The sequence below is a fragment of the Heteronotia binoei genome, chromosome 1 (genome assembly GCF_032191835.1).
Source record: "Heteronotia binoei isolate CCM8104 ecotype False Entrance Well chromosome 1, APGP_CSIRO_Hbin_v1, whole genome shotgun sequence".
Taxonomy (NCBI): domain Eukaryota; kingdom Metazoa; phylum Chordata; class Lepidosauria; order Squamata; family Gekkonidae; genus Heteronotia; species Heteronotia binoei.
The window spans coordinates 33,117,474-33,169,838 of record NC_083223.1 but is presented as its reverse complement, the minus strand read 5'-3'; the positions used below and the strand labels follow the sequence as shown (position 1 = coordinate 33,169,838).

Genomic DNA, 52,365 nt, shown 5'->3' with positions numbered 1-52,365 from the left:
ATCAAAGTAGTTTACTTTACTCATGAGGAAAAGGTATGACTGGGATTTCTAGAAAACAAAGAAGGATTCATTATCCTGTCTAGCTTCTAGGCTACATCTCGACTCTCTCAAGTCCTAACTTCAACTGCATGGAGATCTAAGGGCTTTACACAAAGGACAATAAAACTGACCAAATGGTTTCCCATAGACCACCACCCAAATATATGGATTAGCCTATTAGGGCTCTGCCTGAATGGTTACTATGCATATTGACACCTAGCCTTGGCAGGAAGTACGTGCACACATTCTCATTGGCTCTACCTACTCACTGGGTAAACATCAGCATGCATATACAAACATTTAATTAACTCATGACAACAGGAAGTGAAATTGCATCAGAAACCCAACACTTTCTCTACCTCTTTATCCTTTTGTGAGTCTTTGGATGTTCTCTTCTTGATTTCGTTCTTTTCTCTTTCCTCATTATGCAAAAAAAAGACTACATGCTCCTTCTTCCCAGTACGCTCCTCTTCTATGTTCTGATTCAGAATTTTCAGTGTCACTTTACTGTCAAAGAAATCTCTGGCTACAGATTCAAGGATTCCTGTGTCCAAAATAAAAATTTTGCAAACAGTGGATAGAGGGGATATGTCCCATATATATGGTTGTGATGAATTTTTGTAATGCTGCACTCTTAGGATTGGATCCAAACTACACTTTGCAATTAAAGACATTTCTACCTAGGATCATAGAATCATAGAGTTGGAAGGGACCTCCAAGGTCATCTAGTCCAACCCCCTGCACAATGCAGGAAACTCACAAATACCTACCCCAAATTCACAGGATCTTCATTGCTGTCAGATGGGCCATCTAGCCTCTGTTTAAAAACCTCCAAAGAAGGAGATCCCACCACCTCCCGAGGAAGCCTGTTCCACTGAGGAGTCGCTCTTAACAGTCAGGAAGTTCTTCCTAATGTTGAGCTGGAAACTCTTTTGATTTAATTTCAACCCATTGGTTCTGGTCCTACCTTCCTACCTGTTCACCCTTCCCACTGCAGAGTCCCCTCATGTTGTCCGATAAGGTCCCCCATCCCCAGGAACAGCACTTGGTGGAGATCAGTGGGCTTTAGTGGGAGAAGAGGCAGGAAAATTCCCCATTTTGCTGATGGGAAATTTAGTCTGGATCCAACCCTTAGTGAAAAATTCCCATTTCAGTTATAACAAACAATATTGGAAATCACAGAGCAATTTAATGAATTAAACCCCTCCCCCCACTCTTTGGGCACAAACACTAAGCCCCTGATGAGGCTTGTGTTACCCTATTGGCAACAAGCAACTGGCTGCCTAAGGGCCCAAGAGGATGCAGCACAGCACCCAGGTTGGACAAAAGATAAGCGGACAACAGGGAAAGCACAGAAATACAACAGATTATCAGGGACACCCTCTGGATTCCCAGTTGAAACCAAATTAATCATAACAATTGAAGGCTAAATGATTGCTGTGGAAGTAGATACTATGCCACCCATCCTCTCTCTCGGCTTGGCTTCGCGAACGAAGATTTAAGAAGGGTGCAATAGTCCACGTTTGCTGCAGGCTCGCTGGTGGCTGACAAGACCAATGTGGGACAGGCAGGTCCGGCCACAGCGGCTGCAGGGAAAAGTCTGATTTAGGGTTGGTCCTGTAGCAGTGCGATTACATAATGTTACTGCCAATGGACCTGGACTTGCAAACTGAGCTGGTTTAGATGGCAAAGGAATGACGTGGAAAATCCCACACTACATAGTTGTTTTTCTTTTCACAGCCTTCATCCTGCAGATGCAAAAGCAACAAACTAGCATTTGGAGGACATGCTCATGTTGAGAGGTAGATCCTAGGTGTGACCATCAAGTAGGAGAAGGATAGTTTTGCTGGCCTTTATGGAAAAGTTCCAGATGAAACATGGTTGTATAATAATACATCCCAGGTTAAAGCCTGGCTTGAAACTAGAGTTGCCAGTCCTTTACTAGCAACCCCGGGGAGCCCTTGGGGAAGCAGATATTCACTCCATTGCCATACATTATGATGTCAGTTTCAGCCATAAAACTGGAAGCAATGTTACCACATTGCCAGATGCTCTGGGATTCACTTGAAACTCTAAGGTAAAAACATAGAGTTTCAGGTGCATCCTAGAGCATCCAGTGACATGCTAATATCACTTCTGGTTAAACAGCTAGAAATGATGTTATGACGTTGTGGGATGTTGTTTTGTCTCCATATTTTGCCCCTGCCACTTGCCAGAGTAAGGATGGGCAACAGAGATGAGAGTTTCACCACGCCCACCTGGGAAATGGCAACTCTATTTGAAACAAGATCTTGCAGCATTTCACCTGGAACGATCTGACACAGGCCCTTCCTGTCAGAGTAATAGTGAAGCAGGAGCATCCCATCAGCCCTTTCCACACGAAATGATGGTGCATTCATTTCCTGCATAAAAAAAATCTCAACATTTTTACTTCCTTGAGTATATATTTCATATACCAAACCACTCTTAATAACTGCATTTCTGACCTTCTGATATAGGCTCCTGGTTAAATAATGAAAATGCCACCATATTTATCCACTTAATGTTCATTAAATATATTGTTAAGAGTTTCAGCAGACTGGAGAAAAATGAACAGCTTCTATAATGGGGGGGGGGGGGAATACAGGCTGGCTTCTGTGTTGCTTGATAGATTCAGGCGGGTAGCCATGTTGGCCTGAAGGAGCAGAACAAAGTTTGGGTCCAGCGGCACCTTACTTTGTTGGTCTTAGAGGTGCCGCTGGACTCAAACTTTGTTGTGTTGCTTGATGTAGGGTCACAGCTCTGCATTTTGAAGATTTAGGGGGAAATTTCATAATGGCCTAGTGTTTTATTATTACAACAAAGTTTAATGCCACAATACAAATTCTATTATATTGAAAAATCATCACAAGAGAATAGATCCTGTATTCCATTTTAAGACTACCACTGCAAATATGGGGCTTTGCCATTATGCTGTAAATAAACTTATTTTCTCTTCACATCCCCCACCACCACAACACACACATTTTGGCCAGGTCAGATATCCCCAAGGCAATATTGTTTAACTGACCAACAGGGAAGGAGGAGGAGGAGGTTTCTATACCCTGCTTTCCTTTACCTTAAAAATGGCTTCAGAATGGCTTATAATCATGTTTTCTTCCTCTTCCCATAATGGACACCCTGTGCGGTAGGTAGGACTGAGAGTGTTCTGAGAGAACTGTGACTGGCCTAAGGTCACCCAACAGGTTTCATGTGGAGGAGTGGGGAATCAAACTCAGTTCTCCAGATTAGAGTCCACTGCTCTTAACTACTACAACATGCTTGGATGGTGAGGAAGGGATGGTGGGGGAGCTATTCAGAGGCTGATAGAAGGAGGACCAAGATAAGGAGTATAAAGAACAGGCCATGATGAAGACAGAAGAATTGTGGAATGGTTGGGATGGATCAAGGAGTCCAGCTTGATCTTCATATTCCTTTTATATGCAAACAGACATTATTAGGTTTGAGAACACGGAATGGCTGACCTGTAGCCTTAACTGTTCTGGGAGCAGGGGAAGTAAGCTATCACAGTTTACTCCAGGTACTGACGAGTACAGTGAGTAAACAGAAGGCAGTATAGTAGGTAGAGTGTCAGACTGGATTCTGGGACATCCAGTTTGAAACCCATATTGCCATGCAAGGTTACTGGATGGCATTGGGCCAATCACTCTCAGCCTAACCTACAGAGTGTTGTGAAGAGAAGGGGGAAATGTTGTAAGACACTTTGGGTCTACCTTGAGGAGAAAAGTGAGGTATAAATGAAGGAAATAAATAAATCAATACCTGGTAGGACAGGGCAAGATAGCTATGAAGTGCATCAAGATTCTCGATAAATTCAATTAAGTTCCCTCCCAGAGTCCGTAGCATTCTGTCATACCCAGACATCTTACAGAAACTGAAAAAGTAGTTCCCAAACATTTTTAGCACTGCCTCTTCTGGCATATCTGAATGGAAAGGAGCGAAACCAATAAACATGAGGCTTTGATTCACTTTGATCTTGGGCATGAGCAAAATGCATCCACTAAACTCTCTCACAAGAATACATGTCTGCTTAACACCCTGGCATATCCTCAGTGCAACTCACAAGGATTTTTCTTACACCTCTCTGTCTCTAGTCAGCCTCATAATAATAATAATAATAATTTTTTATTTCTATCCCGCCCTCCCCGCCGGAGCGGGCTCAGGGCGGCTCACAACATAATGATACATTACATCGGTTTTACATAATAAAAACATAAAAGCATAATTAAAACAGTTATAAATTATTAAAATTAACATAACAGAGTGGCGTTATAGAACATTTCCAGCAGCATAACTAGCTTTGTCACTGATTCTGTCACTAGCTGAAGGCCATCCTGAAAAGGTGGGTCTTACAGGCCCTACGAAATTGATCTAAACATTTTAGGGCCCTCACCTCCTCAGGGAGTTGGTTCCATAGCATTGGAGCGGCGATAGAGAAGGCCCGATCCCGGGTGGCCTTCAGTCTGGCCTCCCTTGGCCCAGGGATATTCAACTGGTTTTTCCCAGATGACCATAATCTCTGAAAGTGCTATTTTCTCTTAGGAGCAGGCAGAGAGGAGAGTGTTGCCTGGATTTTAAGAGGGCAGTTTCAATCATGCACTGGGGGGAAGGTTTGCATATTTTTTACAGAAAAAGCACAGAATCTGCCCTTTCTCTTGAAAATAAAGGGACAGAACCTCCAAGTCCTGTTGAAATATAGTACCCAGCTGCCTATATAGGAATTACTCTAGAAGTGTATCTTAAGACTTTCCCCCATAAAAATGTCCATAATATCCAGATAATTGTAAACACAGCAAAAGTCCCTGCAATGATTGAAGGGCAATTGAGTTGGACAGAAGATACAGTATATCTTGCAGCAAGGCTGGCTCCAAGTTTTTGTGGATTTACAACTTAAACGGCTTACAGTGCAATCATAAGCATAAGTACAGTTTGTTGAGTACACTGAAGGGTGTAATTCCGCAAAGGATTGCACTGTTAGACAATAAGGCCCATTTAACGACCATGGGGTTTAGGGTTGCCAACCTCCAGGTGTGAACTAGGAGAAAAACCAGAAAGTTTCCGTGATAACCAGACTGTATTGAATATCACACCTTAAATGACAATTTCCAAATATTCCTTAATATAATAACACACACGCATAAACATTACCCTCAAGTTTATGAGAATGTGTAATTATATTCAAGAATATTTGGAAATTATCATTTAAGGTGTGTTATTTGATAGAGGCTGGTAATCATGGAAACCTTTGGGTTTTTCACCAAGTCACTTTCTACCGTGATTCTCTGTTCTGGTTGCTCAGCCTCCAGGTGGGGCCTGGAGCTCTCCTTCTTTTACAACTGATCTGCAGCTGGCAGAGATCAGCTTCCCTGGAGCAAATGGCTCCTTTGATGGTGGACTCTATGACATTGTACCCTGCTGAGGCCCCTCCCCTCCCAAACCCTGCCCTCTCCTGGCTCCACCCTCAAAGTCTCCAGGTATTTTCCAACCCTAATGGGGCTTGCAAGTAAAGGTGTGAAGGAGATCAGACAGTAAACCAAGAGATGGGCCCAGACTCTAGCCAAGTCACAGAGAGTGGAATGGATCCTGTTCTTATCATACCACTCCACTGAGTAAAGTTTGAAGCCTTCCTAGTATGTCCTGCCTCAGAAGCTGCACCAGAGCCCCCCAATATCCTGTGGTATTGTAGGTAGCTCCAAGTCAAGATCTTACGTCACTAATTTACAGTGAGATCCTTGATTGGTCTGGGCCCAGAAAGCGACTCCTCCACCCTCGCTAACTTCTGGTGATTGCCATGTCGCATAGCTTTTGTGAATACTCAACGGAATGGTGGCAGAAGGAGAGTGGGGGACTTAGGCTTGGCATACCCTCCCCTCCCACTTCCTCATAAATACAGCAGCTTTGGATAGTGGGAGATGGCAGACAGGGATACGGGGAGCACCCTTCACAACAGCATGACATTGCTTCCAAGGAAAACTCCCACCTCTCTAGGAATTGTTTTACCACAGATTTTTCTAAGATTCCTATAAAGCCTATGACATCACTTCCAGGTTTCCTCCAAAAGTGTTGTCACAGTGTTAGGCCATTTTTTGTATGTTTTCTCCCTCCACCACTTGAAGTGGTGACAGGAGCTGGGGGCAGGGGATTGGCAGCCCGAGCTTTGGGAGGAACTTCTGAATACATCTCCTAAGAGTACTGACTGATCATTAAGCATGGGTTGCCTTACAAGTAACCACAGCTTACAGGACTTTATTTTTCACCAAAGTATCAGCATCCTGCACCTCCAAACCAGTAGCAGGTGAGCCAGCAAGGAGACAGACTGAAAGAGGGAGCCACCAATGTAGATCAAAACAAAGACACTACAAATATTCTAAATTAAAAACAATCATCTCAATACTTAGTGTCTTGCAGACTTCCTGGACCAACTTTACTGTGATGCCATCATCATACACAGTATATGTCATAAAATTGTCTTCAAGCCCAACTTGAGTTCTGCAAAAATGGCAAAAAGGTTGTATCTGAGGCTAGCATAACGGAGAACAAACAATTTGCAATTTGATCAGTACAATTCAGCTAAACTTGCAACATTTTTTTTTGTTACATTAAAAAACAAGTTTATTCTCATTCATACCTAGGGAACATCAAAGGTAATGATAGTTACATCAATGAGCTGATGAAAGCTGACAGAGAAAAGAACCCCTCATGGAATGCGTAGTTACAGAAGGGAATCATGTTGGTCTGCAGCAGGAGAGTCTCTTATTGCCTTAAAGACCAACAAGATTTTCGGGGAATGAACTTTCAAGAATCAAAGCACCCTTCACCAGATCAGATCACTTCATATCTGATTAAACAAACTTTGATTATTGTAAACTCATTCCCCCCCCCCTCAAGTCTTGTTGATCTCAATGGTGCTACTGGACTCGAATCTGAGTGTTCTTCTGAATTATATACAGTTATGTGCAATATCTAGACATCCTAACAGCCAAGGGGTTGGATCCCGCTAGCTTTTCTGTGGGCAAAAAAGACAGGAGGGTCCCCTTGGGTCCCCAGTGGCATGGGGTGGGAATTGATGTCACTGGGGACTGGGGCATGGCAAATGCAGGGAAGCCTGCCATTGAAGCCTTATTGCTGTGGCACTGTATGGGGAGCTGCAGAGGCAATAAGGAAACCATACTGCCCCCTCTGTCATTCCTGGGTGCATACTCACAAGCACAAATATATTGTATGAATTATGGTCAGGATAAGCTTTTGTAGGGGGAAAGACATAACACAAGCAAGGAAGAGGTTTCAGTCAGTGGAGGAAAGCTCAGGCAGTGATTGTGTAAGAATTAGAAAGTTAACATGACCACAAAAGTATCCCAGTGTTTACCTTCCACATGTAATATGTTAGCGGGTAGGGATAATTACCTGAGTTTTTCCCATGTCTCTTCACCAAATTTCTCCACAAGAAGAGTTTTCAGGCAATTGTTGATGAATCCATACTAGAGCAAGAGAAAGAAACTCTTATGTATGCCTGGCAGAACCACAAATTTAATTGCAAATACTAATTCATGGATACAGGGAACATTTCCACATGGATTATCTGCTCCAGATTCAATGTTTTTGGGAAGTGGGTTTTTCTTCTGTTTCCCCACAGCATCATGGTACATTTCTGTACCTTCTGGGATTTCCTCAGCTTTTCTTTGATCTTTCTAAAATCTGGTTTGCTTCAAAATTTTGGGAACGATTGCACTAAAGCCTAGGTGGGAAGATTTGGATTTTCCCACCCACATGGCCACCAGGGCCTTTAACCCCACAGTGTACATTTCCTCCCCCTGCCTTGGGGGGGGGGGCTGTAAAATATTTGTAATTGGCACTAGAATATCATTATAACAATATACCAACATGTGTACTCTGAATCCCCAGCTCTCTCTCTCTCTATCTCTCTCTCTCTCTATCTATCTATCTATCTATCTATCTATCTATCTATCTATCTATCTATCTATCTATCTATCTATCTATCTATCTATCTATCTATCTATCTATATATATATATATATATATATATATATATATATATGGTTTTTTTGTAGTAGGAACTCCTTTGCATATTAGACTACACTTCCCTGATGTAGCCAATCCTCCAAGAGCTCACAGGGTTCTTTGTACAAGGCCTACTGTAAGCTCTTGGAGGACTGGCTACATTGGGGAGGGGTGTGTGTGTGTGTAGCCTAATATGCAAAGGAGTTCCTGCTACAAAAAAGCCATATATATAATTAAGACAACAAAATAATACAAAGAAGATGCTTTGGTACTTTTGTAGGCAGTTTCACAAATAATTGCATAATCCCCAGCTTTCATTAGGAAAAAGAAAAGAAAGTCCCCGGCTCTTTCTGTTGCAGAGATTTGCCTTTCCCCTTATATCTCTGCAACAGAAAGGGCTTGAGAAACTTTTTAAAATAAAAGCTGAGAATTTTGAGAATCTGGTATACATGATGTATACTCTTATATCAATATAACAATATTCTAGCACCTTTTTATAAATTTGCAAAAGCCCCAATTGACTAGGCTGGTGGAGGGGCTGGGGCAGGGAAACCTGCCATTTGGAAACCCTATTGCTGTTGTGCTATATCAGCAGCCACATCAGCAATAGGAAAATCTCTTTCCTTCATCTTTCAGGAAATGAACAGAGACATTGCTTTTTTTCATTCCAAATCTCCTGTTAAATACACAGAAAGGCATTCTTACACTGATACTTCACTTTTTAAAAATCTTATCACAAAACTTTGTAAATATTAGTAACTTTGGATGATGCAAATTAGTTGAATTTCATATAATTTTTATAATGGAGCAGAGCTGCCAATAAAAATTAGACCCAAAATTCAGTCACAGAATTTTGCTAGACCATAAAAATTAATTCAAATAGGTTCTGAGAGGAGTGAGGAGGACTGAATAAATCTAAATGGCTTCCAAGCTCATTGATAGGCAAGACGGGGCTGAAAGTTTCCTGTAGGTCCGGAAGCTTCCAACTGAAGACCAGCCGAACCCTTCCCCCTCAGGCTATTGTTTTAGGATGTTTAGAGTCTTTCAAACCTGAACTCTCCCTAGAAGCCGTAGGAGCAAAAATCACTAAACTGAAGCTATCATACTTTAGTTATATTATGAGAAGACTCACTGGAAAAGAGAATAATGCTAGGAAAAGCTGAAGGCAGCAAGAAAAGAGGAAGACCCAACATGAGATGGAAGGACTGACTCAGTCAAGGAAGCCGCAGACAGACCTCAATTTGCAAGGCCTGACAAAGAGTCTTAATCGTAGGATGTTTTGGAGGTCATTAATTCACAGGGTCATCAAAAATCAGAAGTGACTTAATAATCACTAAGCTACTGAGGATCTTTCCACTTTATTTTATCACCCCATGTTTCTTCAAAGCCTCTCCCCTCCCCCAGGATTAGGTGCCATTAGTGGTTGCCCCCCTTGCCATTTTTGTCACTCCTGCCCAATCAGAGGTTCCACCATGCATTTCCTGGCTGATGACCTTCCTCTTTCCCTCCACAATTTTCTTTCCTAAGAACCTGGCAGATGATCAGCTACACATTTCTGAGTGCTGTCATCACAAAACAAGAAATCTAAAACAGGAAGCAAATTGGGCATTGAGGAGATATTCCTTTGATTTTTGAAGAGCCTACACAAAAGAGTGTGCCTTCTGATCAGCAAAATGAAACAAAAACAGCCTGTCTTGTACATTTATTTGGAGGTTTTGATTTTTCTACATAATCTATTCCCATCTGAATCTTTGCTAAAGGATGGGAGAGATCTTACCATGTGCTGTGCAGTAGAGGAAAGAGAATAAGGTGTGGTGGGCTACTTTGTAATTTGCAGGAGGACTGGTTTAGGGAGAAGGGCTAGACATAAACAGGGATTTAGGTTTGTATGCCAGCCTCAAAGTGAGACCTGAGGATCTCCCAGCATTACAGCTCATCTCCAGACTTACAGAGATCAGTTCCCTTGAAGAAAATGGATGCTTTGGAGATACTATGGCATTGGATCCCACTGAGGTCCCTGTCTCCCCCTGGTTCAATCCCCATATCTCCAGGAGTTTCCCATCATGAGTCTGGCAACCCTACCCTACCCCCATCTCACACCACTGGCCAAAGGGGACCTGGCAACCCTAGATTAAGGGGATTTGCATGAAGGGATAGAGCGAATTTTGATTGTGCCTGTAAATTTTGTAACTGATAGTCCATATGTTCTCACTAATAAATTATGCCTTAAAGGAACAGGCCTACCCTACATCATAGTATTGTAATCCTCCCTAAATCTGGAGTTTTAACTCTGTGAGTGTATGTGTATCTTGAGTTTTAGCGAATATAGGAAGAGATTTTTAGGTTATTCCATACCATAAAGAGACCTAGAAACTTTTTTAAAAAAATTAAGCCAGATTGTCCAGATTCCACTCAGGCTTCTGGGTTTGTGTTTGTTTAAAGTTGCTAGCCTCTTGGAGGGGCCTGAAGTTCTCCTGGAATTATCTCCAGACTACAGTGACCAGTTTTCTGCTTCTCCCTGCCTGCCTACCCACATCCAGTAACAAAGCCTTGCTATGAAGAACTGCTCCAGTCTAAGTTCCTTGAAGTCAACAGGCTTAAGCCTGAAGTAACTTGCATATGGTTATTTTCCTTCAGACTTTATTTTAGAAGATTTGTATGCTGCCTCTCCAGGCGTTGAAGCCACTGTGTCATCTTTTGTCAAATAATAAAAAACTACAAATTGCAGGTATATAAATATTTTATATCTTTTACAAATACTCTCAAAAAATTTCTCTCAAGCAGGACAATTAGGAAGCTTACCATTATATTTTTATGATCTCAAACCACCACAGCAAGGACTCTCTGGAGCGGGTGTTATGCTGATGTCCTTTTCTTTTTCACAGCTCACAGCTCTAAATGCCTACAGCCAAGTTCGCCTAGACCAGGAAGGCCAGAGGGACTTGTGTACACTCAGCGTACCACCTCTCAGCCGATCACAGGGTTAGAAGGCCCAGTGCTGGGATAAGCAACATGTTTTTCTCCCTGGAGTATACAACCATACTTTCTTGTAAAATTCTGATCTGTCATGATAGTTCATCAATGATAAGGACAAAAAAATGCAGAAATCATGGAACTTTCCTGTCTAAGCTGGAATCATGCACGATAAAAAGGCAGGGTCAGCTCTTGCAGGAGTTGTCCTTGAAACAGCAGCTTCTAGGAGAGCTCTCTCAGCCCCACCTACCTCACAGGGTGTCTGTTGTGGGGGAGGAAGGTAAAGGAGATTGTAAACTGCTTTGAGACTGAAATTTAGAGTGTAGGGCGAGGTATAAATCCAATATCATCTTCTTCTTCGCCTGCACTTTAAAAAGCAGTTATGTATTTAAAATCAGTGTGTGAATTTCAGCCTTCTTCACCTCAGCAGCAGTGCCTAATTATATGCACACAATTCTCCCCTCTGCCTGTTCTCTCGCCGACAATCCTCCAGTTCCTCATTTTTGTCTTGGCCTTTCATCTAGCATCTCATTTTCCACTTGCTTCGTAGGCACCGAGCAGCAACTGCCTTCTGTTGCCAGCTCTCCTTTTACTATGTTCTGCTCATGCTTCTTCTTTTTCCCATGTTCCTTAGGAAGTTACTTCTAAATGCACATACAGAAGACTGCAGCCTTCATCTGGTTTATACAATCTAGAAACCACCACATCTTGCTTGTGCTCATAGCAACAAGGAAAGGTTATGGCCAGGGTCCAGGTCCCCCTTGGGTTGCCAGTCCCCCAGCAGGGAACACTCAGCTCTTGACTCTTGTTTTCTGCTGCCACTTTAAAAAAATGGCTGCCAAGGTTATGGGTTCCTGAGCTCCATACAGTTGCCAGCACTGTTCTGTGGTGCCTGCAGAGGGTGGAGTTTGGGGAAGATGTGAAGTCACTCTTGGTTGATGCTCTAGGATTTCACTTAATCTCCAGACATTTTCTAGAGCATCGCTATGGAGCCATTTTTAACCTGTTCCTGTTTATTGAAAGCCTGAAATAAGGATAGGATTATGTTAGCTGGTGACTGCCCTATGGGTCTTTTCTCAATAACGCTGAGAAAAACATGTAATTTAAAGAAGTTTTTCCCAACAAGAAATCAACATTTAAACTTGAATGTTTGGGGAAGGGCCTTACTGCAAAGGGAGGAATTGGAGGAAATGAACTTTAACCTGGATTTGACATCACAGGACTTTACTAAGCTCTTTCCCGTCCTCTAACTTCACCCAACCCAAGCACTGCTCCCAAACCTCCAGGAATGTCTCCAATCCACAGCTAGCAACCTGGATCTTCCGATGCACATTTGCACCACAGAGGAAGAGGAATGTTGGGATCAGCTCTTTGCTTTGGAGAAAAGATGCTCAGTTTCCAGAGAAAGGGAGATGTTTCCTGCATACACACAGCCCTTTGCTAGTAAGGCAGCTGATACAGAGCCACTTAAGGCCGTTTCGATTATACCCCAAGATTCAAGATGCAAGCAGGCACTTCAGTACACTTTGTCACCATGATGGGGATCACCAGACTACCGTTACCACAGCACATATAAAATATATGTTAAGGAGATAAGGGGACTCTGCCATTGACCAGTCTAAATTCATCTACAAGATGATAAAAATCTGTGAAGGAGTAAACAACTTGTGTTTAATGTCCTTATGTATATGTCTAAATATCTGGGGGTACAAGTATGTTCCCTGACCTGGACAGCCCAGGATAGGCTGATCTCATCAGATCTCAGAAGCTAAGAAAGGCCAGCCCTGGTTAGTATTTGGATGGGAGACCTCCAAGGAGTACCAGGGTCAATCCTCAAAGGCAGCCAATGGCAAACTACCTCAGAATGTGTCTTGCCTTGAAAGCCCCACAGGGTCACCATAAATCAGCAGTGACTTGATGGTACTTTCCACCACATTTTCTTTTCAATTTGTAATGCAAAATTTAATTGCGGGTTTTGTGGATGGAAGATGGGAGAGTGATCAGGGTGGAGAAGTCACTTTCCAGCAAGCACTTCCTCTATTCTCAGCTTAATCAGAGCCTGCAAGTTCTTCTTTTTATGGGTGGAGCTTCATCACACCTTCTGTTTCCCTTCCCACCACCTAATTTGCATATACCTGGTAGTTTTTAATAATATATATTTGGAAGACCTCATTTGTTTCCCACAAGCATATGAAAGTACGTCAAGGTGGTGTGGGTTTTTTTGTAATTCTTATTTGCATTATGATATTGGATTTATTGGATTTATATCCCGCCCTCCACTCCGAAGAGTCTCAGAGCGGCTCACAATCTCCTTTACCTTCCTCCCCCACAACAGACACCCTGTGAGGTAGATGAAGATATTGGATTTATATCCCGCCCTCCACTCCGAAGAGTCTCAGAGCGGCTCACAATCTCCTTTACCTTCCTCCCCCACAACAGACACCCTGTGAGGTGGGTGGGGCTGGAGAGGGCTCTCACAGCAGCTGCCCTTTCAAGGACAAATATTGCATTGGGTGCTGTACAAATTAAAGACAAACAAAAAAGGTTCCTGCCCAATGGCTTACAATCTTCGCCAAACAAGATGCAAGGAGAGGAGCAAAAATGACACTGAAAGAGGCAGGACTTGGTTAGGATGCTTTTAACCCTTACTATGGCTACTGATGACAGCAGCATCACTGAAAGGTGGAAAGGCACCTCAGACATGCTTAGGATTTTCCCAGCATGAAAATACATTAAAAAGCTGAATAGGGGGAAGGGAGGGAGTATCCTGTGTGCCCCTCTCTCCCGACATATTTCCCAAGCATTTGATAAGCACTTCAAAGGACATCCTGAATAACATTTATTGCATTTTCTGCTGTGAGTTATTGGTGCTTTCAGTGCGTAGGATATACTCTCGGGACAATGGATACAAAAATGGCAAAGGGCCAGAGGTTACACAAATGCAAGTCTCAGCATCCAGTCAGCAATAGTACCAGATAATGGCCAAGTCTGTTACTGACAGGATGGATCTAACCATTGTCCAAGCAGCCCTCCTCCAGTGGAACAGCCCCTTAATTTGGAGGAAGGCTGTTTGGGCTAGAGGAAGGCTTCAACTTTTAGCAAAAGGAAAACGGGGGGTGGGGGGTGACAGATGCTTGAAATAAACTTTCCTCAGAGAAGTGATTGGATCCACCCCACAGTCACTGTAAGAGATATGTGCTAAGAATAAGATGCCTGCCCTGAAAGCCATCCTAACATTGGTGGGCATTTCATGAATTTTAGGAGTTTGACTCTTGGACCCTGGATGCTGTCACTACCTCCAGAGGCAAAACACTCACAGAACTATGATGCAGTTTGTGAAAAAATCCTTTTTCAAATTTACCTTATGTTAATTCCATTGTCTTCCTTCTCATTCAGGAATTAGATATATAATAAACAACTGCTCTTTGTTGATATTTTCAAACCCATTTATTCTCTTATAACCATTTTGTTGAATTGAAGTCTTTGGGCCTTTCGATGAAAAGTGTGGAACAAATCAGCCCCCCCCCTTTTTTTTTGCACCATGATGCTTGAAGTCCAGATCCAAAGAAAATCCTCAACACAGTATACAAGATATACACTGCTGCTAAAGCTCACTAAAAGGACAAGTATTAGCCCAGGTACAAGCCAAAACAGCTTGCCCCCTCAAAAAAGATCCTTTCTGTCCCTCTGGCATCCCATCCACATAAACATCATATCAACACGTATCACCTGACTTACCCAGGGCCTTTGAGCTCTTAGGCAGACCAAGGTCCTCATTTATTTATTATTTACCCCTCATTCTTCTCCCCAATGGGGACTGAAAGCAGCTCCCAACATTGTTCTCCTCTCCTCCTTCACCTTATCTTCAGAACCACCATGAGAGGGAGGGCAGGCTGAGATCGACTGACTGGCCCAGCAAGCATCCATGGCACATTGGGAAGGGAAATTCTGATTTTCCCAGATCCTAATCCAACATTCCAACCACTACACCCACCATGCTGTGATTCAGTTCTCTTTGTCTTCCCTTGATGGCCTTGGCTTGGTGCAATTTGCTACTTATTGGTTTGGAACATCTGATCCTCTCTGCACTGCATCACTAACAACTTTTGCAATCCCCACATAAACCCGTTGTGAGCTCAAAGAACAAGTTTTACAAGTCTTTGCATCCTGAGCCATGTCTAGACAGAAAAGACGGTGTGGACAGATGTACCAATGTTTCTCCCTCTCCCTTTTTAATCATGACTTGATGTGTGCTTCAAAAGAGAAAAGGGGGAACTTGCAGTTCCAAAACAACAGTAATTGTTGCAAATGTAGTTTATGAATGTGAGAGATTTTAATGTAATTAAATGTGCACAAAACTGTAGGGGAATAGAAAGGGGGAGCAGGTAGACTTGCTGCTATCTGCCATTAAAAATACCCTGTGTGACTGCTGCTGCACGTGAATTGCTCAGTGAGGTAGTACATGGTCATGAAACAACAATAAAAATGTTAACCATATAAACAGAGTTCACACAATGGTGTGAGCATGAGAATGAGGACTTGTGTGGCCCATCTTTAATGACATCACAGCACAGGAAATGTCCAATAGGAGACCCTGTTCCTGGTGCTACCTCCCTTATTCGTTTGTTTGCTTTTTAGTGAATTTCTATTCCGCCCTACCTCATGAATGGGCTCAGGGCAGATTACAACATACAACATTACAACATTTAAGACATTAAAATCAATAAAAACAATATATTAAAACAAGTAGAAACCTCCTGGTTCAGAGCAGGCGACAGAAGGGTATAAGTTTAGAACAATTTCCAGCTGGCCACTAAGTAAAGATGTTATATTTTAAGTGGGCTTTATTGTACTGCTAGCATAATAGAAATGGGTCTGGGGAAGTAACAAACGTTCCAACTTACAAAATATTGCACTTGGAAATTGTGATATCCCCATGTGGAAATGTACTTACAAATGAAGATCTGTAAGTGGTGTGCATCAAATTAATAACTATTGCATATTTATCATACAAAAAACCCTGGGTGTGCAGAAATCCTTTGCTCTCGTAGCCTGCCCTCTTATGAAAGGGATTCAACATTGGGTGGTCCCTATGACTTCCAGGCTAAAGCTGTTCCTTTGGGCACATTTTGGGCTTAAATTTCAAAGTATTGAATGCTCCCTCCACAGCTTTGGGCAAATATATTGGATATCTTTCTAATTTCTTTCTGGAACTGACTGTTCTTTCTTGGTTCTTTCTTTCTGATTGGCTTGCTTTCCTTGATGCTTGGACAGTATCTTGGGACTGTTTCCGAGGAGCACGAAGTATCCAGTTGGAATGTAAGCTGTGTTCTCGTGAGCTAGTGACAACTGAAACAGGGAAGCAAAGCTAGAATCAGTACTCTTTCACCATAATTTTAATTTATTGAGTTTCTGCAAGAAAGGCACATATAAATGAAGCAAATAAATATACATTATAACAAAGCAAGTCCTATCTGACAGCACTTTAGGGGTGTATTTACATAATCAAGCCACATGATATACCACTTAACTCCTCTTGTATCAAAAAATTCATCTAAATGAATCATAACTCATATCTTGCCATTACAAATATTTCATGTTTACTACAAGCCTGCAGTCAGATTGTCTGACAGGAAAGTACCACTTCCCTTGCATGTGTTATACAACACTAAACATACTTGGAGATAAACTATAGCCTACTTCTGTGGCTTGATGACTATATATATTTGCAATGAGATCGTAAATCCATGTCTCAACTGTACTGCAGGCTGTACCACTTATGGGTGTCCACCTGACAGAATGTTCCTCTGTAAAAACAATTTCACAAGAAATGAACATGTCAGGGATAAGGAATGGTTCTACAACAACCGTCTTCCAGAAACATGAGATTGAGCTTTGTTTTGTATGCACTGATGTGACCTTCTTATAGACTGATTTCCCATTAGCCTTATGCCGCTCTCACACTTCTCTTCTCCAGGGGCTTCCATCGGATTTCACACTATCTGCCCGGGGCTGCAACTAGCTTCGCTTTTTTCATGCGCCAAACAGAAACTGGTTTTTAGAGGATCTTGTTTGTTGCGTGAAAGAGGCAAAGCAAGTTCCAGCCCCTGGGGCAGATACTGTGAAATCCAATGGAAGCCCCGATGAGAAGAGGAGCATGAGAGCGGCATAAGGCTAGTGAGAAATCGGTCACAGTCTGAAGTAGTACAGTCCAGACACGATTTCACCACTCCAATGAAAACTGTAGGATGGATCCCGTGATACATGAATGGAACTGCAAACTCATTTAGTACAGTTCAGCTCATAGAAGCAAATAGCATTAAATGCAACTGCAGTACCTACAACTGTTTGTGCAACAATAAGTTTAACATAGCAGAAGTTGCCAGTGCACTCATCTTCATACTCCTCTGCTAGTGCAAGGGCTCTAATATATGTGGAAATTGTCCTCTAGATCCAAATTTAGGCCTCACAGTAATACTATACTGTTTTTGTGGCACCTGTTGTCTGCAGCAATCGTTCAACTGAGGCTTTTGACATCTGTTGCTTAAGCTGATATGATATTATGAATATTCCATTGGTGGAGGAGAGATTTCCAGTCATATAAGAATTTTCATGTTTCTCTGAAAACCAAGAGCCTTTGTAGAAAGTACATTAATTTAGGCTTTCTCATTTGAACTTGCAGTGGGACCGTGTTGGATATTGCTAATGCTTTGGATTGATTCCGATTATATTAATAGCTTTTTGGAGTACAGTGATGAGGAAAGGACAAAGCATTCAAAGTATTGATACCTTTTGACTGAAATACAAGTATTATAATACCTTTAAATATAATACCTTTAAGTATTATCTTCCTTTTTAATTACCTCTGGTGTTCAGTATTTAATGGTAGAAATACATTACAGTGAAGTTTCTAATAAGATTCTGAGGATAACTCTGAGGTGGTTAAGTGGAATCCTATCATCTGCCTACATTTTACTTTTTCTTTTTCTTTTTTTGCAGACCTACAGTCTTCCAAGTCCATTAAAACCAATGGGCATAAGAGTGTAATTCTGTTTGAGATAACACTGCTGTCTTGTTTCAGAGTTTGAACATGAGCAAGAAAGTATCATTTTATTTTATTTTTGTTGTATTAACACAACATGAATAGTCATATTGCCTGTTTTGTTTGTGGTGCTTTCAATAGCTACCTGGTAATCATCATACCTGGTAAACTCAGAGGATCACTACATCTATTATTGTGGCCAAGATTCTCATAGAAGAAATGGTGTGGCCTTTATAGTTAACAAGAGATTGAGGAAGGCAGTAATGGGATACAATCTCAAAAATGACAGAATGATCTCGGTCTGTATCCAAGGCAAACCATTCAATATCACAGTAATCCAAGTCTATGCCCCAATCACTGATGCAGAAGAGGCTGAAGTGGACCAGTTCTATGAAGATCTACAACACCTTCTAGAATTAATGCCAAAAAATGATGTCCTCCTCATCATAGCGGACTGGAATGCCAAAGTAGGAAGTCAAAAAGTGACCAGAACAACTGACAAGTTTGGCCTTGGAGAACAAAATGAAGCCGGGCAAAGGCTAATAGAGTTTGGTCATAGCGAACACCCTCTTCCAACAACCTAAAAGGTGACTCTACACGTGGACATCACCTGATGGGCAACACAAAAATCAGACTGATTATATACTCTGCAGTCAAAGATGGAGAAGCTCCTTACAGTCAGCAAAAACAAGACCTGGAGCTGACCGGCTCAGATCATGAGCTACTCATCACAAAATTCAGGCTTAAACTGAAGAAAACTGGGAAAGCCATTAGGCCATTCAGGTTTGACCTTGATCACATCCCTTAGGAATACACAGTGGAAGTGAAGAATAGGTTTAAGGAACTAGAGTTGATAGACAGAGTGCCTGAAGAACTATGGATGGAGGTTCGTGACATTGTACAGAAGGCAGCAATCAGCACCATCCCAAAGAAAAAGAAATGCAAGAAAGTAAAGTGGCTGTCTGATGAGGCTTTACAAATAGCTGAGGAAAGAAGGAAAGTGAAAGGCAAAGGTGAAAAGGAAAGATTCACCCAACTGAATGCACATTTCGAGAGAACAGCAAGGACAGATAAGGAGGCCTTCCTGAAGGAAAAATGCAAAGTAATAGAGGAAAATAACAGAATGGGAAGGACAAGAGATCTATTCAAGAAAATTGGAGAAAATTGGAAAAGGGAACGTTTCATGCAAAGATAGCCATGATAAAGGACAAAAATGGTAAAGACCAAACAGAAGCAGAAGAGATCAGGAAGAGGTGGCAAGAATACACAGAAGAATTATACAAGAAGGATCTCAATGTCCCGGATAACCATGACACTGAAATCGATGACCTTGAGCCAGACATCCTGGTGAGTGAAGTCAAATGGGCTTTAGAAAACATTACTAACAAAGCGAGCGGAGATGATGGTATCCCAGTTGAGCTATTCAAAGTCCTAAAAGATGATGCTGTTAAAGTGATGCACACATTATGTCAACAAATTTGGAAAACACAACAGTGGCCACAGGATTGGAAAAGATCGGTTTATATTCCAATCCCAAAGAAGGGTAATGCCAAGGAATGTTCAAACTACTGCACCATTGCACTCATTTCACATGCCAGCAAGGTCATGTTAAAGATCCTACAAGCTAGGCTTCAGCAGTATGTAGATCGGAAACTACCAGAAGTTCAAGCTGGGTTTCGGAGAGGTAGAGGAACTAGAGATCAAATTGCCAACTTTCGCTGGATTATGGAGAAAGCACAGGAGTATCAGAAAAATGTCTGTTTCTGTTTCATTGACTACGCTAAGGCCTTTGATTGTGTGGATCACAACAAACTGTGGCAAGTCCTTAAAGAGATGGGAGTACCAGACCACCTCACATGTCTCCTGAGAAACCTGTAGAAGGGTCAAAAAGCAACTGTCAGAACGGGAAATGGAACAACTGATTGGTTTAGAATAGGAAAAGGAGTTTGACAAGGATGTATATTGTCACCCTGCAAATTTCATTTATATGCAGAGTACATCATGCGGAATGCTGGCCTGGATGAAGCACAAGCCAGAATTAAGATTGCCAGGAAAAACATCAACAACCTCAGATATGCAGATGACACTATTCTAATGGCAGAAAATGAGGAGGACCTAAAGAACCTCTTGTTGAGGTTGAAAGAAGAGAGCACAAAAGTAGGCTTGAAACTCAACATCAAAAAAACTAAGATCATGGCATCTGGCCCCACCAAACCTTGGCAAATAGAAGGGGAAGACATGGAAGTAGTGACAGACTTCACATTTCTGGGATCCAATATCACTGCAGATGGTGAAATTAAAAGACGTTTGCTCCTTGGGAGGACAGCTAAGGTGAACCTGGGCAGTATAATAAAAAGTAGAGGCGAAAGATTTATGCGATCTGAAGAGAAACCTGGCGTGACTTTGTCCATGGGGTCGCAAAGAGTCGGACTCGACTGTGCAACTGAACAACAACAAAATCATCATGAATATATGAAGCTGCCTTATACTGAATCAGACCCTCGGTCCATCAAAGTCAGTATTGTCTACTCAGACTGGCAGCGGCTCTCCAGGGTCTCAAGCTAAGGTTTTTCACCTATTTTCCTGAACCCTTTTAGTTGGAGATGCCGGGGATTGAACCTGGGACCTTCTGCTTACCAAGCAGATGCTCTACCACTGAGCCACCGTCCCTCCCCATGTACACACTTACCATCAAAATCAACATCCGCATGTCGATAATCCCTCACAACAATTTTCCGCTGCCTTTCTGCGTCCAGCTCTGCAATAATTGAGTCAAAATAGGCAATGGCCTCCCTCACATCTGAAGCAAGCTGTGAGGTTTTTCTCTCTGCTGAGTTCTATTAAACAGAAGGATAACACAACAGTTCCATTAGAACTAAATTTCTTTTTCTGGGAAAAAATAAAAATTTCACTTGAAAAAAAGTTAAGGAATTTCCAGATTCACTCATGCTCCAAAACACCATGGACATTGTAAGTTATAGCTGTCTTATCCTCTGCATCACATGAGCCAAACTAGTTTTATGAGGTCTGACACTGCATGATCATTAAAGAGCTCAGTCTCCATCCTGTTGAACTTTCCTTGCTCTTTCTTTCTTTCTTTCTTTCTTTCTTTCTTTCTTTCTTTCTTTCTTTCTTTCTTTCTTTCTTTCTTTCTTTCTTTCTTTCTTTCTTTCTTTCTTTCTTTCTTTCTTTCTTTCCCCTTAAGGGAAGCTGATGTCTGTCTGTCATTTGGAGAGCAGCTGTAATTCTGAGTGATATCCAGCTCTCACCTGGAGATTGGCAAAAGTGGTTCCTAGGAGGAAATGGCTGGTTTGGAGAGTGATGTCTATGGCATTGTATCTGTCTGAGGTCCTACCCCTCCTGAAACCCTACCCTCTCCAGGCTCCACCCTCAAATCTCCCAGAATTTCCTAACCTGGAATTGGCAACTGCTAAGTCACACTGACTGTCATAGGGGGGCTGCTGCTAAACAGGAGCAAGCAGCCAGGCTTAGTTAAGTCATGCCAGTCAGAAGAATAATTATGGGGGGTGCAGCTCAGCATTCCTTTTCTTTGTAATGCATTGTTGCCACCTTTTCCTGTTATATTCAGCCTTGCAGCATTTAAGTCCTGGCAGTCAGGTGGCATCTAGTCACTAGAGAGTGCTGCCAGGCCTATGGTAGCCAGCCTCCAGGTGAAGCCTGCAGATCTCCTGAAATCACAACTGAACTCCAGACAACAGATCTTTCTCCTCATCCTGGAGAAAATAACTGCTTTGGGAAGTGGACTGTATCCCATTCTATTCACCTGAGGCCTCTCCCTTTACCGACAGAAGTTGGTTGCATAGCAACAGCCTCTGGCTAGGGGCAAGGCTGATGGGAAGAGGGAGAGAAGGAGTGACAGGAAAGGCAAAACCTTTGGGTTTTGCCGCCATGCTCAATACCCCTGTCTTGGCTTTTGTGTCCCATAGAGGTGTTTTCTCAGAATGAGAGTCTTAATGAATTGTTCAAGAAGCAAGTTAGATATTCAAAATGAATGGAAAAAATTAGGAGAGGGGATCTAATTTGTTCCCAGGACCATATGGCATATGGGAAAGTTGATGGGGTGGAGGGTAGAAATAAGAGAATTCCTCAACCAAGGCAAAGCATTGAATAGAAGGAAACATGACAGTATGGGACTAGAAACCTAAGGACACTTACCTTGAACTAAACCCCAGTAAACATACTGGGGCTTACTTCTGAGTAGACACGCATAAGAATGATTTATTTGAGAACAATCCTGAGCAAGTCTACTGAAAACCCTAACGAGGTCTGTTCAGTTGAACTTTCTCCCAGAAAAAGGTGCTAGTCTCTTCCCCTTTCAGGATATGGAAAGGGGGGGAGACAACACCAGTTGTGCTGATGAATTTAGGACACCAAAACACTTAATAAGATACTTTGAGTATCTTTTAAAATCTTAGCTTGTGGCAGTCAAAGGTGGCGAGGTTATATCTACAAAGCTGAAAATGTTGGTTAGAAAATGTCCCTCCTAAAGGATAATATTCACAATGAATGCCAGATTTTGGGAAGTTCTGATAGCTCTCCACATAATCTCTCAAGGGACCCTCATTGTGCATTTTTGTTCATATTTTCTTGGGCTGTCTTTGCAAAATTCTACATATTCTTGGCTCTCCTGCACGCACACCAACCCTGTTTAGATTGTCATTATGTACTCTGGTTGCTGTGAATACACCAGTTGCCTTTTCTTTTTTTGTAGCCCCCAAGGAGTAAAATAAGTTTAATGTACAACCTCTCACTTTCCATTGTGAGGCTCATCAGGGTGAATCAGGACCTAGCTGTAGTTCTTCCATGTACTCATCCTGCTCTAAGCTTAATCTCCGTCTCCAGAGAACATGCTATTTTGAGGACAGTTAGCACAAGGAACCTAGCTCTAGAAGTGAGAAGATACTTAGCAAGCCTCAAGGGAACTGATTTTGATCAAAACAGCCTTGTACTGTGCTACAGAAGGCCTTGGATAGCTGGTCTCAAGAATTCCCTTTATACCTTTATGAACCCCCTGTTCCTGTGGTTTGTTGACTGACATTCTTACTTCAGCCATCTGGATAGTTTCACAGAACCATTTTTAAAGGGACCTTTGACACAATGATATCTGTGTTTGTCATCCCGTTTTCTTGTCAGGGTTTTGTACCTTTAACAGATAGCTAAAAGGCAGAAAATCAACAGGTGATGCTTCCTCTCACAAACTAGGAAGCATGCCTTGGGTGTGTTGATATGCGTGATTATATGTTTCTCTTGAATTGTTCATTTTATACACAATTTATTTTAAATAGTTTTTTGTGTTGAAATGTTTTAATGTTTTGATGTTTGCTGCCTTGAAGACCCTATTTGAGCACAGAAATGTTTTAAATAAATAAAGACTTCCGTGGAATTTCTGTCTTGCAGCAGTTAAAGTCAAGAAGCCTTCCTATTACTATAGACTGGGGAAAAATACTTTTGTTTGCAGCAATGTCAACATATTACAATGAATTTTTAAAAAATCAGAATATTAATTAAAGCAAAATCTTGTTGAAATTCTTACGTTAAAACAATGTCATTTATTTCCCAGTAAATATTAGAAATGGAATTTGTTCCCCCAAAATCTAATTTGACCCTTCTGTAATATTTTTTAAAAAAAATAAAAATATTTATTTTCCGGTACCTCAACTTTATTGAACTCTGTGGGGCTTATTTCACAGCAACCATGCATATGAATGTTTCTTTTTGTATATTTAAATAAGTAAGGAACAAGTGAGAATATGACAAGAAGCAGTTGTTTATAATTAGAGAGAGGATGATTCACATTAAACAATATGCAAAAAGGAGTAATTTTTATTCTACACTATAATTCTTTATAGGCCCACAACATGCAATTTAGGAAGACAGCTGTCATCTGTTTGTAATATCCAGGCCGAGCATGTATCATCTCCCTCTGTATTGGCCCAAGTAACTCCATCTTTGCTACATGTTGATGCTTAGACGCTCTGACTCTTGGAAGAGGACCGTATTAGCTACTCTCAGGGGAACTTTCCCACTTTCGTGCTTGTTAGTAGTGCTTCTCTTCAAGGCCTGGGTTATTTCTTCCCCTCACTGGAAGCCAGGTGCAAGATGGTCTGGCTCATCCAAGTGTTTGGAATAGTTTAATTAATCATTCGTTTGGCTTGCATTTAGGGTATGTGACATGTAGTTTTAGTTATGCTCTTTGCCTCAAGGTTTGGCCAAGCTTCACTGTGCAGATGTGTGTGTCTTTAGGCCAGCTGACTGAAGCTTAGACTGAATCTGCTTTGATAACTCTCATGCATTATTAAAGATCTCCTTGTAAGTAAACCCAGATATCTCATGTTGGTTCTTTGGGAACTTTTGCAGCCCCTGGCCAGAGGCCATAACACCTTCTTCTTGTAGGTTCTTTGGGGACTGGATGAGAACAGAGGTGTCAGCCCTTGGGCATGATCTGAAGGGCCAGAGCCAAAGGAGTCATGACCCTTAGCTAGCAGCCTGTGACTCACAGCCCGTAGCTTGATGGACTAGCCTTTAAATTGTATCAGCATTTTTGTAAGCCACTTTAGGCAGGAAAGCTGTATTAAGAAATTTGTTAAAAACTAAACAATGTGCAAGCTCAAGATCAGCTCTGGACAATCTGTTGATGCCAGTTAGCATGGTCAAAAACAGATGAATGATCATATTTGAGCACAGCACATACATTTGCTGGAAAATCATGGCTTCATTGTTTTTGGCCACTGTATGACACAGAGTGTTGGACTGGATGGGCCACTGGCCTGATCCAACATGGCTTCTCTTATGTCTTATGTTCATCAGTTTGTAAAAAAATACAAGAACTTATCACAGCAGGAGGGAACTCCATTAAACATAGCATGCTGTCTGGAACTTCCCTAGATATTGTCTGTAAGAGTTGTTATTTCTGGTTCTTGAAATGAAACTTGTCTAGACAGTCCTCATCAGGTTGCTGAGAAAGTTTAACATTTTAGTTGTTCAGGGCTTTAAAAAATTCTCAGCACACTGCAACTGGAAACAGATTGGTAGGGAATAGGGCACAGAAAGGAAGAGACGATGCTACCACAATGGTGGTTTGTCTGTCAGAATATGCAGGTTATGTGAAGTAGTGCAGTATCCTAGGCAGAGTTACAATGGAAATGACTTCAATAGAATTAGAAGGGTATAACTCTGCCTACGATTGGATTGCCAATGAGGAACAGACACAGAGGAGGACCTTCAATCAAAAATCATATTTGCAAACTGTAATAGTTCACTTTTCATTTAATGGACAGTATTATTAAGACTCTCTAAAGAAAGGGTTTTTTGCATTTACGGGATGCAGCAATCCCCTACCTTAGAAGATTGTGTGGATGGAACTGGGGCTTGTGGTTTTTTTCTTGTCTTGGAAGATTTTGTAGATATTGGGGAAATCTCATGGGCTTTATCCATGGACTTCAAGTCTTTGATGCTTTCAATGTATTTTTTCCTCAAGGCTAACAGGTCCTGTAAGTACTGCAGACAGTCTTGGGTCTTGGAGTACATCCATGCTCTTTCTTCCTCCTTGAGATGGATGCAGGCAGCTGAGTCTATGCTGGTGGTGCTTTTGCATTTTTTCAGGGGTTCACTGAATTCCTGATCCTCACCTCCGAGAACATACATAGAGGTGCTGCGGATCAACCGGACTTCAGAGCCCTCATATACGGGAATCCCATCGATTAAGCTCCTCCTGCGGGAACTGGGGTGAAATATTGAGTGTATCTTTCTGATCATACTGAAGTTTCTTCTTCACCTGGTCCATCTGCCCTCCATCCTTATTTAGACCTCCATTTGTCAGTTTACATTCACAATTCTTGCCTTTAGAGAAAATTCAGGTTTGATACTTTCTAATTATAATCCAATTTACTGTGGATTTGGTCTTCAGGCACTCATATATCTCAAGCCATGGTCAATTATAAGAAAAATCAAACAAAAATTTCCTCAGATATGCTGGCATCCTGGTTCATCCGACTGCTGAAGTATTTGTGCTGACCATGGTACTGAACCTTTAGAAATAAATAAGGTAGAAAACAAAGTCTTGTTAAGAGATACAGAGAGATGGATTAATATAGTAGAGTAATTCATAACAGACTAACTGAAAAAACTGAACCAACTAAGATTCCCTGCATTTGTTTTGCTCTCACCTCATTATTAGATAACCACATTGCAGAAGCAGACAGCAGTTCCACTGCCGCTTGAAGGGGTTTTGTTTTCTGTGCCATAGCAACAGAGAGATGGTTCAGCTATCTGATAACACATCATTGTTAAGAATAAGGTGGACTAGGATATCCAGATACATTACACTCTGTACAAAAGCACTGGCATGAGAGGTGGGCCATCAAAAAAATTGTGCTCCAAAATGCTTTCAGAATAAACAAAAGTGGTTTTAAAATGTCTGGTTTAAAAGACTGCCTATTCCAATATAGAAGCAGTCCACCAACTGTGTTAATTTGAATGAAGATCTGCATATGGAAAACAACCCCAGTTCTACCATTAGCTGTCATCTTCTGAATGGAGATCCTAGTTGCTTTCTTAATCTATATCTTGCTGAGAGCACTTGCTGGTGAAAGTTGCTGTCCATGTGAGGAACATATTGTGGGACATCACCAAGGAACATACTGTGGGAATGGTCTGACTAGTCCAAAATGGAACCTGAACTTAATTGGTAAGGTTTGTGGTAAGGGTGAACAGCAAGTAAATCAAACTGTAAAGAAGAAAAGAACATTCACACCTGGTATTTTTTCCACATCCTCTTAACACCTTATTTGGGGATAGTTCCCCCACCTCCACAGATATTGATCAGATGTTACATTTTCCTATATGACTGAATAAACTGGATTCCCCACACTCATATACATGTATTTGCTGATTCTAGGGAATTTGTCTCTTGGTTCTCCTGCTGCAATCCATTGAGCTTCCTCTAACTTTAGTGGGGGGGGGGGAGTGGTCAGTGAATGCTCAGAAAGTGAGGGTCAACAATGGGAGAAAACACTGCTCCCTCTTCTAAATAATTCAGTGTCTTGAGTCCAGTTATGACTTCACCTGTACTGGAATCTCAAACTGTACCAAAACTGGCTTTCCCTTTCTCAGTCCTGTTGGAATTGACCAAAATGCCACAGAGTTGACCTTTTAAAACTATTATCTTGTTGCTGAGCAATGTATAAAATAGTCCAGTAGCACAGGAACCTATTTCGAGTTAATTGAGGTTCCTAATTTAAAACAGCAATGTGAACATAAAGATATTAAACCATAAATAAAGACGTTGAATAAGATGTGGAGAGAAAAGTGATCAAATGGACTAACTAAATATTTAATGGCATATAAGATTACTGACTTCGAAAACGCACTTCTTACATCTTGTTCATTCATTTGGATGCTTAATTCTGACATGGTTATTAAAATAGATTTACTTTAATATGTTCTTGTGACATTTGGGCTGTCTTCTTACCTTTTCTAAGTATGGAGATGGTTTCTGCCTTTAGGCCCATTACAACACAAGCGACAAGTCATAGCTGCCTTTAAAAAAGCACACACACAATGGCTTCATTGTGAAGATTACACACATGTATCATTCTGGGTTTATTCAGATTATAAAGCAGATACACATTTTCCCAGTCTTGTTGAATTAAATTCCAGAGATATAGACAGAAAATTATTTGGGTCATTTTGTGCTTGAATATTTTATTACTTTCCCTTATTATAGTTAGTACACCTAACTGGATTATTTACTCTGTTCTTTCCTTCCAGTAATTTCAACAGTAGACACATTTCCATTTACAGATGTTTGATTTCCACCTAAATGGGCTGAAATTGCTAGGGATTGTCTTCTCAACCAGGGTGCCTCCCTGCCATATCAAAGAGGATTCTGGTTTCAACTGTAATGAGAATTCTTACAGGTGTGGACTGGCATGTGAACTTCTCCTTCTTTCCTAGGATTCCTAAATGCATGTGAGGCTGCCTAATTTTCAACTAAATACTTTGCACATGTTACTATCTTAATAATTGTATGTAAAAGAAAACAATAAGTTTTTGAATTGTGTCCGTGTTAGATTTACAGTAGTTGTATTTTGGTTATGTATGTTGTTTTATTATCCTGTAAAGGTATAATTTTGAACAATAAAAATTATAAATGTAAAAAAATAAACACATTGCATGTGAGGGGAGCTATACCCTCTACCGTTAGTTTAATGTGCACAGTTTATTTTAATCTTCTTCTCACAGAGTAGCTGACTGATAATATCAGAGCCTTACCAGGAGGAAAATGCTTTAAAAGATGTGGTGCATGATGAGCACATGCTGAGTTTGTTTAAAAATATGCACATGCACACACCCCAACCTGCTTTCTTTACATGTGAATGAGAGATAGCTGGATCTTTTCCCCTCCCTTATAGGGGCTAATGACATCTGGAGTGGGAACAATTTGTATCAGATTCAATAAATGGCTACTTACAACATACACACGAAGTCACAAGTATTGAGGGATCTCAGATCCTGGATCTGTGTTCTCTCATGCAGAAGACATGATGGGATATAACTGACCTTTTGCATTTTATCTGTTCTAGTTTAACATTTTTGAAGGGAACAGTGTAGTCTTTGCCTCTGTTCCTACACAATCTGCAAAGCAGCCTGTTTTCTCTTGGAGGAAGAGGATGCAATGTTTTAGCCTCTGCCAGCCTCAACTCCTCCATCATCACAACCGCGCCTGCCCGCCATTGAAAGCAAAGTGTTGTCTCTGACATCCTCTGAAAGGTCTGTGTATCACTGGCCTAGATCTCTGCCTCCTCCAGTCTCTAGAGAGCCACTTGCCAGCTAGCTAGTGCAAACAAAGTGTTTATCTTCTTTCTCTTTCTCTGGCAGAAAAGATGGTTAGATCCAATTTGTGAGGTTTTCCCCCCTTGTTTGGTAGTAGAAATCCAAGGAGAAAGCAAGTCTGAGATATTTTCATATATTGAAATGATTGTTTCTTTCATATAGCAACAGTTAACTGAACAAGTCTAAATTATCATGTAATGTTAGGAATACATTCTCAGTGACCTGAATAAATACATCTGATTTTGTTACAAATGTGTTTATTCTGAGTTAATGAAAATCTGCACATCTTCAGCTAGTTACTAAGAGGAACTCATGAAAATGAATTGATTTCTCCTTTTCTCCCCAGATCTTGTATCTGGTGAATATTTTTCTCCAGTGTGTATACCAGGCAAGACTGGCATCCTGTACATGTTGTTGCTTTAATTTCTACATGCTCCATATTGGATTCTAGGAGAGGACTGCACATGGCCAAAAATAAACAGGAGTCTTGTGGCACCTTAAATGCTAATACATTTTTCTTATTCTAGCATTAGTTTTCCTGGACTAGGGTCCAATTCACCAGCCGCATGTTGCCAAGTTTTGTTTCTTCATCTGGCTTCCTTCCCAGGAAAAAGGCCAGAGAATGTAGATTCTACATTCTGCAATCCACAGTTGCAAGTGAGGTCATGTCACTGAACAGTACAGTCTTTACACACTTCAAGGTGCATGGACTTCAATGGACAAAGAAGGGTGTAATTCTAGTTAGAATCACACATCTGGAGTAACAGTGAAATGACACAATGCTCACTTTAACTACAGCTGATAATCACAACTAGGGCTCATTCTATTTAGTTGTTTATTTAGTTTATACCCTGCCCTCCCTGCCGAAGCAGACTCAGGGCTGCTTACAAGGCCAAAAGGATTTTCCCTTTTGTTGCAATCTAGCTGTGGGGGTACCCAACAGATGTTCTATGAGAATGACAGTGGTACACTTGACAGACAATCAGCACTAGTGTAAAGGGAAAGTATGAGGGAAGACACTGTTCTTCAGAAACAATTATGTACAACAACACCCGCATTGTGAACACATGGCGCCCTCTGACCAGATCATTGGTTTAGTTCCCTGGTTCCAACCCTGGGGGCCTGGGTCCCCTGGGAGGATGAGATTATTGCAAGGGGTCCATGAATCCCAGGATGAATTCTGCATAACATTGAGCATGCCATTTTGAACTTTTTTTGCCATTATGTATTTCTCAAGCAGTGGATATTAACAGTATAACTACTATCATGTGGGGGGGGGGGGTTCCAATGTTAAAAAGGGGTCCTCATACTAGAAAAGAGCCCCGTGGTGCAGAGTGTTAAAGCTGCAGTACTGCAGTCCTAAGCTCTGCTCATGACCTGAGTTCGATCCCCGGCAGAAGCTGGCTTTTCAGGTAGCTGGCTTGAGGTTGACTCAGCCTTCCATCCTTCCGAGGTCCGTAAAATGAGTAGCCAGCTTGCTGGGGGGGGGGGTGTAGATGACAGGGGAAGACAATGGCAAACCACCCCGTAAAAAGTCTGCTGTGAAAATGTGAAAGCAATGTCACCCGAGTTGGAAATGACTGATGCTTGCACAGGGGACCTTTCCTTTTCCTCATACTAGAAAAGACTGGGAAACACTCATCCAGTTTATCCTGTCCAAGAAAGAGGGACTGAACTTTGAACCACAAGGATCTTCTGTATGCAAATCATGCATTGTACTCCAATGTCATGAACCTAATTACTGAGACCCCCATGCCTTTTATGTATCTGTAGTTCCTTCTTATAACGGTGTAGGAATGGCTGCTGGGCCACACTTTTCCAGGCTATGGGGAGAGCCCAGAGCTCAACAGCATGGAAAGAAACAGAGCTATTGGGATTTCCATGCCATTGGTGTAACATAAGATCTAGACACAATATGATGGCCTGCTTCAAGCCTGGAGTCTGGATAGGATCTGAAAGACAGCTGCCGCAAGTGCTGAGTTTAATGACAACACGAACATTTTTTTCATACAGCTACAAATTATCGTAACTAGGCATTTGTTCAGTGTAGTGGAGAATCTAGAAGGCGGCTTTGCTGAGGATCATGGGATCTGCATGGACGAAAGTCATGTGGGAGGAGAACTATAACACAGAGGGCAATTGTGTCAGACTGAATGAAATTGCTGGCTGGATCCAGCCCAGTGTATTTATCTAACCCTATTTCATATTCATCGGTGCAGCTGGAAAGTTTGCAAACTGGATAAAGGCAATCCACAAATCGGATAAACTTGTGCATTTATACTTAAGCCACCATCCCAGACCCGAAGTGTTCCAGACCATGTGAGACTACTTTAGAGTCAATGTCATGCAGATTTCATCCTGGGAGCCTCATGGGTGCATTTTGTATAAGTCTTTAAAAGAACGCTACCGTTTGCTGGGGAAAGACAACAAGAGAGACGCAAGCGAGCCCCTTCTCCACTGCAGAGGCCAGGAAAAGACCAAGCGAAGGGCTTCAAGGCCGGCCGGAGAGGAGGCAGAGCTCCCGCCGCGCTCGCCAGATGGTCTGAAGGGCCTCCCGCGCCGAGGCGGCACCGCCCAGCCCTCCTTGGCCCGCCGGCCGGCCGGCATCCTCCGCTCGAGACCCGGGAGCAGCTGAGCCATGCACCGGAAGGGGAGCAGCGCCGGGCGCGGTCAAGACAAGGGCGCGCACTCGGGGGCCGAGACAGGCGGGTGAGTCCTGGCCTCGGATGGCGGCGGCGGCGGCGGCAGCGGGGTCGCAGTTGCGGTTCGTCCCGCGCTTTATGGATTCCCTGCTCTTTGCGGCGGCGGCTGCTGTGCGCGCGCTCTGAGCGACAAGCCTTGCAAGGCAAACTCGCCTTTAAAACGGCCTCGGAGCGGGAAAAGGGCGAAGCGCCGCCTTCCTTCTCAGCCCCCAGCCGTGATCCTCTGGGAGGTCGACCCCCTTCCCGAGTCGGCTGGCTGTCGCGCGGGTTGTATGGAAGGTGTGGTTCGGCCCTCAGAATATGGGGTTACAGCCCGGGCCGGCAGTGTGTGTGTTTGTCCGGAAGACTCAGAATTGAGAGGGACGCCACTCACTCCCCAGGTGCAAGCAAGAAGAAATGTAGAATATTATATGTAAAAATCAAACCTGCGCTATGCTGTTTCTCAATAATACTTGTAGTAGGCAAAGATTAATATTGGGAGTTGGGACCCAAATCAAACAGCAGGTGGGGAAAGAAACCATGCCTAACCTTGATCAGTACCGGTTCGTGCAGTTATATTATGTTTGCCCGTTAATAGTGCGGAATTAAACCCTTCTAATTCCATTGGTTAAAAGAGTTAGAAGCATGGGATGCACTGTGAGAGATGAAACCTCCATGCTAATTTGTTTAAATGTTATAAAATATATTGCTAGTGTTCTCCTACACATTGTTTTGTGAGGAGAATGTGTGTGCTTTTTTGTTTATTCCCACTTTTCTCTTCCATGGGGACCCACATTGCTTTACATTGTTTTCCTTCCATTTGATCCTCACAACAGCACCTTTGTGAGGTAGGCTAGGCTGAGAAAGTGTAACCAGTCCAAGGTCACCCAGTAAGCTTCCATGGCAGAATGGGGATTCCAACCTGGGTCCCCCAGGTTTTAGCCTGACACACTAACCATTACCCCACTATTTCTGCTTGCACTGTGGATCATTCCCCCCAGAGGGTGGAATGTGGTTCTCTTTTTTTGAAATGTTTAGACCTTATTTGTAAGAAACCTCGGACCATGAATGAGGAAAAGGGTTCCATCTCATGAATATTTAGGGATGCAGATAGACTGGGGCTGGATGGGGCACAGCCAGAGCAAAAAGAGCCTGAACTTCTCATGAAAGAGCATCATCAAAAAATGCAGAGTTGTGAGAAGGGAGGAAGCCACATTACACAGCCTCACTGGCTCTAGGGTTTGTCATATTCAGTGTGGCTGTGTGCAACCATCGTCTGGAGAATACCACATAATTTGAATATGATTGAGTATTGTGGTGCATGGTGACTCCTCTGGAACATGGAATTTGACCACTTCAGGATCTTGGGGCCAGTTCATATTCCAGCTTGATTTGTTGATTGCAGTCAAGTTTCCTAACTCATGCAAATGGAATATATTACTGTTTAGATGCATTTGTGCACATGTCCCAATGTGTGCACATGTCCCACCCATGTGATCTGTTCATTCCCCCTCCTTCTTTTTCCTGTAACAGGTGGATTGCATGGGCAAAGCATGCATTGATCCAGGCATCTGATCACATAGTATTTACTGTATATAACTCCCTTCCAAGAGAGAGAAAGGCTTACCCAACCAAATTTTATTGTGGAGCAATGATTTGAACTTTAGGTCTCTTTACTTGTATGACACCCTTACATCATACCAGCTCTGTATGTGAATGGTGTGTATGCACTTTCTGTGTAAACAAATTATACATTGGGCTGTGCACTTTGTATATATAAATAACTGGGCAACATTTTTCATTTTGATCTGTTCTAGGGAAGGAAGATAGTTCCTGATGATTTTAGAAACCAAAACAGCTCACTGGTAAACCATTTGAGAGCCAATTTGGTGTAGTGTTTAAGAGTGGTGGACTCTGAATCTGGAGAACCAGGTTTGATTCCCTGCTCTTACACATGAAGCTGCTGGGTGACCTTGGGTCAGTCACAGTTCTCAAAAGAGCTGTTCTCAAAAGAGTTCTCTCAGCCCCACCTACGTTACAGGATGTCTGTTGTGGGGAGGGGAAGGGAAGGAGATTGTAGGCTTTTTTGAGAATCTAAGTGAAGGGCAGGGTATAAATCCAAGCTCCTCCTTCCTGTTCATACATGGCAATGAGCATGCAGACATCTGTTTGTAAGCAAAAGCCAGTGTCTGTTCACTTCTCACTTGATGTCTGATGAAGAGAGCTTTGACTCTGGGATGCTTAGAGCTTGAAACTCTTCTTGGGCTCTCTGGTGTTGCTGGACTCAGATCTAACCATTCTACTGCAGACCAACATGGCTGCCCTTTGAAACATTCCACAGCTGAAATGGGCACCAGTACCCAGATAAAGGAGTGGCTTCAATCACACATTTAAGCATATGTGCGTTAACTGTAATGTGAAAATTATTCAACACACATAAAGAAAAATGTGCATTCATTGTAATTTATGAACAGGGCTTATAGTCAAATGTAGGGTCCTGAATCCCAAAGATCACTTTGCCAATCTCCATGGCTTGAAATATGCTTTGCAGCTAGAACACATTTCTTCTTTGCCTTTGGTGCTACTGTTCCCTCTGAAGTGATCCAAAATAAGCAAAGTCAACCATGCTGCAGTTGGTGTAATATGCATTATTTATTTTGTGTTTTCTCGTTGAAGAACTTGGAAGTTTATTTTATTGTGTTCTTTCTTTCTCTTCCCCCCCCCCCCCCAAAAAAAATACTTGCTTCTGGGCTTCTGGGCTCCATTTTTCAACCCCCCTGTGAGAATTCTGCTGAACTCTAAGATTTGACAAACTTTCAAATATTTAACCCCACAAAAAATGAGGAAATAACCAAAACATATAAAGCAGACAGATGGAAATCTTCATCATGCCACTATGGCCACAAAGGAGAAAGTAATTTTAAAAGTATGATGGAGTAAGGTTTGATTATGACAATTATAATTCAAGAAGCATTTTAAGGTAGATGCTGAGCTGATATAATTTAGTACACTTTAGTACATTTTCTGGTGATGTCAGGGGTGTCTGGCATATACAAATGAGTTGTGCTAATGAGCTTCAGCAACTCTTTTTCTACGAAAGATCCCTGCTTGTGGGGTTTTCAAAATGAGAGATGTTCCAAGGTAGTTTGCCACTGCCTGCCTTCACATCATAACCCTGGTATTCCTTGGAGGCATCCCATCCAAATACTGGCCAGGAATGACCCTACTTAGCTTCTGAGAGCTGACAAGATCAGACTAGCCAGGGCTGTCCAGGTCAGTGCAGAGAGGCATGGTACACATACTATATCACATCCTGCATATGGCATATGGTACTGGATGAATGTAAATTAGACAATGGTAAAGCTGCAGTACCGCAGTCGGAGCCCTCTGCTCACGACCTGAGTTTGATCCCAGCGAAAGCTGATTCAGGTAGCCTGCTCCAGGTTGACTCAGCCTTCCGTCCTTCCGAGGTTGGTAAAATGAGTAGCCAGCATGCTGAGGGGAAAGTGTAGATGACTGGGGAAAGCAATGGCAAACCAACCTGTAAAAAGTCTGCCGTGAAAACGTTGTGAAAGCAATGTCACCCCAGAGTCGGAAACAACTGGTGCTTGCACAGGGGACTACAAAAATATTGCACAAAAAAGACCAGTGTAAATTTGCTCAATGGATTTGTTTTTAAAGGAAATCTTAGTTTCTGGATAACCTGTTACAGGTATTGTTGTAATGTTAGATCAGTATGATGCTAGTCAGTTACTCCAGTGCTGGGAAGAGGAAATGGCTACTGCTGAGAAAATCCAGCTTTTCTCACCCAGAGAAAATGGCTGCCATGTGGGTAGAAAATCCAGCTTTTCCCACCCACATAGAAGCCATCTAGGCTTTACTGCAATCTTTCTGGAAACTTGGAAGTAAAGCAGGTTTAAGAAAGTATGGAGAAAGCCCCAGGAGGTTCATGAATGGATCATAATGCTGTGGGGAAGCAGGGGGAAAAAGATAGAAAGTGACCTCAGCAGATCAGTGTCTGATGAGGCTGCCATGCACACAGGTTGGCCTTGCATAGCATCATCTTTGATTGGCATTTCTTCCTCTATCGAATGGCTGGCTTGGGGAAGGCTCTTATTCTGTCTAAGCAGGGGGCCTCCTTGCCTTCTCCTGGTGTTAGCCAGATGAGGCTAGGTGTGTGTGTGTGTGTGGGGGGGGGCTAGCAGATTTCTGGCTTGCAGCGTCTGGTAGTGAACCAACTGGTGGTAGACAGAAATGTGATGTTGTTCACTCCCCACACCTTACAAGCCTGGAAGAGACTGGCAACATCTGTAAGGTGGAAGAAAGCTGCCTTTCCCCTGGGAGAGTAGCCCTAAGAGGCCAGTTTGTTATCCCCCCTCTCCAAAGTAAGGCAGCCTGCCTGTCTTTCAAGAGGTGATAAGAAAGGAAGACAGACAGACCATAGGCAAGGACAGCATGAAACAAAATTTGAATCCTGTGGCACCTTTAAGACAAACAGAGTTTTATTCAAGGTATAAGTTTTTGTGTATCCTAAACATGACACTCTGATAACCAAGAAAATGTGGGGCAGATTACTGAAGTACCTGTGGATCTCTCAGGTTCCACAAAAGATGGTGTTGGCAGTGTTGTAACGTCCACTACCTTTCCTAATCCTCACTAATCATTTGTTGAAGAACAGCTCTGCTGAACTTCCACTTTTGTATTGCAGGTCAGAATACAGCCATGTGTCATCTTCTAGCTGTGAGTATAGTTCTCTTGGGGGTTTTTTTGTCGGGTCATTGACTGCTTAATGATGTCAGAGGTGCACATTTTTAGGAAATCTTTAGGTGATTTCCATGGGTGCCAAGTGGGAATGTTTGTTTCCTGTTACTGCCTTGGGGGAACTTGCTAGGCAGAAGTTTTGGCACCAGTTTTTACAAAAGCTGGTTTTACAGGTATAATGCCTAGGATTTGGCCTTATGCTATCATTGTGCCAGTGCACAAGAAAGGAGACCCATCAGACCCCAGTAATTAGCCTGTTGTCAGTTGTGGGTACATTATATACATCCCTGCTGTATGATGTTGGTTAGAAAACAAGACAATCTTGGGAAAGGACAATTTGACTTCCAAAGGGGAGTGAGTGCCATGTTCTACAGTTTATTACCAGAAAATATGCTGGTAATAAGGAATCATTAAATGTGGCCTTCATGGATCTTAGAAATATGTTGTCAAAGGCTTTCATGGCCGGAGTTCATTAGTTGTAGATTTTCCAAGCTGTATGGCCGTGGTCTTGGTATTGTAGAACCTGATGTATCGCCTGCAGCTGTATAATATACCTCTGAGGCTGCCAGTCACAGCTGCTGGTGAAAAATCAGGTTCTACAAATGCCAAGACCACAGCCATACAGCCTGGAAAATCTACAACAACTAATGATCTTAGAAATGCTTTTGATAACCTATGGGCAAAACTGGGAAAAGTATCTGTGGACAAACATCTTTTATTTCTCATTCATCAGCTTTATGGTCATCCAACAGCCCAAGTTAGGTGCGGCTCTTCAGGTCCCCAGTCTTTTTGACCCCGGGGAGCAGCCCCAGGACTGGCAGGGTGGGGGCACCCAAATCAGTCCCCCCGGTGGTGTTACCTCCTCCCTCCTTCACCCCCTGCGCAGCCTCGCCACTGCCTCCTCCCGTTTTCCTCCATTTCTTCCTCCCTCCTTCGACCCCCACGCAGCCTCGCTGCTTCCTCCCCTGTTTCCCCCTCCCTCCTTCACTGCCCCCCCAGGCAGCCTCGGCTCCTCCTCCTCCCCTATTTTCACCATTTTAAGGCCAGGGAAGGGGCCAGGAAGCACCTCCAAGGCCAACCCCGACCCCCCGCCAATCAGCTAATGGGTGGAGAAGCCACAACAGCGAGTGATGCTGCCCTTGCCTCCTTCCCTTCCTCGGCCTTAAAATGGTGAAAACGGGGGGAAGAGGAGGTGCTGCGGGGGGGGGGGGGGGCGGCTAGGCTGTGCGCGGGGGGGGGAGTGAGGCTGCGTGGCCCGTTTCAAGTAGGCCATGGCCTGGTACCGGTCCCCGGCCCAGAGGTTGGGAACCCCTGTACTAACAGATCCTGTTTCACTAGGTAAAGGCATTAAGGAAGGGTGCATTTGGATCCTCTGTTATTTAATTTATATATTAATTTCCTTAATCCTTTTTTGTTACAAGAGGATTGCCACTTGCCTTATCTTGCATCAGTGAAATTGCCAGTTCTCCTGTATGCAGATGTAAGAAAATCAAATACATCAAATAAATTATAAATAGTCTACCTATGCAACAGGTCCTCAGTTAAAATACTTGAGGGTATAGTTCAGTGCTGATCTTTTGTGGGGAACTGACATGACATCAGCAATAAGAGTTGCAAACTGCATTGGGAAAGCAATCACTTGATTCTTTTAGCCTTCAAGAGGACAATAATATGTATCTTCAATGCTCAGAGTATTTAATTCGTTATAGATGGCTGGTGTATGGATTTTATTTATTTTAATTTTATTATATTTATACCCTGCCCTCCCCTAATGGGCTCAGGGCAGCTAACAACAGTTAAAGCAACATAAACATAAAAACAGAATCACAATAAAATCATTTAATACAGGAGTAATCGACGGGGAGGGCGGGGTATAAATCAAATTAAACATTAAACATTACTGTGTAGAGTCTGTTACAAGATAGAGGCTGTTACTGAGGATATTGATTGATTGCTAATTAATTTTCTTTGTGGTATATTTAAAAAGGTAAAGGTAGTCCCCTGTGCAAGCACCAGTCGTTTTCGACTCTGGGGTGACATTGCTTTCACAATGTTTTCACGGCAGACTTTTTTACGGGGTGGTTTGCCATTGCCTTCCCCAGTCATCTACACTTCCCCCCCCCAGCAAGCTGGGTACTCATTTTACCGATCACGGAAGGATGGAAGGCTGAGTCAACCTGGAGCTGGCTACCTGAACCAGCTTTCACTGGGATCGAACTCAGGTCGTGAGCAGAGGGCTCCAACTGCAGTACTGCAGCTTTACCACTCTGCGCCACGGGGCTCTTACTGTGGGGCCGCCAAATGTGTGGCTGGGGTTGTTCTAAGAGTTGAAGTGAGTGAAATCTCTTACAAAGTTAGGACATGGAGGAGGGCATTTAATTTAAAATTAATGATCCTGCAATCATATCTGGAGCTAAGTTTGCTCAGTCTTATTAAATTAGGCAATCATAAGAGCAACTGGGATAGATTGGTGAATGATAAGCTAATGTGCCTTGGGATTTCAATAGAATTCATGGGCAGCATAAATGTCAATTAACTAAGACATCTGTTTGAAATTCATTTGAAACATCTGGATTATAAAAGTACAGCAATAAGGTCAAGAAGAGTTTGCTCAGCCTTCAGGATTTGTATTCCCCTACCAGTTACCAGTGTATTTTTGTGATCTAACTTATACTAAATATAGATGTGCCTCTATGTTGGTACAACTTAATATTCTACCATCTGCAGTCTTGACAGTTATACTGGTATTCCATATACAGAGAGAACATGCAATTGGAACCTTAATCACATTTAATCTATTGACTTTGTACTTTTAAGATGCTCTGCATTTTAAAACATAGACAGGAGCTTGATTTCCCCCCTACTTAGTAAGGGCTCTGTTTCTCCCACTGCTGAGATTTCTAGGCCGCTGAGCAGTGTAGATGGATGGGTTACATACAGGGTCACTAGATTTTTGGCTGCTGTTGGAGAAATATAGAAATATTCTAAAACAAGTGCATAACCCTATCATATTTTGTCAGGGAGATCCCATTATGTTGGTAGCTTTTTGTTAGTTGCTTAAACAAATTCTCAGTGGTTGTTTGAGACCACTGGGTTGAATAGCAATAGCACTAGAAAAGAAAAAAGTAGATAGTAGTGGCTTGGGTGTTAGCACTCAAAATAATTCCTAAACTTCTGGTTGTGAAATCTTGCCCAGCCTGCTCTGCCCTGCATGTTTGTGTGGCAATAATCTCCGTTGCTTAGTTTTGAGAGTATCCAAGGCGACTGTTTTGAATTTTCCATGCACATGAGAGTTGCCTTTTAAAAGCTGCTTTTTGCAATACAGAATAGACTTTAGGAAAGGCATGGAAGGGCATGTAGGAACTATGATGTGGTTTTGGAAAAGATACTTCAGTAGAGTAGCATTTTCTGCAGATTAACCCTCTGTCCAAGAAGCCTGATCTGTATGCAGATCTTTTCTTTTGCTTTGGTGACAGTTTGCCAGAAGGCAGATTGGACTGAACTGGCATGAGAAGTGGGGGAGGTTATTCTCCTGCTCCTTTTGTTAAAACCAAGCTGCAATCAAAAGTTTCTTTCACTCTCATAGAAGCCATTAATTTGTATCTAAATCAACCCTACAGTTTTCTCCTTGATCACTTTCTTCTTCATATCTAATTCACATGTTTCTTTCCCCCTCCCTGCCCACATTTATATTAAACAGATGCCTGTAAATGTTGGCAAAGGAAAGGAAGGAACTGCAATAAGTGGGTCAGTGTTATACCAAAGGAAGAGGGATAAAAGGCCCCAGCTGAAGAAGGTAGAGGAGGAATCTGGCTGGAAGCTGGGGAAGAGTGCACACGGACTATGAATTCAAGGCCTCTTCCAAAGCATCCTGTGTATAAAGTTTTCCCGAATTCACTGGGCACAAAGCATAGTTAGTGTCAGGTTTGTCAGGAATGGTGGGAACAAGAAATGCAAACAAAAAATATAGCAAACAATAGCCAGTCAAATGTCTTGTCAGACACCAGCTGGAACATACAGGCCCCTTAAAATACTGTGAGCAAAAGCAATTCAGAAATGAAGATGACCCTGAGTGTAAGATGGTCCCCTTATAAAAATGTTACACACGCACACGCACACACACAAGTATTATGGAACATAACTGTACCTTTTATGTAAATGTAAGAGGAACTCCTCTTTTTTGATGGCCTAAGTGTGTGTGTGTGTGTGGGGGGGACTACTCTTGAATCTGAGTAAATACATTTCTTATATTAACAAGGGACCTCAGCGGGGTATAATGCCATCGAGTCCACCATCCAAGGCAGCCATTTTCTTCAGAGGAGCTGATCTCTGTAACCTGGAGACCAGTTGTAATTCCAGAAGATCTCCAGCCACCACCTGGAGGCTGGCAACCCTATGAGGAGCATTTTTAATGGCCAAAAAGTCATGTGTCCTTGTCCTCACTGATTCTGAGCTCAGTGGCTATCATCTGTATAAAGGCTAGCATCTCTTGAGCAGTAGCTCTTCCTGTAGGCCTCAGAACCCAGGGCATTAGGCCATATATTTCAGCCTCTTATGGGGTCACATTCTCCTTATGCAGGCAGCCAGTAGTAGTATTTCTTATTTTACCAGATGTTTGTGGCTGTTTCAGCTAACTGTCCATAGGAGCTTATCAGAGATGGTATTTACTATACTGACCTTTGGGACTATAAACTGTAGAACCTAATATATTTTGGTTATAATATGCTGGTGATGCCAGAAACAGCAATGAACCCCACAGGCAACATTACCTCAAAATCTTTATAGGGTTTCTTTGCAATTTATGATGGGGGAAATGAATGGAGCATTTCCTGTCAGAGCCATACTTCTGTGAAGAATGTCTCAGTATACAGTTCATTTTTTTTTTAGCTAGAATGTTAGATTTCTCACTAACTAAATGCCATTCCAAAGGCAATATTTTTTTTAAAAGTCTATTCCATCCCTCCTCCCCTTTTCTCCATCCAGGTGAGCTTTCTGTGTGGAATGTACGGGACCCTTTTCTTGTTAGTGCACACATCATTGCAGATCCAGGAGAATCCAGTGCTCTCCAGCAAGCTATTGATAATATAATGTCGTGGATCCACCCAGATCTCCAGCTCTTCCAGGTTGCAGAAAGGCGAATGCCAAGGAAGACTAGGAAACATGATAAGACTGTCAATTCTCAGCCAGCCCTTGCAGTAATTCTGTTTCTTCAAGAAGAGGAAGATGAAAAGCTGATTGTGCAGCTCCACAAGTCCTTTCAAAGGCCACCTTGGCGTTACCACCACACAGAGCAGGTGCATGGCAATTTCCTTCCTTACATGCCAGGTGGCCAGGACTTCTTCACCTTGGCACAAGGGACTCCTTTGTGGGCCATTCGACCAGTGCATTATGGGAAGGAAATAGTGCGCTTTACCATCTACTGCAGTCATGAAAACTTTGACAACGTTATGAAGCTTTATGAATTAATACTGAGAAGACAGACTTGTCAGAAAAGGGCAGACTTCTGCATATTTCTTATCTATTCTAATGTGGACATAGATATTCAGTTTTCCTTGAAAAGACTTCCGAGAGGCCACATCCCGCAACCCACGGATTCGGCTGTGCTGGAGTTCCGAGTGAAAGATATTGGGCAGCTTGTACCGCACTTGCCCAATTCCTGCAGCCCAATCAGTGAAGGCAGATGGCAAACTGAAGATCCTGATGGGAATAAGATCCTTCTCCGGGTACGTAGGGACATCTCTAGGGTACATTCAGATGTCACAGAGAGCTTCAGTTCTGCTGAGGCATGCATGGGTTTATGTGTGCCTCTCTACCTGCCTCCCCTTTTGCAAAGAGCACAATTAAGGATTCCTGGCTTGAAACAGACTGGTTCCCTGTGATGTTTAAATGCAAGTGCCCAGGTGAACTGTGTTCAATTCCTACAAGCTGTGATTTTATACCTGGATTAAACCACTGTGACAATATCAAGGCCTGCTTCTGTTCAGCCTCTCTACAAGCTCGAGCTATTAACAGTGCTGTCCTTGGCACAGTCACAGCCTTGTAAGTCCATTAAAGTCAATAGGCTTAGAAGGGTGTAACACTGCTTAGGATGGCACTGTTAGAAAGTTCGTTACTCCCATACAACTCATTTGTACCTGTCCATTACTACTAAGTGTTATTCATCTCTGGGATTTGAATCTAGTTCAGTGATTGTACTAACGGCCTCCAGAGTTTATTATTTGATCGTATTTAGCCGGGATCAGTATACCTGCCATCCATTTGGATTAGTGGCTAGCTGGTAACCCATTTTGTAAATCAGTTATCGGGAAGCTTAGGTAAATCAAGGGTGAGAAAATAACTTTCCAGAGGACAAATCTGGTCTTTGATGTAATTAAGCATGACCTCAATTTGCAAACAGAAGAGACTTGAAAGTATTTTACCATTGTACTGTATTGCTTTCACTTTATGCAAACCCAGGGGCCCAGAATTGCAGGGGCCCAGAACTGACCCTACTTTGAAGGAGGGGGAAGCCATGAAGGAGAGAGTTGAAGCCTCAGAGTTTTTAAGTTTTATTGGCCTAGCACTTCTTGTCTGTTTCTTTGTTGTGACTTGTTTGGTTACTGATTTAGAACATATATATGCTACTTTCTCACAGACCTAGCTTAAAAAGTAAAACAAAAAACTTAAAATAACAAAACTGTGAAAATTAGCAAACCATGAAAAATCCACACCAGAACAAACTAAGACAGTATAAAACATTTAGCAGCTTAAAACTCCCTGGGAAAGGAAACAGGAAGGCCACCAATACATGCTTGCCTCAGAGAGGTAAAATCTAGACAAAATGCTTGAAGGAGATCTGTCTCTTGCAATGTTTAAAGGTATTTTCCCAATGAACAGTGCCGTTTGTTTAGTAATACAGTTAAACATGATGGCGGTTGCACTGGCATCACTATTTCTGAAATTTGGCTCTAGACTAGCAGTGGTATGAACTGGCCAGAACAATTTTCAAAAGTGTTTTAAGAAACATTGTGTTCTACTTACATAATACTGTGTTCTGCATTGTGTAACATGTCACATTTAACACTTATGCTTTGTTTAGAGGACAGTTCCATTCCAAATTGTTGCAAATCTAATTGCTTATTAAATATCTAATCCTACTGACCACTTCAGTTGACATTATGTAATCTCCCTGGAGTCTCGGGGAGCAAGGCAGACTGTAAATAACAAATTTGTTCACTCATAATGCTGGAAGAGAGCATATTTCACAAGAGATATTTCCAGTTCTGGGAGTAAAATCCCCCCCCCCCTCTGAATTCTGCTCTCCGCACCTCTGCTGGCTATATTCATATTTCTAGTGGCAGAGGTAGTGGTAGAAAAAAAAACAAAAAAACTTGCCCACCTTGCAAAAAAAGCTTACCTACCATGATTAATCTTTCCTTTAGTAGAGACTGAAGTTCTGGATCAATTTTAGGTGCAGTCCCTATTCAAATGGAGTCTTTATACTGTCTTGGTCAGCACTGAACATGGAGAATGCACCCTAAAGCATTTCCCACAATTATTAGCCATATTCATGGGTCCTCAGCAGACAACATGAAGCATTTGAAAACCCACTGGAAAATATTACCTAAGGCTGCTTCCACATAAAGGTTTTTCTGCACTTGAGCATCCAGACTGGAGTGGGGGAGGGGTTGGGGGGGAGCCAATGCATCTATGCAGTTTTTTCTATGTTGCTGACAAAATAATTAACAGTTATAGCATTCCATAATGTAAATGCATTGGTTAAAAATTATTGACTCCACGGTGAAAATTGAAGGTTACACAACCTCTCCATATTGAGGAAACTCCATACGCTTTGGAATTGAAGCAGAGAAGTTTTGCATGAGCCAGCACAGCAGTGAGTTCATTGACCTTTAAAGCCAGAAATTAGACCCTTGTAAAAGCACTTTGTCTGAAACAAACTATACTGTGGCTGATTATCCTTTGGGTTTTATATAATTGCTGGGTCATGATTTTTCACTTGCATGGTTGTTGTAGAGACAATGTAATGCCATAGCAGGATGGGACTGTGATTTTTTTCAATGATTTTTGACACACATAAATGAGTAGAAATTTGTGCTATAATCTTTTCCAGGAAGAGGATGATTCAAGAACATAATTGTGCTGTCCAGATGGGAAGGTGTGCCACATCAGCACCATTTCCTTGTACCTCCCCTTACTGCTGCCGTTTTTCCTGGCACCACCACCAGGGGGCACCTTTTTTTCAACAACTCTACTTGTGTCAGGGAGGGGAGCTTTGAGCTTCTGCCCTGAAACTCTTGTTGGTCTCTGTGGTGCTCCTGGACTCAAACCTAACTGTACCCCAAAATCAGTGATTGTTACAGTACTATAATGGTTTTTTAAAAGCTCTCAAAAAGCCCTCTGGTGACATGGCAAGAGGAAACTTCATTTTTTTAAAGACTCCCATGTGGAAGCTCTGTTGCTAGTGCAAACATCCCCTGCTTTTGCAGTGTCCATGAACAGAGAATCCTCACCAGGCTGATGCAGCCTGTTCCTCATAGGATTCTTTTCATATTATACATAATATAAAGTTGCACATATTAGTTGAACCCTGGTGGTGTCTATGACATAATTTTGCAAGATTATGGGAAAGAAAGTCTGATAGCCCAGCCTATTCCGATCTCACCAGATCTTGGATACTAAGCAGGGTCAGCCCTGTTCTGGGCTTGGATGCGATGGGAGACTACCAAGGAAGACTGGAGTTGCTACGGGCAATCCACCTCTGCTCATCTCTGCCTTGAAATCCCCATGGTCCATGGATTGCCATGAGTGGGTTTTGACTTGATGGCACACAGATATTATTCTCAAGAGAAAGGTGGAATTGGTTTCCACTGGATGGATGATGATTACCATCATTTTACTCTATGTAAAATAATAATGCTCTATAGAAAAGTCCAGTGGCATCTTAAAGACTAACATTAATTTCAATAGGAACATTTGTGAGTCACTGCTCACTTCCTCAGGCAGGGCCATAACTGCCTAATTTTGCACCTAAGGCAGTTTTATCCTTTGAGACTGGTGCCATTGTTATAGGATGTGCAACTCCAAGCAACAGTGTTAGGGAGAAGAATGGGTACAATATCAGGCAGCTGGGTAACTCTGTACAAGGATAGAATCTGTTCTTTTGTGACCTTCCTGAGACAAGTGTTGTATCAGTTTGTACACAGAGCTTTTGTTGTATTCTACAGCCAAGCCCAGTCTGACAGCATTGCTGTCGCCCTTTGTTTCTGAGACACAAAACAAGCAGCTCTCTGTCCCACAGCGCTAATGGCCTTGTACAAACCCTCCTCCTTTAGGAGGCCTAAGAGAAAGCTGCTGCAGCAGCCTGCGTGGTGGTTTTGAGCTGAAGTCAACTTGAAGACTCTCCTCATGAATATAAGAGTATTCCAAAGCAGGGGTGTAGACTTTTCAATTTCCTGGGGTGGGGTGGGGGGCTGAGAGGCATTTGATCCAGTGAAATCATAGGAAGAAGCCAGTGACATCACAGGGAGGGGCCTCCATTATCACTACCTATGAATTTATAGAGAAGCTCCCTCCCCGTAAATTTAGGGAGCACCCCCCCAACAATGCCCATGGACTGACCAAAGCCAGGAAAAGGTGGGAGTTGGCCAGTGGTTATAGTGGTATCTCAGAGGTTTCTTGCTGTGTCCTGTTTTTGAAATTCACTTTTAGAATAGTCACTTTAAGATCTGCAAATATACATCTCATGTGCATCGGACAAACCAATGGTCACAAATTTGACAGTAAAAGCCAATACAGAAAAGCTTTAGGGGAACATTTTACAAGTTTTCCTGGGCTTTCACTTTCAGGTGTCTTGTTTCTGCCTCATTGATAAAGTACGATGGTACTGAAATTGACAAAACTATGGCATCACAGATACTTTTGATAAATTCATGGGTCTCTGACCCAGGGCAGAATACAAAACAGTTTCTGGGTGCTCAATTTCTGAGCAATGTACAAAGTTCAGAGTTAGTTAATACTATAGCTATATGTATGCAACATAGCAATACAGTGTTATTGTATTAACTGTCTCTGAGCTTTGTACAATATGTTTGCAACATAGCAATACAGAGGACATGCAAGTTAGGGCTTCAGAGTGGGATCTGCCAGACCCAGGTTCTTGTGTGGAAGCTGACTGGGTGATTTTGGACCAGGCATAGACTTCCAGTCTAACTTGCCTCTCAGGGTTGTTGTTCAGATCACATGGGGGGAGAGGAGAATGATGCAAACTGCTTTGGCTCCCCCACTTTAGAGGCTGCAGGGAGGGGGAAGGCAATGGAAAGCTAAAGTCAGAGGGGCAGATAAAGGAAAGGAGATAGGGTTGCCAACTCCAGGTTAGGGGTGAGGCCTGGAGAGGGTGAGGTTTGAGAAGGGATAGGACCTCAGACAGGTACAATGCCATTTCCCTCTATGAAGGCACTGGAGATCACTCAGATTTACAACTGTTCTTTAGATGGCAGACATTAGCACCCTTTGAGGAGCGGGGGAGGGGGGGTGGGAGGGTCAGTGCCTTCACTTGGGTGGGTGGGAAAACAGCAAGGGTGGCAGGCACTTGCCCAGAGCCTCCTTCTACAGCCCGTTGTATTTTTCTTCACAACAGGCCCCACTCCTAGTACAGATAATAAAGCAGTCAACAAATGTGAGAACTGAGTTGGAGCCCAGTAGCACCTTTAACTATTTAAAGTCCTAAAAGATGATGCTGTTAAAGTGATGCACACATTATGTCAACAAATTTGGAAAACACAGCAGTGGCCACAGGATTGGAAAAGATCAGTTTATATTCCAATCTCAAAGAAGGGTAACGTTTCATGCAAAGATTGCCATGATAAAGGACAAAAATGGTAGGGACCAAACAGAAGCAGAAGAGATCAGGAAGAGGTTGCAAGAATACACAGAAGAATTATACAAGAAGGATCTCAATGTCCTGGACAACCATGACAGTGAAATCGATGACCTTGAGCCAGACATCTTGGAGTGTGAAGTCAAATGGGCTTTAGAAAACATTACTAACAAAGCGAGCGGAGATGACGGTATCCCAGTTGAGCTATTCAAAGTCCTAAAAGATGATGCTGTTAAAGTGATGCACACATTATGTCAACAAATTTGGAAAACACAACAGTGGCCACAGGATTGGAAAAGATCGGTTTATATTCCAATCCCAAAGAAGGGTAATGCAAAGGAATGTTCAAACTACTGCACCATTGCACTCATTTCACATGCCAGCAAGGTCATGTTAAAGATCCTACAAGCTAGGCTTCAGCAGTTTGTAGATCGGGAACTACCAGAAGTTCAAGCTGGGTTTCGGAGAGGTAGAGGAACTAGAGATCAAATTGCCAGCATTCGCTGGATTATGGAGAAAGCACGGGAGTATCAGAAAAACGTCTGTTTCTGTTTCATTGACTATGCTAAAGCCTTTGATTGTGTGGATCACAACAAACTATGGCAAATCCTTAAAGAGACGCGGGTACCAAACCACCTCACATGTCTCCTGAGGAACCTGTATAAGAGTCAAGAAGCAACTTGGAAAAGGAGTTCAACAAGGATGTATATTGTTACCCTGCTTATTTAATTTACATGCAGAGTACATCATGCGGAATGCTGGCCTGGATGAAGCACAAGCCAGAATTAAGATTGCCAGGAAAAACATCAACAACCTCAGATATGCAGATGACACTACTCTAATGGCAGAAAGTGAGGAGGACCTAAAGAACCTCTTGTTGAGGGTGAGAGCACAAAAGTAGGCTTGAAATTCAACATAAAAAAAAAACTAAGATCATGACATCTGGCCCCATCACACCTTGGCAAATAGAAGGGGAAGACATGGAAGTTTTGACAGACTTTACACTTCCTGGATCCAAGATCACTGCAGATGGTGACTGTAGCCATGAAATTAAAAGATGTTTGCTACTTGGGAGGACAGCTATGGCGAACCTGGGCAGTATAATAAAAAGTAGAGACATCCCACTGCCAACAAAAGTCCGTATAGTCAAAGCAATGGTATTTCCAGTAGTAATGTATGGCTGTGAGAGCTGGACCATAAGGAAGGCAGAGCGCAGAAGAATAGATGCTTTTGAGGTGTGGTGCTGGAGGAAGACTCTTGAGAGTCCCTTGGATTGCAGGAAAATCCAATCAGTCCTAAAGGAAATCAACTCAGACTGTTCCCTGGAAGGTCAGATGCTGAAGCTGAAATACTTCGGCCACCAAATGAGAAGGGAGCTCTCCCTGGAGAAGATCTGATGCTAGGAAAGACAGAAGGCAAAAGAAGAAGGGGACAGCAAAAGATGAGATGGCTGGACAGTGTTATTGATGTTAACAAACACGAATTTGAGCAGACTTCAGAGATTGGTGGAAGACAGGAGGGCCTGGCATGACTTTGTCCATGGGGTCGTAAGCAGTTGGACTCGACTGTGTGACTGAACAACAAAAGCACCTTTAACACCAACAAAGTGGTGTCTATAGCCCCTTCACAGTGCCTTCTTACCTTTTGATATTGTTTCAGACACTAGAGTTTCTGGGGTTACACACAGGCCCGTAGCCACAGTGGGGCCCGGGGGCCACGGTCCCTCCATCCAACCCCCACTTCCACCTGTGTGCCCCCTCCTTTTCCCACTGCTCTCCCTGAGGCCCCATTTTTGCCGCCATCGCCGGTCTCCCTGGGCTCTTCCCACCCCGTTCCTGCCTCCCCTGCTCTCTCTGCAGCCCCATTTTTGCCACCGTCGCTATCCCTGGGCTCTTCCCTGCCTCCCCCCGCAGCCCTGTTTTCACCATCGCCACTCTCCCTGGGCTCTTCCCTACCTCCCTCGCTCTCCCCGCAGCCCTGTTTTTGCCGTTGCTGCTCTCCCCGGGCTCTTTCCTGCCTCCCCCACAGCCGTTTTTGCTGTTGCTGCTCTCCTCGGACTCTTCCCTGCCTCCCCTACTCTTCCCACAGCCCTGTTTTTGCTACCGCCGCTTTCCCTGGGCTCTTCCCTGCCTCCCCCGCTCTCCCTGCAGCCCTGTTTTCACTGCCACCGCTCTCCCCAGACTCTTCCCTGCCTCCCAAGCTCTCCCCACAGCCCTGTTTTCACCGCCACTGATCTCCCTGGGCTCTTCCCTGCCTCCCAAGCTCTCCCCACAGCCCTGTTTTCGCCACCGCTGTCCCCGGGCTCTTCTTCCCACCCTCAAGGAGCATGAAAGAGAGAGAGCTGGAAGAAGCAGCCAAGACTTCACCCCCCCACCTAAAATGTTATGTCCGGGGGGGGGGGGTGAAGTCTTGGCTACGGGGCTGGTTACACACAGACACAAATATTTCTCTGATGTGAGGCATGGATTTTGTTTTGCTAGGGGGTTGGATGGGATATAAATTGAGATGAGGTGTAAGAAGAGGAAGAAGAAGAGGAGGAAGAAGAGGAGGAAGAAGAAAAGACCGTAGATTTATAACTCGCCCTTCTCTCTGAATCAGAGTCTCAGAGAGGCTTACAATCTCCTTTATCTTCTTCCCCCACAACAGACACCCTGTGAGGTGGGTGGGGCTCAGAGAGCTCTCCCTGAAGCTGCCCTTTCAAGAAAAACTCCTGTACTTTGCATAAATTCTGTTTCACCTGTATCTGATGAAGTGTGGTTGTACACAAAAGCTTATACCTAGGCTAGAATGAAACTTTGTTGGTCTTAAAGGTGCCACTGGTCAAACTTTATTGCTTCAGAATAACACAGCTACCCACCTGGATCTAAATAAAACAGTGTGCATGCACATGAAAGCTTATACCTAGAATTAAACTTGGTTGATCTTAAACGTGCCACGGACTCCAACTTTGTTCTGCTGCTTCTGACCGACATGGCTACCCCACCTGATGTGTTCTGGATATCAAAACCTTAGTAATTAATTTAGAGAGTCCAAAGGTACAGCAAAAAAAATTGCAGATCAGAATTACCTTTCAAGCGTTCTCCTTCAACCCTCTCGGCCAACCAGATCTGTTTCTCCTATATAGATTGAACAGCAAAAAATCTTTCCTTTCCCCAGTCCCCACCCCTTATTTTTCCTGTCTCCAGAGATAGTGTGGGGAGGGATGTTTATCTATTCTATTCCTGCTCTGCTAGCTCATTAGCATTTGTAAGAAGGTGTAGGAAATCATACCACACCACTGACTTTCTTGTTTTCAGACTAGAGGAAAAAACATCAAAGGAGTTTGTCACTATTTGGTTGCTTGGTTGCTGAGCCCTGAAGTCCTGTACTGATTGCCGGTGGGGGCTGAGCCCCGGGTGGGAAACTTGAGGGGGTGCTCGAGCCCTCCAGCCCCATATAGTTTACGCCTATGTTCCAAAGAGAAAAAGTGGGGATCTCCTGAAAGCTGGCACTATAACCAGCAGATCCCAGGATGGGATTAAAATGTATCAAATGGATAGATTTTCAAATGATGGAAAGTTCTGATTTCATTCATGTGAGTTAAAAATAATAGAAATGGAGTGACAAATGTAAAAAAAAAGCCTCTCTGGCTGCATAGTGGTAATCTCAAGTGACCTTGTACCAATCAGACTCTCTCAGCCAAACCTACCTCACAAGGTTGTTGTGGGGATAAAATGGAGGAAAGGAGAACAAGGTGAACCATTTTGGGTCCCCACTGGGGAGAATGGCAGGGAATCGGTGCATTCAGTGCAACAAATTAATCTCGGTACCTTCAAACTTGGTCTTGTGTATTTATTTCCTTCCTCCCCAATGGGGTCCCAAAGCAGCTAAGCTAAGGTATCTGGGCTGCTCATCATTAAAAACAGCTAGTCCAAACCGATGAACGGATAATTAAAACATAGCATTTGGGGCACCTTTTTCTCTCTTACTGATTTTAAAAATTACGCAGCAAATTATATATAGCAGCAGCAACGCACAAGAATATGTATTTGTTACTAATCTGCTCTTTGCATCTCTCTTTTCCACAGCAGGCCTGGTGTAAGAAATATGCTAAGCAGAATCAATGTTGCCAACCTTCGCTGTCAAGGAACCTTCCTCATGTTCCACTTCTAAGTTTTGTTCCTCACAGTAATAGATGGACTGCTAAAAAAACAAGCAGTCTTTCAAGGCCAGCTGAATCCCTTATGTTTCTGCACACTGATCAATGCCTTGGTGTTTCTCGGCAAGACTTGAGAAGCTGTGATAAAAAATTTGACAGTGCCTGTGCCAACTCTGATGTGTTTCAGCGAAGCAAGTCTCTTGTTTGCTTACCCACAACAAGCTCTTCACTGGGCCTTGGATCTTTTCATCTTAATAAGCTGGGCTTATTGTTAAGCACTTTTTCTTCTGGTCGCAGGACAAGAACCAAAGTAAACCTTGATGACTTAGAGGGAGTTCAGGAGACAGATGTAGATACAGGGATGAAACTTGCTTCGTCTGACCTATCTGTGGTCTCTGCTTATTCCGTTCCCAATGGATTCAGTAACACTTTGGAAGGAACAACCAAGTGCCCTACACAAGAACATGGTGTCAGTAGATTTAAGCAGGCTGTCTCTGATGGAATATCCATTTCAGCCAAGAGCAACCCCTATGAGATACCTTCCAGCTTTCTTCCTTGTCCTTTCGTTGGGTCTTCAACCTCTTCTACATTATCTTCAGCTACTTCTTCAGAAGCTCACTTTGAGATCAAATATTTACCAAGAAGAAAGCTTGTTTCTTATGATGACAGCCGGACAACGGGTGGTGGGAAATCCACTGAAGAAGAATTCTTCATCTGAACTTCATTATGTGTATGTGTGTGTGTGTGTGAGAGAGAGTGCATGTGAAAGTGAAAGAATGAATGAATGCTATACACCAGGGGTGGCCAACAGTAGCTCTCCAGATTTTTTTGCCTACAACTTCCATCAACCCCAGCCATTGGCCATGCTGGCCTGGGGCTGATGGGAGTTGTAGGCAAAAAACATCTTGAGAGCTACCGTTGGCCACCCTTGCTATACACCTTT

General features: G+C 42.8%; 2 protein-coding genes across 2 annotated transcripts; one reads left to right on the top strand and one right to left on the bottom strand.

The window, feature by feature from the left end:
* Positions 1–15,492: 15,492 nt before the first annotated feature.
* On the bottom strand, positions 15,493–31,593 carry C1H13orf42 (chromosome 1 C13orf42 homolog). The gene is made up of 4 exons (XM_060233336.1): positions 31,374–31,593; positions 25,472–26,160; positions 20,802–20,949; positions 15,493–16,419 (listed from the first exon to the last, which is right to left on the bottom strand). Exons 2-4 carry the CDS (start codon positions 25,886–25,888, stop codon positions 16,175–16,177), a joined length of 810 nt encoding a protein of 269 aa, XP_060089319.1. The 5' UTR covers positions 25,889–26,160; positions 31,374–31,593; the 3' UTR covers positions 15,493–16,174.
* Positions 31,502–52,141, top strand: FAM124A (family with sequence similarity 124 member A). Its single transcript, XM_060233327.1, has 4 exons — positions 31,502–31,675; positions 36,356–36,387; positions 41,392–42,131; positions 51,352–52,141. Exons 1-4 carry the CDS (start codon positions 31,605–31,607, stop codon positions 52,138–52,140), a joined length of 1,632 nt encoding a protein of 543 aa, XP_060089310.1. The 5' UTR covers positions 31,502–31,604; the 3' UTR covers position 52,141.
* Positions 52,142–52,365: the final 224 nt, after the last annotated feature.

Excerpts from the sequence above, each read along its gene's own strand:
- C1H13orf42 (XM_060233336.1), bottom strand. The coding sequence starts at position 25,888 with ATGATCAGAAAGATACACTCAATATTTCACCCCAGTTCCCGCAGGAGG. Across the intron at positions 20,950-25,471 it reads CATCCACACAATCTTCTAAG|AACTCAGCAGAGAGAAAAAC; the intron begins GTAGGGGATTGC and ends TCTGTTTAATAG. Across the intron at positions 16,420-20,801 it reads TGCGGATGTTGATTTTGATG|TTGTCACTAGCTCACGAGAA; the intron begins GTAAGTGTGTAC and ends TCCCTGTTTCAG.
- FAM124A (XM_060233327.1), top strand. The coding sequence starts at position 31,605 with ATGCACCGGAAGGGGAGCAGCGCCGGGCGCGGTCAAGACAAGGGCGCG. Across the intron at positions 31,676-36,355 it reads TCGGGGGCCGAGACAGGCGG|GTCAGAATACAGCCATGTGT; the intron begins GTGAGTCCTGGC and ends TTTGTATTGCAG. Across the intron at positions 42,132-51,351 it reads GGAATAAGATCCTTCTCCGG|CAGGCCTGGTGTAAGAAATA; the intron begins GTACGTAGGGAC and ends TCTTTTCCACAG.